This window comes from Perognathus longimembris, chromosome 11 (genome assembly GCF_023159225.1).
Source record: "Perognathus longimembris pacificus isolate PPM17 chromosome 11, ASM2315922v1, whole genome shotgun sequence".
NCBI lineage: Eukaryota > Metazoa > Chordata > Mammalia > Rodentia > Heteromyidae > Perognathus > Perognathus longimembris.
In genome coordinates this window covers 29,319,389-29,391,477 of record NC_063171.1, presented here as the reverse complement: position 1 = coordinate 29,391,477, position 72,089 = coordinate 29,319,389, and the positions used below count along the sequence as shown (strand labels likewise).

At 37.5% G+C, this 72,089-nt stretch overlaps 1 protein-coding gene across 1 annotated transcript; it reads left to right on the top strand.

Moving 5' to 3' along the window:
• Nucleotides 1–27,224: 27,224 nt before the first annotated feature.
• Ntmt2 (N-terminal Xaa-Pro-Lys N-methyltransferase 2) lies at nt 27,225–47,753 on the top strand. The gene is made up of 4 exons (XM_048357318.1): nt 27,225–27,552; nt 40,530–40,705; nt 46,232–46,481; nt 47,252–47,753. The coding sequence occupies exons 1-4, from the start codon at nt 27,399–27,401 to the stop codon at nt 47,521–47,523; spliced, it is 852 nt and encodes a 283-aa protein (XP_048213275.1). The 5' UTR covers nt 27,225–27,398; the 3' UTR covers nt 47,524–47,753.
• The last annotated feature ends 24,336 nt before the right edge of the window (nt 47,754–72,089 follow it).

Here is a 72,089-nt window from a genome sequence, read left to right as displayed (position 1 = left end):
TGTCAAAATGAAAGTAGGAAATTTGAGGAAATGAGTGGGGTTGGGAGGGATGTGAGTGTATTATGAAAGATCAAGATGCACTGTATTCATAAACAGACATGAAATGAAATTCTTCTGTATAACTATTTACAGAGAATGAACTAAAAATATGCCAATCCTTATACACTACAACTATCTATAGAAAATTCTTTCTTACCTTGCCACTGCCTTTGGGACACTATCAAATAGCCATTGTGGTCCAAAGAAACCACATCCACTGGATATTAATGCAGTCATCTTCTCACTTTTCAAATAAACTTGAACTTACATTGACCATCTTAATGCAATGGAGATTTTGGCCAAAAAGAGCCTTTACAATACATTTCTCCTTGATAGTGGTAGCCTCTGTTGACAACCAGTATGACATAAGAAAACAACTATGACATCATTGGGCTGCTCTAAGGGTTAGAAGAGAGAGGAAATGGCTTATAGAACAATACGTAATGAATTCTTATGCTTTTAGCCTTCCTCAGATACTTCTATAAGTGTGATATGCCAAACTGATTATCCTTCAGGACATACAGTGAAATGAAAGTATTATCTAATGTAGGAAGCAGATGTGTATTTAGCCACATATATCTGTTTGTGCATTTGTAGATGTGAATTTAAAAACATGTGTTCAAGAAGTTCCTTATGAGAAAACTCTGTATCTACTGTTACGCCTTCCTGTGTGTTCTTTTGGGAAAATGTATCCCAGTACTGCTAAATCAAAGCAGTTTGTATCACATGCATGTTTGTGATATACCTTTTAATTCCTAAGAACAGATGAGATCCTAACACCTGCCAATTGGCAATAATAAATTTGGAGTTGGGTAAAAAGTGAACTCATGCTTCTGGTATGAGTTTTTATTTTTCACTAGGTGACCTAATCCCAGATTAAATATGGAAACATTTATGTTTTATAATTTTTAATTGCACTTCAAAACATTTAACTTTTACTTTCCTCCATTTCCTCGCTTGTGTACTCATTTCTACTCCTTACCCCTCTTCTTCCCTCCCTCCCTCTCCCTCTCCTCGCTCCCTCCCTCCCTCACTTCCTTCTTTGTATAGGCAGCACTTGTGATATAGAAATGACTACATTCCAGAAATGAAATCTAATCTTTGGGGTTTTCCCCCCCTGTCATTGTGGCTTAAATTCTTTATTTACCTCTTTGTTTTTTTCATTAACTTAAATTTTCTTCTTTGTCTTTCTATTTTTAAAACATTGCTTTCACATTTTTTTCACTCATGGTATTATGGTTTTTTTTAATTGGCATATATATACACACAATTATTTATGGAGTATACTATCATAATTCAATAAATATGTACAATGTATAGCAATCAAATCATAATAATTAACATTTCCATCTCCTAAAATTTTATCATGTATGTATGCTAAAAACTTTAAAACATTTCCCTTTAGTTACTTATTTTATTAATAAGCACTCCTTTGTACAAAGCAGTTGCCATTCACCAAAGCAGTTTATGAATGCAATGCATCTTTATCACTGTCACCCCTTTCGACATTCTTACCCACCCCTTCCAACCCAATTCTTCCCTTACTTAATTTTAGGTTATATATTGAATTTTTCTGCCATTTAACAAAGCAAGATATGTGTCCAATGAATCTTGATCTGTGCCACCGCACGAGGTAAACAAGAAGTTACAAATTAACTGAAGTATAATTATCTATGGATAGCACAAATAGTATAATTCTCGAAAAAGACTAAGTCAAAGTCAAACAAAATAAATACCAGGAAGTGAATACTTGCAAGAGGGGGGAGTGGACCGAAGAGGAGATGGGTAGAAGAATGAGGGGAGAGGGAGAGAATGCACACAAGACTTCATTGTATATACCACAGAATTGAGGATCATTATTTTATTTTATTTCATTTTGGGGGACAGTACTGTGGCTTCAACTTATGGTCTTGAGCTCACTCAGCTTGCTGACTTGGCTGGTGCTCTACCACTTGAGCTACATCTCCAGACCTGCGTTTTTGTTTTTTTGCTGGTTATTTTGGAAATGGAATCTTGAGACCTTTTTTAGCTGGGGCTTTTCTCAAACTTTACTCTTTAAGGGTAATCCAGTGGATATTTTTGGTTCTCAGGAATTACAAAGGCTTGTCATTTCTCCTTTTTCCTCACATAAATGTCAACAATATACCAGTCTTGTGGTTGTTAACAGTGTGTCTATCCGTGTTTTAATTTTAAGGTTTGCACTGTACTTTGTTAATTCACTTTTGTTGTTTAGTGTCTTTTTCCTATGTAGTGATTTGGGAAGAAACAAACATCTTTGCCACCACTTATAGAATCTCACAAGGTAGGGTAATCTTTATATAGTCAATGAATTCAAGATCTATGGAGCTAACATTCTTTTGTTGTTGGTGGTGGTATTGGTGGTCATGTGACTTGAACTCAGGGCCTGGGTGCTGTCCCTGAGCTCTTTTGCTCAAGGCTAGCACTCTATCACTTTGAGCTACAGTTCCACTTCTGGCTTTCTGGTTTCTGACTGGAGATAAGAATCTCACAGGCATTCCTGCTTGGGCTGGCTTTGAATTGCAATCCTCAGATCTTAGCTTCCTGAGTAAGGATTACAGGCATGAGCTAACACTGCCAGGCTGAGTTAACATTCTTTTTCTAATATTTTGCAGCTAGCACAGAAGGTAAATGTGTATGAAGGTATGTGATTCATGCCTATACAGAAAGCCACTCGTACATGCTATTTCCTTCCTCCTCTTTCTCTTTTCTCCTCATTGCTTTTTCCTTTCTGGCTTGCTTTCAATTCTTCCTTTCTCCAGAGCCTGTATTTAACCAATCATTTCTGCCTTCAAAACCTCTTCAAATTCATTAGTGCTATACATCTGCCATATAATGTGAAATCACTGAAGCTTTTAATTAAAAATCTACTTAAATTTTTTTCAGCAAAACTTAAACTCAAAAGAACATTTTCTTATGTTTTAAACAAATGCATTTCCAATGAGAGCTACAAATGTCAGATTCTTTACACCTGTTTCATCAAGATATAGGTATCTAGAAGTAAACTGGTGTTTTTAGCTTAATGAATCTATTTATAGGCATTTTATAGAATCCCTGAAGAACCCAGACACCTACAATCACTACTCAGGAAAACACATTCGATTAAAAAAATGTAAATGAAACCTGGAAATCTTTGCATTCACTCCTAAATTTTGAATACACCAAATTTAAAGGTATTTTAAACCTAGATAAAATCAAAATGCTCTTGTTTTGAGAAAAATCTTTTAAACTGTGAGTTGTCTAGTAAGCGCTGAAGCTTAAGTTCATGAAACCCCACACTCCATTATTTAGGGTGCTTGGTTCCTGATACTACTTCACTGAAAGGAATCCATTCAAAAGCAGTTACATAGTTAAAGCTCCCAAGGAATTCATACTGCTTGATCTGTAATATTAAATCTATAATTTACATTTCCATAATCTTCTACAGAGGACCAATTAGTAATTAGATCTTGGAAAGAAGAGTTTTGCTTAAGGTATGAAGTCACCACACAAGACCAATGGTATTCAAGCCAAGTCCCTTTATAAAATTCTGTTCCAGGATTTGGCTCTATAATAGATTTCCCAGGTTGGTGATACACCACATAGAAAATGCCATTTCCTTATTTCCCCCCCCCCTCTTGAACTTCCTGTTCTTACTGTGAAGGCTTAATTCATACTGTTTGAGTTTACATACTGTGGTTTGCATAAAACTATCCTTCACTCATCTAAGCATAGTAGATAATGGTTATTTGCCTATAAATCTAACAGGTACTGAGTTTTATTTACCCTCCTGCTCTTTGGGTGCTTTCTGAACAAACAGGCAGTTGTTCTTGAAACAGTTTTCATTTTTATGACATTTGGAACTGGTTCATCTTGTTGCTTTTGTGTGCTTTTTAGCAGCTTGAGGCTCCTTCTTTCATGATGTTGACTCTGGAGCTGGTGTGAACAGAGGCTCTTGGAAATGCTGAAGTGTTAATATCCTGGGGTGTGTCTTGCTACATATAAAAGAGTTCTTCTCTGGGTTGTTGGGAGCTAAAGTAGACATATGCTTTTCACAACATACACAGACAAACACACGTAGTAATGGAAATACACCTACATTCACCCTCTCAGGCTCTCTGATTTCACATGTGCACAACCAGGCCAAGAAACCTGATCCTACCTTGATTGCAATGTTGCTTTGCATTCATTTCTAGAATGTAAGAGGCTTACATATGTTTCTCGTTAATGCTTACATTTGATTACTTGAAGTAATTTCTAAAAATTAAATAAACCTGTATCAAAAATTGTCACTTTGTGCTAAGAAGCACAATTAGGTCCCTTGTGGGGGGAATAAAGAAAAAAAGAATGAGTTGAAATGTTTCTACCTCTTTACATGTATTACCATAAAGAAGAGTGGCATTAAGACATATTCATTTAGGGTTCAAGGGATTTTAAAATTGCTTTTGAACAAATCAAACACAAAGTAAGCCTTATATAAAGGAACTCAGTTAAAACAGAGCCCATTAATGAAATGTGATTTAAAACCATGTCTGTTTTAAATATATGTTCAGAATTAAGTTATTGGCCAGGAACTGAAAGTTAAGTAAGCTGATACCTGAATATAGTAACTATAGTTTTGGAAATGCATTTATTGTTTAAATCTATAGTGTGATGTGATTGGTAAATTATCATACCCAGTATAATCTAATTAGGTCTAAAGTTCATAAATTTCCAAAAGTTAAGTTGTTTGAACTTGCCTCCTCTAATTCAGCCTGGTAATGTCATGACTCCTTTAAAATAAAAGGGAGAGAAATTAAGTGCTCTCTCTCTCTCTCTCTCTCATATCAGATATATATATATATATATATATATATATATATATATATATATATATCTGATTCTAGCCAGTTAAAATAAATGTTTCAAGACCCAGATACCAAACTGAATTTGTCTCCAAACTCTAATTCTTTCAATTGATCCTATATGGTTTAGATTGTACTTTGTGGACTAATTATGTCCTTTATTTTCTGTGTTTTATGATACTTTGATCTGTAGGTGGAGTGGTTAGGACCAGAAAGGAACTACTCTTCCCAAGCTTAGGGAGTTGGTAGACACAGTAAACAACTTGTCTAGGATTATGCCATTGATATAAAAGCCAACCAATTAGAGGCCATATCCCCATCAATTTCTTTATCAAATTCTCATTCATTTGCTAATATTCATTCTTACTCTCTTAAAATAATTCCAGAGCTGGGTACCAGATAATTAGGAGCCACAAATATAGCCACAACCCTGTTGCAGTTGTTGATACTATCAAAATCAACAGCTAAATCAACATACCTTGCCTCACCAATTTTTTCCCATGAAAATATCAGTACGGGCTCTGGCTCATATTTTTCTCTACATTCTTCTGTTTCTTGACTTGCCTGAGCACTTCTCCACATGACCTTCCACATATTGCATGGCACAACCCATTCCCTTAGGGAACTATAAGTACTAAGTTAGATTTTCATTGGAATTGTTTCTTGATCTGCTAATGTCATTATGCCTGATTAAATTGAATCATTTTTAGTACATTTTGGTATTGTTCCCTATCATTTGCTCTGTGACTCTTTTTTGCTTCCATATTTTCAAACATTTATCAGGCCTATGGTTATTGTTATTAGATACCACGAGACACTCTCTTTTGCTTGAGGTAATCTACTTCAAAACTCCAAGTCCAGAGGAGATTTTTGAATTAGGGGTAATGAGGAATCCTCCCAGCTCCTGGGCTTTCATAGTGAAGCATCGCTCTCCTACCAAGCTGAATCTTCACTGCTACCTCAGGGATGGAGATGAGTTCAACCATAGAGATGAGTTCCCAGCTACTGTGTAAAGCCCACTAACAGCCTCACTGCCAAAATTGTACCTTAGATGCTAAATTTTCTATGAAATAGAACAATTTGTCCAATTTTTCAAGTTCATTTCCATTCTTTCTTGCACGATATTTCCTTATACATGTCTTTACACCACCTCTACTCAATCATCTACTTACCCCCCATCCAAAGCCAGCAAGATTTAGACAGATGCTTGCATCCTCTATGAAGACTTCTCTCGTTGTACCCCTTCCTGAATTTGAACGTATTTTAATGGAACCCTTAATTCAACATGCAATTGAACATTTTCTCATTTGTTGTATTTCCTCTGTTTTTCATTTACATCTTTATCAGGCCAAATTACTAGATTTTAGCATAAACATAAAGTTACATATCTAGGATAAATACTATTCTGAGCTATAGGTATCACATTAGTCTTAATGTTTCACTTAGGTTAATGACATAGCCATGGGCATTGCACATATTACTGCAATCAGAAAGAAGATCAGACAAGCTAGACCCTAGTTGACAGTAGGGTAAGTGACAATATTAAATGGATGTTGGATTGGTTGACCTCAGGACTCTTTGACTTCTGAATGATTGGCTAGCCTAAAGATTCTTTGACCTCTGAAAATCAAAGACTTTTTTTTATGTTCATAATTAGCACTTGCAGAAACATAGAGGAATAGATGCTGACCGTGGTGCTGAAGGTTTAATTGGCTCTTTAGGCATATATCATACACAATATAAAAATCTATCAGTCCTGGTCTAGTATAACTATCATTTCTTTCATAGATTATATTTTGATATGTGGCCCTACATAGTACTATTAAACCCAGAGCTCTGTGGTCAGTTCTAACTATTATTTCTCCATACAGAATAAAGTAAAACATAATAATATCTACAGGAATTTATGAAAGTCAGACCTCTTCACTGGGGAAAACAAGATTTACTTTATAGAAATGTATGCTCAAGTTTGCTTATGGGATAAGTTTTCACTTCTAGACATAGTTTTAATGCTTATAGTAAGAAATAAATTTTTGTAATATGAAGTTCTGAATTAAGTAGGCATGATGTTATTCATGTGGAGACATTGAAAATGTATATAATTTTCTATTATATTACCTTAAAATTTTTGTTGGTTGTGGGGCTTGAGCGCAGGGCCTGGGCACTACTGTTCCTGAGCCTGTTTGTGCTCAAGCCTAGTGCTCTGCCAGTTGAGCCACAGCACTGCTTCTAGTTTTTCAGTGGTTAATTGGCAATAGGATCTCAGGGGGACTTTTCTGCCCAGGCTGGCTTTGAACCACAATACTCAGATCTCAACTTCCTGAGTAGCTTGGATTACAAGTGTAAGCCATCAGAGCCTAGCTACCTTAAGTTTCAAAAACAATTGCATATAGCTTAGTTCACAACATTGAAGTATTGAAATATTATTGTATTGAATCCTTCTAAAGTGATTTTTGGTGAAGATCATTGGCTAATAAAATCTGCATATAAAAGAGAAAAAAATAAACAAAATTTCAAACACTATTTTTAATACATTACCTTTTCACATCTTAAGACGAATATAAACCATTATAAGAATGAATCTAAACCATTCTCCAACCTTTCAGTCATATGCAAGATTTTGTTACTATTGTTTTAAATTGGGTCTTATTTCTAAGCATTCCCAACTTGTTTTCAAACTGTTTTACATAGTACCCTTGCATATGAAAACTTTCTCAGGCTTAAAATAGATTAAAGAAACAGATTTCCAGATATTTTCATTTGAAACATTCTTGTTGGGGAAACTGGTCATCTTGACAAACTTGCTTGGAGTGACAGGGGGAAATTTCCCTTATTTACATAGCTATTTTAACTTTACTTGCCAAAAGGAAGACATACTGCCCACTCATTTTAAATATCACTACAATGTATTATGGAGGAAGAAAAATCTCTACAGCTGTAAGTCATGGAATTATTTAAATTGTTAATGTTCTATTGAAATAGTTTCTGAATAATAAATATGTTTGCTGTGTGTGTGTGTGTGTGTGTGTGTGTGTGTGTGTGTGTGTGCGGCGAGCATACTTGCCTGCTTGCCTGCTTGCATGCAGCCTTGAACTGGGGCTTCACTGGCATTACTCAGGGCTTTGAAAGCTTTCTGTGTCTTTTTGCTTGTGGGTGGCGCTCTACCACTTGAGTCAATTTGAACTTTTTGTCAGTTAATTGGAGATGACTGTCTCTGATTTGTCTTCCCATGCTGGCTTTGAACCATGATCCTCAGATCTCAGCCTCCTGAGTAGTTAGGATTGTGCCTGAGCCACTGCCACCCAGCTCCTTGTATTATTTATTTAAATTTGATTATATTTACTTCTATTTTTATTTTTACATTTTTGTTTATTATATGTGAAATATCTGTCTCATTATTTTATCTTTCTTTCCCCATTAGCTCATTCAATAAAAGTAATTTATCATATGATCCCACAACCTGTCATCTAAAACTTTTGTTGTCAAATGGGTTTCAGAATTTAGTATTTGGGGATTTTAGGGTGGAAATACGATATATATGTGCATGTGCATGCACTATATGGTAATAATCTCCAGTGCAGTTGGGACTAATACTCCATGTTCACATATAGTAAGGCAACAAAGAAAAAATCCCTGTCTAATTATTTTAACATCTAATCATCTCTGAGATTTCTACAATTTATCATTTAATTATATATGTAGATATACGTATATATGTATATATGTATATACGTATATCTACATATATATGTATACGTATATCTACATACATATACAAATATATATACAATATATATACAAAATGTATATACAAAATATATACAAATATATATGTATATATATTTGATTGGCTGCATGATATTCTGAGTAAAAGTGTAATAGAAAATGACGCAAGTGGTAATTATTCTCTTTAAAAAGTAGTTTCTCTTCTGTAAAGTCAGTAGCTTACAAACTGAGCTGGATCTCAGTTTTGTGATTGCTTAAATTATGTTCAGGGCATCACAGAGAGCCTGCCTCCCTCCCTCCCTTCCTCCCTTCCTTCCTTCCTTTCTTATTTATTTATTTGCTTACTTACTTACTTATTACTTTATTTATTTATTTTTGGTATGGTCAGCAGCTGCTGTATTGTATATAATGGAGGTTCTGGAAATGCCAGACAGATACCTGAGTTCTGCTTTGACCTCAGAACTGAGTAAGTTCTCTCTGTACTGTTTCAGGTCCCTCAGGAGCAAATTACTATTGCTTAGGGCTTGGTACAAGCTTTATATATGTTGGAAGAGGGAAAGGGCAGGAGATTCTACTTGGTTTTACATTGTTGCCCTCAGATTTAAGCAGGCCCTACTTGCATAAGCCTTGGATTCACTCTTACCTCTTCTCTTCCATCCAATAGGTTGACAATCACTGTCTTACCCCATACAGGGTCTGGAGCACAGAAGGCTTTTTTTTTTTTCAGTTCTCTTGCCTTGTCCATAGACTTATGTATATGCTGTATATCTGTTAATAGTTCACTTTTACTTTTTCTACCCTCTCCTCAATCTTTGAGCTTCCTTTCCCTTTCCTTTCCATTCTTTTCCTTTCCTTTCTCTCTTACCTTTGCTTTTTCTTCTTTCTTTCTCTTTCCTCAATTAAGTAGGATAAATGAAGGTCCACCTCAGGTGACCATGCTGGCCTGAGAAATAGATTAACATCAGGGAAGTAACAGATGTAGCAAAGAGGAAGGAAGTCAAGAATGACAAAAATCAGATCAAGTTTCTAGACCTAAGTTAGAAACATTAAAGATAAGAGTCAGGTTTCTAAGGCAAAAAGAAGACCCCAGAACATCAGAACATAGGACAACTGAAGTCTGGAACTCTTCAGGTCAATAACATAATGAAGGATAAACCTGTCCTTTGGTCTAGCTTTCTAGCCAACCACTGCATAGTATCAAAGAGGTAGATAAAGAATAAGAACATAAGAACAGAATTACTTCAGAATCTTAAATAAGAAGAAAAAGCACCTCTGCTTCGTTTTCTGCTTTCCTACTTGAAAAAGGAATAGAAGTAAGGCCATCAAGTATTTGCCCAACTATTACTAATTTTCTTCCCAGTCCTAAGTATCTTTGTGACTTTGGTACCTTGTTTATTTGCCCCTGAAAGGTCACCCTCTACCATACTATGCCTGAGAGCAGCTGTATTCCAATGGTAGAGAAAATAGTGTTAAAAACCCACAGATGCCCTGCCTAGCTCACTTAATTTCTGATTCCTGCTGTATATAGGCACACAATGTGATGTTTTTCATTGGTACTGTGTTTACCAGCTTATTTCTAACAACAGACTTCTGTCACTGAATTATTTTCAGTTTGAGGGTCTACCAACCTCCTTGTAAGTAGATGCCAAGAAGAAATTGTTTCAGGTTTTCTTGTCCTTATATTGACAACTGAAGACAGGATATTTTTCATTTTTACCACCTATCCCTACTTATTATTTTTTCCCTAGATACTATATCACAATTCTTAGTTAAATTTGTATTAAGAATCTTTAACATTATGATTACATAAAATATCCATAAATATATTATGCAATCACAGAGTTCTTTTTGAACTTAAAAATTTCTTTGGGGGGCTAGGGATATGGCCTAATGGTGAAAGAGCTTGCCTCCTATACATGAGGCCCTGGGTTTGATTCCCCAGCACCACATATACAGAAAACGGCCAGAAGTGGCGCTGTGGCTCAAGTGGCAGAGTGCTAGCCTTGAGCAAAAAGGAAGCCAGGGACAGTGCTCAGGCCCTGAGTCCAAGGCCCAGGACTGGCCAAAAAAAAAAAAAAAAATTCTTTGGAATTAATATATATCTCCTTTTATTTCCTTAATTATCCATGCACCTATCACAGTGGCACTGTTATTTTCTTCTACTGCATTTATTGTAAATAGTCTTAATTTTTTTGTTCTGGAAACATTTGTTCTTTTGTATCAAACTGGACTGGCAGATTTGGGGAAAATTCTGCATGCCTCTTATTATGAAGTTTCTTTTTACTGGTACCAGGAATTCTTTTATTTCTAATTCTAATCTCTTTGATCCTGCAGATTCAAAATCTGATATGCCTACAGTCCAAACTGACATGCCTACAAGTCCATTGCAGTGCAATCATGTCTTGCCCTTTCATTTTCATAACATGAGCTTTGAGTTTCAGTGGTCTGATATTTTTTCCTCAGTGCTTACTGATGGATTTCCAATTCTTAACTTTAACTGTTTTGAGCTTTCTAATTACTGATGAAAGAAGCCTGAAGAAAGATAAAAAGGAGAAATGTTCTCTCTTATTCCTAACAGTTCTCTAAAATAGGTATTTTTCCAAATTATAAACGTTACCCTAGTAAAATGGTAATTGAAAAAGGTTTCAACAGTACTCATCTTAATTCCTTCTCCAGGTGTTAAATAAAACCGTAAAAATATAACCACTTATTAACTGATTTGTTTAAAATAATTATTGGCATTATTATTTGTTTAAGTAAATTAAAATTTTTTATCATTAGAGTTTGTTGGTATGCCCTCTGAGACACAACAGAGTATCTCTAAAATCTATGAGTATAATTTATTATCTTACTAATTTATGTTAAAATGAGCATATATATTTATGAACAACTATAAATATGTATGAGATTTATTTTTGAGCTAAGAAATGATTAAGAATTTTGTCTCTTGAGAATTTGCATGCTCTTCTTCCTCTTAGTTTATACTTTCCTTTGGATTAGCACATTCTTCAAAATCTCTGAATTGGTTCTGGAAGGTTATTTTGGTATCTTCTTCACATCAAAAATGCCATTATTCTCCTCATGCTCCATAATTGATAGTTTTGCTGAATATTGAAAGAATTGATATTGAAATAATTTTTATCTTGAATTTTGTAATTCTTTCACTAGCCTTTGCCAGCCACCACTGCTACCACTCAGAAACCCAATGCTGATAATCTGTTTTTCTTTCTTAAACTGCATTTCCTGACAGGTCACTTTTCTTCTCTTCTACTCTTCCATCATCTGTTCTCAACCCAATAACAGAAGAATACTTTTAAATAATCAGGTCATGTCATTACTCACAACCTTACAGTGACTGCTCACCTCAACTATAGGAGCCCTCATGTCCACACAATGGCCTTCAAGGCCTATGTGCTGTGGGTGCTGTAAGTTCTCTAGCTGCACCTCTGCTGTCCTCTGTGTTTGCTCTGTTCCAGCCCATTCATTTCCCTACTGTCCCTCAAACACATGAGATATGCTGTCATCTTAGACTTTGCACTAGCTGCTTCTCCACCAGAAGCCTCTTCAGCAGATGTGGGCAAGGCAGCTTTTTCTCAGAAAGGACTGCTCTGATTACTTTTTAAAATCTCCATACCATTGTCTTCTTTTGCTAGGGTTTTTTTTTTGGTATTTATCTTTCAACAAGTTTTTCCACTTACATTCATGTGTTATATATTATGTCTCTTTAGGAGACAGGAATATTTGCATGTAATATAGAATTGGTACCTATAGCAGTACAGAGTAGGTGTATAATAAAGGTGTGGATTAATTGATATATGGTTATATATCCTTCCTCCGTATAATGTGACCAAGAGCCTTTATTTTAGTAACATTTCTAATAGAAGGGTCACTTACATAATAAAAAATTTCAGCATCTCACTAACTTCATGTGTTTTCCACATTGTAGACAGATAATATTTCCAAATATGAACCTGCGGATGTTAGACACATCTCCACCCCGTCTTTTCTCCACTTAAGGCACACCAAATGATTCTCTATATTTTTAGAATTAAGAATTTATTTTTCAGAATTCATTGGCATGGTCTATAATAATGCCTGGATTGCTTCTTATTTAAGTCAAAGGATCTTTGCATAGCTGTTTTCTCTGTTTTGGAATACTCTTCTCTACTTTTCTTTTTCTTTAAAAAAAATTGATTTATGTATTGTCAAAGTGATGTGCAGAACAGTTATAGTTTCATATGCAAGACAGTGATTGCATTTCTTATCAATCTTGTTACCTCTTCCCTCATTTTTCTCCCACCTTCCCCTGCTGCTAAGTTCCCTCCGCCGCACCCCCCCCACAAGTTGTACAGTTAGTTTACAGCATATGGTTTTGTAAGTATTACTGTTGCATTGGTTTGCCTTTTACCCTTGGTATACTTCCGATAAATGTATATACAATACCCAGGGCACCAAAATGAGTTACAGTGACATCAGAGGTAAAATCATGGGGAAGAAAGACAAAAGAAAATGGCATAATTTCACATGGTATGTTGAACATAGCAACAACAATGATAAACCACTTATTTCCAAAACTTGGAATTCATTTTGCTTAGCCTCATCTTATGTGTTCATATGCACATAGCTATTGAGCTACTGTGATCTTCTGCTAGGACTATCCTAGACATGTACTAATTATTACCAATGAGGGAAACCATAGAGCCTACGTTCCTTTGGGTTTGGCTCACTTCACTTAGTATGATTTCTTCCAAATCTTTCCATTTCCTTACAAATAGGGCAATGTCACTTTCTGACAGAGGCATAGAATTCCATTTCTTAACTAACTATAGGACCAAAGCAATGTTCTAAAAGGAGCAGATGAAGGGAAAAGAGCCCAGAAATAGAGTGAGTGGGGAGCTTGCACAAGGTTCTGGGAAGGACAAGCACTTAAAGAAAGGCACTTCCCCTTCACACCATTTCCTCTGATACATTTTCATCCTGATTTTAACATCCAGTAAGTCAAATCTTTTCAGAAACAGCTGCAACACTGTCAAACTTACTTTGACAGGAATAGCCTTTCTTCATTACAGTTATACTTCTAGCTCTGCTTATTCCTCATATCTGGCCTCAGGGCATCATTTCCTAGTAGAGCTTACCCTCTCTTGATACATTCTTCCTCTTCACATTCACTGAAGAGACACAGCCTTATACATGTAGAATTAGCTTTCTGGTTAATTCTATTGTCCTTACTGGACTGCAAGAGAATAGGGTTTGAAACTAGGTTTGATCCTTGCTGTCCATCAATTTTTGAATCATGATGGATAACCAAAATCATTTTAAAATAATTGAATCTAGGGGCTGGGGATATGGCCTAGTGGCAAGAGAGCTTGCCTTGTATACATGAGGCCCTGGGTTCAATTCCCCAACACCACATATACAGAAAACGGCCAGAAGTGGCGCTGTGGCTCAAGTGGCAGAGTGCTATGAGCAAAAGGAAGCCAGGGACAGTGCTCAGGCCCTGAGTCCAAGGCCCAGGATTGGCCAAAACAAAACAAAACAAAACAAAATAATTGAATCTATGTCATCTATTTAGGCATCAACTTTAGTTATATATTAGTTCTAATCTAAGCACCAAGCATCACTGGGTCCCTGAATTCTAAGCCTTAGGGTTTCTTCTTTCTCTAGGCACTAAGTTTTATAAAGTCTTAGCTGAGCTGTGTACCTACCTCATTGCTGTACTCTTTCTATTGTTTTTCCTCTTAGGAGGATCTTCAAATCTGACATTTTTATTTCAGTCATCATCATATTATTATTTTTCTTTTTGCCTGTCCTGGGGTTTGAACTCAAAGTCTGGGCGCTGTCTCTGTGTGTGTTTTTGCTCAAGACTAGTGCTCTTCCACTTGAGCCATGGTTCCTTCCACCTTGGCCCTTTGGTGATTTATTGGAAATAAGAATCTCACAGAATTTCCGCTTTGAACGGCGATCCTCTGATCTCAGCCTCCTGAGTACTTTATTATAGACTTGAGTCGCCATATTAAATCTTAATTATAAAATGTTCTAGTATCAACTGCATGAATACTGATTTTGAATATGGTTTTACAGTTCCTGATTTAAGAACCAGAAACCCTCACTATTTTCTAAAAATTTATATACCAAACTTTCATAACCATTAGTAAAATTGCTCTGAATAAATGCAGAATTTTCATATACTCAATAACAGCAAATGCTTTCAGGATCCATCTTAAAGAAGTGTAGGAGGTAAGGATGGGAGCAAAGGAGTGATGCCAAAAAATGAACAGCAAGGTAAGAACAGTGCAAGCATAAGCAAACAACAAAATGAAGCCAGCATTTAAAATTTTAATTTAATGTATTTTAATTTTTATGGCAGGTTCCTAATCTATTCTACAGAATTTCAGATACAGCCAGTGACTTCTAGCATCTAGTTTCAGAATTCACTTTATCTCTCAGAGGGATGCTTTTACATCATACTGATCTCATGAGTAAACCTTGGAGTTATTTTTTCCAGCAGAGATTATGGATTTGCTTCCATTCAGCCTCAGTGTTATTCAGCTACTGTCAAGTTTTGCAGATTTGTAAAAGATATGAATTAATTAAGAATCCAGTCCACAGTTAAGATCTAGAAAACAGTTACCAGGCTTCATTTGGCTTGAGATACAAACCGGTTGTGCTTATTCTCCAGCTACCCTAGATATGTGCATACAAACACAAATACAGACATGCACTACTTTAAATTATGTTTTCCAAACCAACCAATGTTCGTAAGTACACAGACCATACACGCTGGCCAACATATTATTAAAATCAGCCTGAAAAGTGACTCTAGGGACTCAAGTAGTTTATGACTTTGGCTGTCACTAGATATTTAATTCATCTGAAGTACACATTACAACTAGAATGATAGGAGATTTCACAGTAATCCCAGGGACAGCTTTTCAAGCCTCACTTCATTACTGTCTGGCTTTTGTCAGAGAACTAGAGCTTGAGAATGGTCCATGGAGTATGCAGAGGAGGACTGAGCAGTGAAGTTTCCAAGGTTACCCTGACCAGAGACTGATATTTCCTAGTGAAGTTTCTGTGTGTTATGTGTACACTTTAATTACTGATATCACCCATTACCAGGATCCATATAATCAGTCATTTGGACATAGTAGAACTGGAAAAGTCAAAATACACCAGAACAATATGCTCTACCCTTCATAGCAATTGAAAAGTAACTATGGTTGAAAACAAAAAGGAAGCGGAAAGCATACTTGATCTGCTAAGTTATGCTTTGTGAAAAAGGAAGATCATCCAAAACAAATAAATCATAGCAAATTCCCTCTACAGTAAGCACATTTCCCTCCTCAGAATGATCATTTTATAATCAGAAAAGCCCTAGAGTTAACGTAGGCCTTGTACAAATGTCACTTCCAAGCTTCAGTGCTAATCCAGAGGAAATATTATCCTAGTGGTCTCTAAGGCCCAATGTCTAGGTGTTGGCTACATGATAAACTTATGTGGAGCTTTCTTAGTGAGATATAGTCCTCTAGAGAATTGGATTTTTCAAGGCTTAGTACAACCCAACTCTTTAAAATAAGATTTAAGCTTCCCTTGTCAGGTTCTTTTAAGAGCTTTTTAAATTTCTTTTATTTGCTGCTTTGACTAGGTTTTAATCCCTATTCCCCAGTGACAATTTTTGACCATCTCAAGCATTCCATGTCTGGTTTCCCAGGGTTTGCAGCAGTCTACACAATTAAAGGTAGTTTTTCTTCTTTCACAGACCTCCTTAGGGAAGTAATTTGAGACATGAAATGCAAAGTTTTGTTGTTGCTCTTGTCAACAAAAATAAGATTCTCTTTCTGTTATGATGGTAATATTACATTTAAAACAGTTTTCCTTCCAATAGGCAGTTCTCTGGAATAGAATAAATAATGACAGACTAAATAGATAGTAGAAATAAGGAGTGGTCTACCTTTTGAATAATCAGAAGCATGGCTAAAATATACTTATACTGAGCTGAAACAACATTCAAAGGTTGTTAAAGAAGGTTAGCAAGGAGTTATAAACAAGTGATCATGTATTCAAATGAACCAAGATTGTGTGTCCTATACATGAGCACCATCATATTTTGACTCTATAAGTGATATGGCATTAATATGGAACTGCCCTTACCTTGATTTTAATTGGGAAAATAGTAAGACAAAGTGGCTCTTTCTTTAGCCAGTATAAGTTCCTTCCTGCTTACGTAGAATGCCTACCTAGTCATTAGGGGTAGCAAGCTCAGGAACTGCACTTTCTTAATACTTCAGGTGTACATATTTCTGTAAGTCTGGTGTTGCTCCTCAAAGATTGGTTCAGGAGGCAGACCCCTAGATCACTGCTGCCCAATGGAACTTTAAACCTGTTCTGTATCTATACTGGCCTATATGAAAACCACTATCAGAATGAGGATATAAAGTAAGTGCTTGATATATATGTGGCTAATGTGACTATAGAAATGAATTTTAAATTTGATTTAGGTGTAACTAATTCAAATTACTCAGATAAAATGAAGAAAATAAGACCACTGTCTATACCTTCTAAAAGTTTTCCTGAAAGCTCTCTGTTCTTTATGGAAGACACAAATACAACTCTGTACCTTCACAGATCACTCTAACATTGTTGTCTGGTATAATTCATGATCCAAGATTTGGATGGTTACTCATGTCCAGGACAACCTCTTTCCTATCCATTCATCCTCATTTCCTGTAGAACACTCTTGGATGGGTGTAGAGTGCCATCTCTCTTTCTCCAGCTATTGGAGCCAACGATATGTCATTATTATAGCTACACAGGGTCTTACATTTACAAGAAAATAAAGGTTGAGATAAACAGGAAGGACTAAACTTTAAGTGTGAGTCTCTTCTTCCTTCAGAATTGTTAACTATATGGAGCCAGGAGTTACTTAGACCTCACTTTGTAACCAGTTATGTTAAAAACTGACCTGTTGGTTAAACAACAATAATAAATGTAAATACATTCTTTCAAAAATATTTTTGTTGATACTGGGGTTTGAACTTAGGGTTTCACACTTGCTAGGCATGCATCCTACCATTTCAGCCACATCCTGAACTCCTTTTGTGTTGGTTGCTTTTGAGAGAACATCTTGCTCTATGCCTGGGCTGTCCTGGACTGTAGCTCTATTTGTGCTCCCCCACAGAGCTGGGACAATGGGTGCTCATCACTGTACCCAGCCATTGGTTGAGAATCTTATTGCCCAAGCTAGCAAAAAGATCCTCGTGATCCCAAGCTGCTAGGATTGCATGCTTGAACCACTGTACCTGACTTAAATCCATTCCTTTGCTTAAAAAGTAGGACCAAGTTTTAGGCATCAAAATTTTTTTAAAGGAAATTCAAAACCATGAACTGGTGGATCTGAAAATGTGCATTTGAGTAATAGTAAATGAATGTATAGAGCCTAGAAAGTGAAGGATGGGTCTTTAATGCCCTGATAAATATTTGATATGGAGCACTGGCTAAGAAAACAGACTCTAGAGTTGTGTGGCCTGGGTTCAAACACTTAGAATATCAACTAATTGGCTGTGTGCCTTTGGAGACGACACTATATAAAACCTCTTTATGACTCATTTTTTTCCCCCTTGATTCAGAGGCTTGAACTCAGAGTCTTGGACTTGCTAGACTTGTTAGCTCAGCTGGCTTTGAAGCACAGTCCTCTGGTTCTCAGTCTCCTGAGTGGTTAGGATTATAAGTGTGGGATATCTATGTATAGCTTAACTCAGATTTCTTATTCAGTTAAATGGAGTTTAAAAACAAAGCAAAAAACTTTCCAAGGAGGAGGGAATTGGTCTAAAAAGTACATGTAAAGTGCTCATAAAATAGATTAGCAAAAACTAAAAAGGATCACAAATTCTAGCAAGAGTACCAGGGAACTGAAGTACCCACACTACTAGTAGATAAAGTTGTAGTGTTGGTCAAGTTAAAGAAGTACATTGTCTACAATTGTTCCCTTCACGATATATAGAGCAACTCTTACTGTTGTGCATTGAAAGGGTTCAGAAGCTTGTTTGTAATGGCAAAAGATGGTAAACAACCTGAAGTATCTATCCATAGGGAAAGATAAATGGTGGTAGGTTTAACTGGTTCATTCATCAAAGGATGGTCTTGTGCTAGTCCATGATGCACTAATGGTAATGGCTGAAAATAAACTTCCTCTTTTTCATGCACTCCAAACACATGCAAGCTAATGAGCTTTGTAAATGAGTTACCGGTTACAACCAGGGATAGTTTTGATTGGGTGCTTGCTTCTTTTTTATCCTAAGACACTGGCAAACACTCCACATCTGATTGGACTCGCACAGGGTGATATGAGTCTGTCAGTGAAGCCTGTTTACACTTTTTATACCATCCTTTCACTCAAAGTTTGAATTAGACTTAAAAGTCCATTTTAGTACCAACGCATATCTAGTTCATAAGGCAAGAATTACTCATTCTGTTCTCATTGATAATTTTTAGCAAAACCTTAATGATTTTATTTCCAATTTAATTTTGTTATTGTGACCTATTTTGTGCCTTCTGACTCTAACTTTCTGAGTAAGGAAGTAGGCAATCCTGACTTGGCTGTCAAAATAATGCTTTTATTTTCATCTCATTGAGTCACAAATTCAAGAAGTATTGGGTTACACCTTCCTAACGTCATTAATAAAAATGTACAGCAGATTTTTGCCAAGGCAGAAGTACCCCTGAAGATACTGAGGTAGATATTGTTAAAAAAAATAGTAAGGAGGTGGAATGAGATGTTGGCTGAGTGAGACCTGCCCATGATAGCCTCTCCATACCAATTTAAACAGATGCTCATACACCAACCTATATTCCTAAGTGCTAAGGAAAATGGGTAAGAAAACAAAGTCTAATAAAAATGAGAGAAGCAATGAAGACAGAGTTGCCAAGTCCCCTTCCCCAAATGTAGCATATGGGTAGACTGAAAACACTTATGAGAGGAGGAAGGAATTCACTCCAACCCTGTAGTTGAAACCTAGTACCACACCTGGCTCAATGAATTCTCCATAGCCCAGCAGTGGTGGAGCCTGTAATCCTAGCTATTCAAGAGGTTGAGAACTGAGGCTCACAGTTCAAAGTCAGCCTAGAAAGGAAAGACCATGAGACTCTTATCTCCAATTAACCACCAGAAAACCAGAAGTGGCGCTGTGGCTCTAAGTGGTAGAGCACTAGCCTTGAGTGCAAAATGCTCAGGGACAGTGCCCAGGCCCACTGACAAAAATGATCCTTGCCCTTAGGGCAGTACCTGCAGACTGAGCTGCTTTAACTGCATTAGCCAGGTAGCCAATACATTGCTTCTAACACCACATCCAAACCTTGTTTACAACAATATTGGGAGCAGGGGCAGGAGTGCCATGCTTTGCCTGGTAACTCAGTGCTGGGCCCACAATAATAACACCCAGCACCAGGTACAAATCAAAGGCCATACTACTAGCCCAGGGCTGGGAGACACAGCCCTGAGTCGGGTGCCAGCACCAGGCAGAGATTTGTATGTACACTGGTGGCCAGAACCACATTTTGGCCTCTGTCATTGTTAGCCTTGGAGCAGGGTTGAACAACTTCTCTTTATCTCCAGTACCATGACTATTGTTGCCACAATCAAGTCTAACTCAGGTTAGCATCAGGCTTGGTGGCTAAGGCGCTGTCTGTTACCACTTTCCCAACCATGAGTAACACAACTATCTGTAAGCCAGCACTAGTAGATGGAGCCTCTAGATCTGTCTTTGCTCCCAGTGGAGCCTTGTGCCCTGATGGAACAAACTAGTGTTTGAGTGTGTATTACCATTAGGTACAGCTGGACACGGGTAAATCCCTAAGACTGTGCAGGCCCTTGTGGATGTAACAATTTGTTGCAACCAGATTAGCATTACCCTTGGTATCCAAGGGGCCTTGGGTAAGCATAGCATGGTGCAAAGCCTTATTCATTAAGAGTAGCATAAGGAAGGTAGCATTGCCCTTTGCCCTGGAATTCAATGCCTAGTTTGTAAAACTTAACATTGGGCAAATTCTAATGACCCTAATTCCCAGGCCAGTACCTACAGATGGAGGATCTGGAACAGCTCCAGAATTAGACAGAAACACATATCCTGGCCAGCATCACCATTTGACAAGTTAGAGCAGTCTTGGACCATGAATCCATCTATGTATGCTCAGCAATGTGGGGCTTGGTCCTACCCCATCTCTGGTGCTATGTTGGATTCAGAGGGCTTGGAGATTGGAGTGTGACATAGTACTAGTGCCTACAGGCACACACAGGGTTGATTTCTCCACAAGAGCCAGTGTCTTGATGAATAATCTGGGCCTACCCCAGCAAGAGTGGGTTAGAGGTAGAACTCCCCTTTTCAAGTATTTTCCTGAATGACAGACATGACATGTCAAAACTTGGCTTAGATAAGCCTCTAGTGCTGAAACAGTGATAATACACCAACAGGGAACTTGTGGCCAACTTGGACTTTGGGTGCCATCTAGTGCCAAAGTAGTAGAAGTGACTATAGACTCAGATATAAACAGACTATTTAGGATTTCTGGAGAGGCCTAAACAAGCCAGATTACAAGGCTAGAATAAATATCTCATCTATGCCTAGATTGTACCACGGAATTGTACTAAAACGAACCCATAGCCCATTCAGACCTGTACAATGCAGAGGTAGTGCTAAAGTTCCTCAGTGTTATGGAACGCTTATTTCTGAAGTGGACTTGTAGCCCAAGACCACTGCAACCAGCCATGGTAATGCCAGATAGAACATAAATTTTGATAGACTGAAGGTGCATGTCTTCTTCTGGTACGGAAACTATTTAGAAATTCCATCTGCCTGAGTATCATAGCCATTAGGATCTGCCCTGTCTTGCGCTTACTACCCTGTCCTATCCTCAATGAATGAGGTCTTCCACAAATTATGCTGTATGAAGTTTCAATAGTGTTGGTGAAGGCAATTTCTTGGCTACCTAAGCTAATCATAAGTTGGGTCATTCATGTCTGAATCTCACAGCCACAAGAACCTAGAGCTTCAGGGGTGCATTGAGACCCATATTGCCTAGTGATGTAGGCTAATTAAAATCAGTTTATACCAAATATTTAATTGACATTTGCATTTACTTTTCTATGAAATAGCTATAAACACCTGCAACAGCAATATTGACAAGACAATATGTAGTAAACCAGCTGTACAACTTGGGGTGGGGGGTTGGGGCAGAGGGAAAGTTGGGGAAAAATGAGGGAGGAGGTGACGAGTTTGACAAGAAATACACTCACTACTGTAACTGTAACCACTCTGTATATCACATTGACAATAAAAATACTTTTAAAAAACTTATCATTTTGTAGAATTGTTCATATTATCTTTATTTGTAGGAATTAGTAATATATTTAAGTTATTAATTTTTTATTGATTATTGGGACTAAAATATTTCTTATGAATTGGTTGATTGGCTATTTACTTCATGATCTCGTCTCATGAACTGAGCTTTGTATTTTCATTTTAATGTAGTCATATTAGTTACTGTTTTTTTTTAAGATGATTTTACATCTTAAGAAGCATACCTTTTCTGTGATACTGGGGTTTGAACTTAGGGCTTCGTGCTTCTTAGGCAGGTGCTGTAACTGCAGTTGTGCTTCCATCCCATCTTTGTGCTTGTTGCTTTATAGACAGGGTTTCAATTCTGGCTCAGGGGTAAAACTGAGCTTTAATTTACCTATCCAGACTCGAATTGTGTAACTAGTTCTTCACTGAGAAGTGTTCTTACTAACATTTCTGTCCTGGCTGGCCTCAGTTTATGATCCTCTTAATCCTGGCCATTCAAGCAGCTAGGAATACAGGCTTGATGCACTGGTGCAGTTTTTTGCTTTAAAAAATATAAAACTATTTGCCTACAACATACTCCAAGAATATGTAGATTTTATTTTTCACACTTAAGTCTTTAATCTCTCAGAGATAGGTTTATGTATGGGGTGAGGAAGAAATCCAATTATGCTAACATCAGAATCATTATTGAAACACAATTTCTGTCTTTTATCAACTTACTATGTGTGAATAGACTGGGCTGAGTGCTCTGTCTTCTGTTTTACTAACCTAATCTGTTCCTCTGTTAATAATACAGTGTCTTAATTTCATTTTTCCTGAAGTAAGTTTTTAAATTTTTTTTGTCATTCTTCCAAAGGAGCATGTGTAAGTGATAGCTTTTCTCTTAGTCTGAAGTATCTCTAGTTCAGCCTTTCATCTGAATTGCAGTTTAAAGCATACAGACTTTTAATTTGGTGAGTATTTTATGTTGCCTGGATTTCCTCAAATATTTATATTATTGCCAAACAAACATAATTTCATGTGACCTTTCTTCTTTAATTTCTTTCCTTCGGAGTCCTCATGATAATTTATTTTATTTTTATTTACTTGGTTTTTTGCTGATCCTGAGCACAGGGCCTGGGTGCTATCCCTGAGACTCTGTGCTCAAGGCTGTACCACTTGAGCCACAGTGCCACTCCAGCTTTTTCTGAGTAGTTTTATTGGAGATAAGAGTCTCACGGAATTTTTCTGCCCAGGCTGGCTTTGAACTGCCATTCTTAGATCTCAGCCTCCTAAGCAGCTAGGATTATAGGTGTGAGCCCTGGCACCGGTGATTATTTATTTATTTTTTAACAGTACTTACTGCTCACCAAGGGATCCCCTGTGAGAGGACAAAGGGAAAAATTCAGTGTCTATGTTCTCTTGCTGTAGTCACATTTCTTTCTTCTACGTTCATTGTTTTCCATTCCTGTCTGGAAATTAGATGTCTATGGTACACTTGAGATCTGTCATAACCAAGAATGGTATGAGGTGGCAACAAATAGAGCATTTCAGCCATGAGAGAAAATTTTTTGGCATAAGGAAACAAACGTAATGAGCCAGAAACTGGCTCAAGCTATACTTGTATGAGAAATAGTCACAAAATGTAATGTGACTCACAGAGATAAACAAAAATTTGACAGGGGCATTTTGTACAAACCAATCAGTCTTTTACCCCGCTCAGGAATTATAAGTCTGAAATACAGATATCTTAGAGCACTTAATAATTCTTGTCCAAATATAAATAATTAATGTCCAATTTATAGTGGAAAAAAATTAGTTCTTCAAAACACTGAGACACTTGCTAATACCAGTTGCCAAATAGGCAATCCTGAGTAGTTGGAGCCAGTCACTTCTTTCCTAGGACCAAACATCCTGGCCTTTCAGCATATGAACATTTATCAAAACATTCCCAAAATGTTGGAGATCCATTAATACAAGTTGCAAAGAATACTTTAGACTTCTGTTAGCTTTCCAGCAACAGAAAGTTCCAAAGGACAGATGAAGGAACTCTAATAGTTATGTCAGATGAATATTTTTCTTTACCAATTATCAAAAGCATGGAATTCAAACAATCTTCCTGACTGCTTGGAAATAACCCAAGAAGAAGTAGATAGACAAAGGGGCTTTATCATGGTAATTTGTATACATATTTGTATACATGTAATTTAGTGAAATAACCTTATAATTGCTTTCTCTTTCTTCATCTATTGCTTTCTGTCTCTTATTTTTCAATAGCTTGTGATGACTTATGTTATCTTTTAGTTAAAAGCCTTTTTGCTTACAAATAAGAAGTTAAACTTTAAAAAGCTTGAAGATTTTTAGTCCTATTTGATAAGTCTACTCTAACACAGAATTTACTGAGTAAAAATGATGTAGCATCGTATTTGTTTTGGAAAAGACTACACTGGTATCACAGAAAACATAGGCTGGAATTAAAAATAAAAATTTAGGTAATGTACTCACTCCTGAATGAAAAATAGAACCAGAGAAATACTATCTATTAATTGGCTCAGGATGAGGTAACATACCTATCCATGACAGCAAACTTTGGCAGGAGGAATATTGATCATTCGTTACAATCTGGGCAATTCACAAGGCCAGGAATGGGGACAGTATCATCATAATTAAATAATCGTCCCTTCGATTGGTATCAATGGAAAAAAGAAATGCAGAAGATAAAGGAAAAAAAGCCAAAGTCAAACAAAGAGAATTCTTTCTTTTCCAACAAAAGATTAACACACATATCAAATTTTAGCTAAGATTATGATGAGATTTCATAACTTTAAAAAATCATGCACTGGCCAGGCACCAGTGGCTCATGCTTATAATCCTACCTACTCAGGAAGCTGAGATCTGAGGATCAAGATTTGAAGCCAGTCCAGGCAGAAGAGTCCCCATGAGATTCTTATCTCCAAATAACCACTGAAAAAATGGAAGTGGCACTGTGGCTCAAGTGGTAGAGCCTTAGCCTTGAGCACGAAGAGGCTCAGGGACAGCACACAGGCCCTGAGCTCAAGCCACACAACAGAAAAAAATCATTCACAATGGATAAAGAATTTATCCGTTGCTTCACGGTGGCAAATTATTTCAAAAGTCATTTGCTTTAATGAATAAATACGTTTTCTGTAGGTTAGTAAACTGAGTATGGCTTATCTAGCTTAGGGTCTCTCTGTTAGGTTACAGCTGAATTGTTTATTGGGGAAGGATTTGTTTCTTACCTCAAACACATTGTTGGTATAATTCATTTCTTCCTGGGTTGTTTGACTAAAGACTTTAACATATGGACTTTTTTTTTTTTTTTTGGCCAGTCCTGGGCCTTGGACTCAGGGCCTGAGCACTGTCCCTGGCTTCTTCCCGCTCAAGGCTAGCACTCTGCCACTTGAGCCATAGCGCCGCTTCTGGCCGTTTTCTATATATGTGGTGCTGGGGAATCGAACCTAGGGCCTCGTGTATCCGAGGCAGGCACTCTTGCCACTAGGCTATATCCCCAGCCCAACATATGGACTTCTTGATAGGGCACTTGCAATGAGCAGATGACTTCCCTCAGAGCAAATAAGCTAGAGAGAGAAATGAGATGACCAGGATAGACTTTTAGACCAAGATAGACCCAGATAGGTGTGACAACCCATCACCTCTACTGCATGTTATTCTTCAGAGTTGTGTCAGTAAGTCCAGGTTACTCTTGAGGAAAGGGGATGATAGAAAGGCATGAGCAATAAGTAGGGTGGAAGTGAGTATTTATAGAGGCTGCTATGGACTGGATGTTTGCATTTCCTCAAAACTCTAATGCTAAGATTCTAACCTCAAAGTGGTGGAGTTTGGAGCTGATGCCTTGGGAGGTAATCAAGAAACAAGTTATAAATGGGGTACTTGGTGACTTTATAAGAAAAGACAGAAAAGTTCTATCTCACTATTTGCTCTCTATCTCATGAATATACAATGAGAATAGTTCCAGCTGGGAACCAAGAAGAAAGTTCTCACTTGCATATATGATCTTGAATTCCCCAGCCTCCAGTGAGAGATAAATGTTTACCATTTAAGCCACTCACTGTGCTGTGTAATATGTTATGCAGCCTGGACTTACTGGGACCATTTTAGAAACTGCCTACCATCATGAGTGCATTAGTAAATATGGACATATATATAGCTACATACACACACATTCACACACATGTGCACTCATGGGGTGATTGGGTATGCATAGTATGGGGCAAGTAGTACACTGAGTTCATGCTTATTTCCCTGTTAGGAATGTTAGAGAGGCAGAACAGTATTCATTTCTGCAAGGAATAGATGGCATTCACAAGTCTGAGCTGATTTAACAAGGAACTATTTATAAAAATATGTGCCAGTGAAGGGAAATATAAGAACTCTGGCTTATATCAGCCTAGCACATCACTACCCCTAGGCTTCAAGCAGTGAAGTGAAAGAGAAACAGAACTATGAGAAGACGTCCAATAGGTGCTACCACTTTTGGCTAAATGGAATCTGGATAAAAAAAGGTGCCAGCAGAATGAATGCGTTGACTTCACTTGTGCACCCTATCCATTGGCTGAATGCAACTAAAAGCCAGAAGTAATGGGGTGCACTGATGTCATCAGTATGGGTCAGCCTCTCAGGGCACATAGTAACATGGAAACAGTCAAGAGTAGATCAGGAAAGAGAATCTGAAGATACAAAGTGTGGAACATGAATGTACATAGGATGAATATGATATCTACAATAGTCAGAAAGGAAGAAACAGGCTTGCATAAACAGGCGTTCTAAATGGAAGCATTTGCTGATAGAGAAGGGTATTAAACATCAAAATGGGCTTTCAAATAATTGCATCTCTTGAAGATCCTTAAAAATAGGAAACACATACCATCTCTATAAAATGATTTGGGGAAAATTGTACTGATGAAAGGAATGTGAGTGGCTAAGATGTCTTTGAAGGGTCCTTGTAACTTGAAGACTCAGCATACCATGAACAGAGATGGAAATCAGGGAACAAGATCTCCTGCAAAATATTCACCACTCTTTGAAATGTAAATTAGGCTATTCCAATTTAGGAATCAAATTAGAGCAAGTATTCAGGGTGTTAGCAGGCTGTGCTGGAGCCAGTTTGAAGCAGCAGCTAAAGGAGGGAAGCGTGCTTTTTCTCCTGGATGAAGCAGGATCTCTCACAGGGCCTGGTTTCATCTTTACTTAGCACCTGCTGGCTTGGAGTGGTGTCGCACAAGCAATCAGACAGTGCATGTGTGCCAAGAGCCTGACCTCTCCCTGTCTGTTGCCCCTCCCTCTATGCCCCATGACGGCTTGTCCTGATATAGATGGACAGGGGACTGGTTTAAAATGTCAGTCTCAAGTTCTTTTAGGAAGAGAAAGCTAATTCAAAGAAACAGCCAGACAAGTGGTCCTTTCTCCACAAGAATAATTATTATTCTCCTTCGCCATGGCCCACCTGGGAGCCCATTTTGCCTTTAGATCCCGCTGGCAGAAGACGGATGATGAACTCTGTCGACATAGCATGTCCTTTATCCTTCACAAAGCCATTCGTAATGACTTCTTTCAGAGCTATCTCTACCTGCTGGAGAAAATTCCCCTGGGTAAGTGAGTCACAACTATTAGTTAAGGGACAAGGAATGACTGAAGGGATTGTGTGAGGTTGAGAGATATTTGGAAGAGAAGTTAGAACAAGGATACTTTTCAGATACACACACATACACAGTCAATGTCAGTGTGCTGAAATCTTTCAATGGCATTCTTTAATGGAGAGTCTAAGTTCAAGTGCTGCCTGGCCAGGCCAGCCTCTATTTTGGGATGACTTTGCTTCTCTGGGTGTCAGTTGCCTGGGTATTAGGCCTAGACAAACTTACTTCTTGAGTTTTGGACAATATATTTAATATTTGCAAAAGCTAGAGTTGAACAAATTAGGCAATTCAGAGATGAGAGGATTTCTTCAATATTACAACAAGCAAGAGTTGAAAAGACAAACAGGATCTGATGTGCTTAGTGTGTGTGCTTACTGTGTGTGTGTGTGTGTGTGTGTGTGTGTGTGTGTGTGTGTGTGTGTAACCTTCTCTAGGTTTCCTGAGTCACAAATTCAACCAGGGAACCTGAAAGGAGGCTACTTTAGTTTAGTCTTTGAATAAGAAGGACAAAACCTGAGGTAGTAATGTGTCTCCATTTTCATTATTTCCTCTAATTTTCAAAGAATAAGACAACAGAAAAACAAAAGGTTTATCTGGTTTGTATATACTACTTTTTCTCATCCTCTGTGAAAGTAGTTACTTCAGTACACTAAACACCACTGAAGAGGAAACAACTTATGATTAAAGACTGATGTAGCACCCCTCCTTTTTGATTTATATTTTCTCCCAATGAAAGCAGGAATGCTGTGTCTCAGTCCTGGTCTGTTTTCTTAGGGCTGTCTGAAAGCCCCATTGTATAATTGCTGTGGCCAGTTTCCAGCTGTGGAAAGGGCTATATAGTTCTTTGTATTGAATTCAAGAAATTCGATGTTAGAAGCCCAACAAAGTCTCATTTTATAAACCCATTTCTAAGGCATTTTTAATTCTATGCATTCAAATACCCACATCTCATATTTATACAGCTTTCTTATAAAAACCATTCTCCCATCTATGACTTTATTTGATTCTCACAGCTATCTATAGGATAAAATAAATATCAACTCTTTTCTACTTCTGTTTTCCTACCATCTCATTTCAACTTCATATTTTTTTTCAAATTAGAAAAAGCAGAGGTAATGCTATCTAATCTAGAAAGATTATTACTAAGGAAGAACTAAACTCCAGCACTCTCTGTCCGATGTATTATACTGCCCAAGAGTAATTATTTTAGGGTATATAATATGTCTCATGTATATCCAAATGGAAAAATTAGAGTAATTCATTTGGAAGTGGTGGTGTCATGTACATTGACAAAGCATTGCTTTTCTAGAAATACCTTTCAGGACATGATTCTATAACAGCCATTTAGTAGTAGCTTCAGTTATACTAGACAAGAGAAAGCTATCAATTACAATACCTGAGAAGAGACTCACTAAAGGGTAGACGACTGCCAGAATTCAAAATGATTACTAGAGAGAAAAAAGATTCAACTTTGAAAGTAGCTGGAGGTGAGTTCTAAACATGACAAATTACAAGAAAACCAGTTTGCAAGGAAGAGACTGAAAGTTAGCCTTGCCTTTAATCTCCACCCTTCTTTTTCCCCCCACTAAAATCATTTTTTCCTTTATGATTAAATTTTTTCCTTTATGATTACAATGATGGTTCTTTAAAAAAAACACTATTTTATTGGTAAAATATTGCATGGAAGCCCAAAGGAGAAAGTGTAACTTCTTGGCTTATGACTGGGGATATAGTCTTTTCTTTATATATGTCCTAAAGCTCACCAAGGGATCCATAGACTTGTATAGCATGCATAGGTGGGTCCATAAACACAGCTTGAATACCATTAGCCTGCTCCAAGAAAAAGTTGATTTTATTTTACTTAGTTTCAGTTTTCCATAAAGGAGCATTGCTTATATTTTTTATTCTGATGATGTAGCCTGGGCATAGTTTTCCCAGAGAATCACAGAGTTAGTCCCATATACAATGTCTCTTTGATGATAGAACTTGAAGATTACATTAGTTGGACCAGGCTATGCTGCAATAACAATGAATTCTTGAAATTTGATTGGCTGAACACCTACATCTACTCTGCTACATAATTGTTTCCATGCTTTGTTGAAGCAGAGGAGCAGGCTATATTTTGCACAGGCATTCAGGGATCTAGGATGACTTTGTTTCCATCAGCTAGAACATCACTGGTCCCCCAAGTAACAGAAAATTGTGGCTAAAGGCTTGTCTATTAGCTTTGAATACTTTGGCCCAAAAGGATAGATATTATATCCATTTAGAATCCATTGCCCAGAAATAATATAATTCTGGAAAATGAGAAGGGAGCATATGCATATTTGATCATTAAATGTTGTAAGGGGGGGAAAACCCATACTTTTAGAGAAAGCTATATCAGATGCTACTTTCTGGTCTCTTTAGTTGTTTTCAACGCAAGAGAAATTTGTGGAATTCTCATTGTTGTACAAAATACTGTACATTGGAGAAGATTCAATACTAACATGATACCCTCTATTATTATTCAAGATTTAAAAATCTGGTAGTGGAAAAGAATCTATGAATAACTTTCTACTTCTCCTTAAAAGCTTTAAATTAAGGGAGAAGGGAAGGCAATCTGCCAGCTCTCTAAGCAGATTATTTAGTATATGTCATTTCTGTCCCATGGCAGAAACGGACTGTTCAGGAGAAAGTAAACACTTAAATTCCATGCCAGTATGGCTTTTATTCAATAAAAGGCTTTGCCAATCTGATCAATTCATTTAAATTTTGTTGTTTTTGACTCAGAAGTTCATACCATGCTCACAGATTACATTTGCACGCATCAGTTCCTCTTCTAGATTCCAGTGTTAATGAGAATAGAGCCTTATCTAATTTTCCCTCTTCTAGATCTACATATTTAGCATTTACTATGGTTCCTGGCACACAGAAAGGATTCATTAAATATCTGTTAAATGAATGAAATGTTCTCCTACTAAGAACAAATTGCATTGCATTGCACTAATAGGGAATTGACCTCTGTAAGTGACTAAAGTCTATGAGCATCATTTTCTTCAAAACTGTAGCAGGGATATTTGAAGGATTAAATGCAGTATAAACGTAAAACATCTCCAATAAGCACTAATGTTTTTCTTTCCTTCCTCAGAATCAGAGCTTTTCTGAAATCATCATGTAGCATTTTCTAGAACAGGCATTATTGAAGACAATAAACTTAATTCGTTTTGCATGAGTTTTCGGGCTGCAGCAGATAGTGGGCTCTTTAAGGTTGGAAATAAAACTCAGCCAACAGAGATGTTCCCTTCTCAGCTTTGCAGAGGTGTTTTAGAGCTGGCTTCCCCTACTCTTGATGATTTCAAGACTTCATAAAAATGAAAATAAAGCCCTTCTTTCAAAGAAAAAGTTGGGGACCCCCTCCCAGAGAGTCTGCACAGAGAGTTAGTTGTTTGAGGGCAATTATGGAAAGAGCTGTGGTTAACCAGACTCTTTGATTCTGTCTTTCCTTCCTCTTTCTCTCTAGCTGCCTGTGGCAGGCAGGCAGTCTCACTCTAGCACACTCTGTGGTGACAATCAGTCATGGAGAAATTTGCTAAACCATCCTTGAGCAGCCTCAGAGATTTATGGAATACCAACCCAGGATTATACATAGCTAAAAGTCTCCAATGAAAGATTTAGAGATATTGTGAAACATAACAGATTTTCGGGGGGGGGGGGGAATGGAAACAAGCTGATCAGTGTTCTCAGTGTTTCACATTGATTATCTCAATTCATCTATATAACCTCTCTATCAGGTGTATTGTTATTTTGATCATCTTATTATTTGAGGAAATGCTACACAGGAGTTAAATGACTTGTTAAAGATTTTGTGGTGGCACAGGGAGGGGCAGGCTTAGTACCCAGGCAATCTTTTTAACCAATATATCATACCTATATAACCACTATATCATACTATATCATGCCTCCCATATGAGCAGGAGTTAGATTCATGTGTGTAGCAATGGTATTGTTAGTGTGTATATGTGCATATATGCACATATGCATATGTCATCTATATATTTTATATATTTATGATATACATGTGATATATATACTACATTTTACATATATAATATGTATTATATTTTACTAGAATGAAAAGATAGTCTATGCAAAGTATTAGCCTTCTATTGTGAGTAAGATAGGTAATCCCGTGAATAAAATAGACAGTTGGAAGCATGGAGTGAAAAGAATTTCCAGACATGGCTATTTGTGAACAAATAAGAAGTAGAACAGGAAAACAAGTCAATATGAATCTTTAGTTTATCTGCCAGTACTTAATGGTACTTTTCTATGGCCAGATTAGTGATGCTTATATAAACTAACCAGTAATTCTTTTAGCAGCAGTCACATTTCTGAATACATAGACTGCAGTAAATACCCATTAGTTGTTTGATTGAATAAGAATCAAGGACATTATTACTTAGGATTCTATGTGGTTTAGCAGGAAGACCAAATGTTTGCTATAACTCTTCTTAGTCTTTCTCAGCCTCTTTTTATCCATTTGTAAAATGATAACTATAACTCCAGTCTCATAGGGTTACAAGAATAAACCCTGTAGGACTAAATGTCAGTAGTTCTCTCTTCCTGGTCTCTTTTCAGAAGACCTCTCAGAAGAAGAAATTAAGAACAATAGTTACACCTTTTCTATTACAATTAAGCAACAGAGTTAACAAAAATATTTTCTATAGAACAGTTCAAAATTCTACAGTGTAATTCACCATAGAGCTATTAGCATTTTCAAATTGATTTCATCCCTGTGGTCAGCACTGCTACATAACTCATTGCCCAGTTTTAAATTTCTCAGATGTTATTGTTGCCTTTGCAGTGTAAATACTTCAAGATCACTTCTCTCTTTAGAAAAATGAAGAAAAGAGAATTTTCCTTTTTATTTAGCAGACATACTTTCAGGTGAGAATGTGAGATGGATAAAGCCTGGGGTTTGGATTCAAATAGGCCAGTTGTGTCACTTCCTAGCTGCCTGACCTTGGAAAATTTAGTTTACCTCTAACCTCCTTGATTTCTTTTTAGAACGTGTAAATAACATTTATTTAAAATACTCAGTTACATGTAAATACTTTGCATGACCATTGAATACATGCATGCTTAATCACTGATAGTTGCTACTTTTAAAATTATTTCAGTATGCCTAATTAGGAGGGAAGATTTCATAAACCAAAGCTGTGACTTGTGTGAGCTTCTGCCAACTTTTCCCCCAAGCCACTCACCACTTTGTTGAACCTATATACTGTTCAAAGAACAAATGTTATCATTTATTGAATCATCATTCAAAGAAGTCCTACTTCAATTTGAGTATAATGGGAAGTGCTGAGATTACAAAGAAAATAAGATATAGCATAGACTGCTAATTCATCTTCAGATCCTGAGATGGAAAAATTTTCCCATAAAAAATGGGTCTCCATATCTCTACTTGACTTCTGTTCTTGTCAAATTTGATCGTAGGTCAGGCAGGGTGTTCAACAAGGACCAGAGAGGTAGGAAGAGACTCAGCAAGTAGGTAGGAGGCAAGATATATGGTGGGAGCATGAAGGGGTCCCTTGCTCTACTGGAGAAAATGTATTATTCTTCTTCACTTTTGGCTATCTCACTTACATTGTAGCCTGAAGAAAAACAGTTGACTTGAAAAGGAAAAAGTCTCTTCAAGCCTTTCATTATTTTAGGGATAAGGAAAACCAGACACAGCTCACATCAAATGGAAATTTAGAAGGACTTTGAGAAATTTAATACTTGATCATGATAACTTTCTAATATCTTGGGACATCCATATCTTTGGATTTCACAAGAAATACTGGTACAATCCCACCTCTCCTCTTCCTCCTGTGGGTAAACAAAACATAGTGAAGGAGAGGGTGGTATTTATTGAAGTTCTATTCTTTTTTTTTTCTTTTTTGGCACTACTAGCATTTGAACTCAGGGACTTACATCTGCTTGGCTTGCTTGGATGATGCTCTACAAGTTGACCCACCCCTCCACTCAAGTATTTTTGCTGGTTATTTTGGAGGTAGATTCTAGTGAACTTTTCTACCAAGGCTGGCATCAAACTAATATCTTCTGAATCCCAACCTCCTGAGTAGCTACGAATACAGACATGAGTCATGAATGCCTTGCTTTGATTCTAAGCTAAGAACTCTACTAGGTCCTTTCAATGACACTACCTTACTAATCTCAACATGTGCTATACATATTATTGCCTCATTTTAGAAGAAGAAACTGATTATGTGAGTTGTGTAACCTACTTAATACCACAGAACTAAGTAGTGTTATGTGGCAAGCAAACCCATGGTTGTCTTACTCTAGAACTTATTTCTTTTATTCCTTCCTCCTTCCTTCTTTCTGCCTTCTCTTTATCTCCCTCTTTACTTCTCTGCCTCCTTTCCTTATGCCTATTCCTTCTTTCCTTCCTTTCTCTCCTCTCCTCTGCTCTCCTCTCCTCTCCTCTCCTTTCCTTTCCCCATTATCATCTTAATAGCCAAACTGGGAAGTACTCATCTGTACACACAGAAAGTCTTTCCCTTCGGAAGAGCATCTCCTAATTGAGCTAAGTTGGTTAAATGTTCTTTGCCTGAAGTCATTTCAAAATGACTGCTTAAATCTGGGCCATAGTCTCTGGAGGAGATTTAGGTTAATATTCAGTTGACATACCAGTCCAATTCTTAGAATACGTCTCCAAAATAACAAGTAAAAAGCTGGGCTGGAGGTATGGCTCAATAGATTGATATAAAATTTGATATCCATCTATATAGAAGATATCATAAACTCAGAAAATACTGTCTGAAAAAGGGACGAGGAAGAGAATAATAAGATTGTTATGAAGGGGGTGAATGTGTTCAAAGTACACTGTGTACATGAATGGATATACAATGGAACCTCCTCATATTATAAATATTGTTAACTTGAAAAATAAAAATAAAAGATTCCTAGTTTTATTAATTTCCTTTCTCTATTGAAAACTTAATTAATATTGCCTTGAGTATTTGAAGCTATCTCTCATATTGGGTCAATATCTTCTTTCAGATTTATAATAAGATTTTGAGTTATGACTTTCTCAAAATTTTTATATCAAAAGACAGTAAAGGTCATCATGCAGCATGTCACCTCAAGGTACACCCCATTTGTTTGTACCTGAGAGACAGAAGCTGAGAGGTAGAGCAAGACAATTTTTTAGCTACCTGCAAAACACTTCTTCAATTGAAATATTGGGAAAGTTGGTATTTTATCTGGATGGTCCATACCATGAGAAATTCTTTTCCTTTGAACATTTCACTAACCCAAACCAAAAACATTCTTCATGGCTGAGATCTTTTTGGAATCTTTCTCTAATTGCTTCTACTTACAGGCATCTACTGAGCTCCCAGGACAACTGTGGTAACATTCATTGGACATGCAGCAATATATGACTTCATTTTTCCTTTCTAGGTTGTAATCTTCATAAGTGAGAGATTTGGCCTTATGTATCTTGTTTCCTGGGGGTTGTGTTTGTACTTGATGATGAAATAATACTGAATTGACTCTTGATGTACACACTTAGATAGTCATCTGTCTTAGCAAGTTTATATAATCTTTTTTATCTCTTTCAGGGAAAATGAACATGTACTTTCGTTTTCTTTATGTATCAAGGAAACAAAATACTCAGAAGGTCTTCAGGAGTTTAGCTCATAAAGAAATACCATATTATACCAAGAACTACCAGAATGCCTATTTTCTGTCTTAGTTGGCCCCCAAGTCTCACTGTGGCATTGCAATTTCATAAGAACAAGACATTACATGTATTTCTATAGCCAAAAAGACATGAGCTGATCATGGATTGTTCTATCTAAGTCAACATTCACCAGTACAGGATCTCTCAGGAAGGGACACCTTGGGTTTGGCTATGACACCTCATATATCTTTTTTAATGAAATGCATCTGTCAGGTGAAAATGAGAACTCAAGCCTATTACGGTAAAAGCCCACCTATTGAGGCAGACACCTGCTGAGCTGAGCATTCACGTGGGGTCTAAATGTTTCTGGCATACTGGACCATTACCATGTCCAGATTTAGGGTTTTAATACACTTTACCAACTAGTTGACTTAAGCAGGTGATGATGACTGTGGCTGCTTTGCTCCTTGAGAAAAGCATTGAGCTGTGTCTGGCCAGTTATCCCTGAGCATCATTCAATCCTGGGATGATTCTGGGATAATTCTGAGTTCCTGGGATGAGTGTGACTTAATGTGAGGAACTCAGAATTTAGGACAGTCATATTATTGATATGGTGAGAACCAAGATGATCATTTCTAAGCATTTATCAAGCCACAAATTTATTTCTTATACAATACTAAGTGCTAAGGAAGGAGAACTGTTGTGGGTCTGTGCTTCCTACTTTCCTTCCTTCCTTCCTTCCTTCCTTCCTTCCTTCCTTCCTTCCTTCCTTCCTTCCTTCCTTCCTTCCTTCCTTCCTTCCTTCCTTCCTCCCTCCCTCCCTCCCTCCCTCCCTCCCTCCCTCCCTCCCTCCCTCCCTCCCTCCCTCCCTCCCTCCCTCCCTCCCTTCCTCCCTTCCTTCCTTCCTTCCTTCCTTCCTTCCTTCCTTCCTTCTTCCTTCCTTCCTTCCTTTCGTTATTTTTTGTGCCAGTCTCTGGGCTTGGACTCAGGGCCTGAGCACTGTCCCTGGCTTCTTTTTGCTCAAGGCTAGCACTCTACCACTTGAGCCACAGCGCCACTTCTGGCCATTTTCTATATACGTGGTGCTGGGGAATCGACCTACTTTTCTTTAAAAGGAGAGTCCTACTTTTAATTTTGTATTTTCTTTTTAAATAGCTAATTTGCGTGTTAAATGACAAGAAGCTTCTATGCATTTATTGGCACACTTTTAAAGGATTCATATTTTAATAATAAAATTCACTATATAATTGTACATATGGGGACAATACTATATGATATTGTTGGTCTCCAGAAAATGATTTATATGGAAACTGATTCTTTTTTTTTTTTTTTTTTTTTTTTGCCAGTCCTGGGGCTTGGACTCAGGGCCTGAGCACTGTCCCTGGCTTCTTTTTGCTCAAGGCTAGCACTCTACCACTTGAGTCACAGCGCCACTTCTGGCCATTTTCTGTATATGTGGTGCTGGGGAATCGAACCCAGGGCCTCATGTATATGAGGCAGGCACTCTTGCCACTAGGCCATATCCCCAGCCCTGGAAACTGATTCTTGCAACCCTTTCAGAATCTTCATTATTATTCAGGGTCCAAACATTCATTCTAGTGTCTTCCAGTTGGAAAATGCTATGTACTTCCCTAGAGGGAATGTAGTCATAGCGAAGGTCAAACAAGTGCTATTTACTAGACTTCTAATTTTAGAGTAAAAATTTGAGACTATGTAGTTTTTCAGTTTAGGGGTAAGCAGTACCCTAAGTACTAAGCAGTCTAACATCACAATTTTGAGGTAATCTACAGAAAATTTTCTTAGTTAAGGCTAAATTTTTTCTTTAGATTCCTTCTACTCAGAACTATGCCATATGTTGGTTTGCTTAATATCATCATCAATACTTTTGAAGCAAATAAGTTTGCCTAGAGCTTCCAACTTTCTTTTATTTTGGCAATGCTGATTAAAGAGATGTCTTCTTTAGAATATTACTAATGTCTCCCTGCTTATTGGCTACTTTGTCTATTACTTGGAATCAGCTATGTTTCCTCTTATAATGAACAAATGTCTTCCCAGATCTGATGAATAACTGTCATTTTGGGATTTATTTTCAATGAATTCCCAAGTTAACTATAGCATTTTTCACCAAGCACCCTCTCTTGGTTTTAGCCCTCATTTTCCTGGAATATAGCTTCAAGAAATTTCTGAAGAATGAATCTATAGAAGTAAATACCATTTAACAGCTTAAATGGGTATTAAACTTAGGACCAAAACTTATTTTTTCTTCATCATTGCTTCTCAGTGTTTCTGACGAGATTTGTAATAGGAAACCTATTTTAGCCCATTAGCACAGAATTGTTGAGTACTATGCAGCATGCCATTTAAATTTGAATTTAATATAATCAACAGTATATGTCATATGCATTGCATAATATTTTGTAAGTTATACTGATAAATTATTCACTATTAACCTAAATTGCAATTCTAACTTTGAACCTTTTTATTTTCAAATCTGGCAATCCACATGAAGGCCAAACACTTTTTCCCCTTTAAATGGCTTTATAATCTTCTTATAACCTTTTTTGTTTTGAAAGTCTAAAGAATAAAAATAAAATTGTCTTTAAAATTGATGCTCATCATCACTTCTCGTATTTAACAATCTTTTCCAGCTCTGAAAATTTCCTTCTAATATTTCTGTAATAATTTGCTTTCTGCCTTTTTTATTAGTTGTCTAACTGGCTTGATGGTAGACCTCATAGATTAAATCTACGAGGGTCTCATCTTTATACTTCTGTCTTTAATAACTGCCTTTTTAGTTTTATATTCTGGAAATGTATTCAGTGTTATATTCCAAGGATTTGGGTAAGGAGAACATTAATGTCTAAGATCTTTGTTAGATTTTTGAATTGTTATTTTCTTGGTTTGTTATCTTGGATTGATGGATGTTTTCATTCATTTATTTCTTCAAGGATATGAGTCCCCCTTCCGCCTTTGGTTTAAACTCTCGTCTACCTTTTTTTTCTTTTTAATTAATTTACTTATTTATATTTACTCTTTTTATTGTAAAGGTGATGTATAGAGGGATTATAGTTATATAAGTCAGGCAATGAGTACATTTACTTTTTAAAAAATAGTAATTACTTATTTATTGTCAAAGTGATGTACAGAGGGGTTACAGTTTCATATGTAAGGCCATGGGTACATTTCTTGTACTATTTGTTACCTCCTCCCTCACTTCCCCCTCCCCCTCCCGTTTCCTCCCCTCCCATGAATTGTTCAGTTGGTTTACACCAAATTGTTTAGCAAGTACTGCTTTTGGAGTCATTTGTCTTTTTATCTTTTGTCTCTCAATTTTGATACTCTCGTTTTCTCTACTACTTCTATTTCCTTTGGGATTAGTTCTGTTTATTTATCTTAATCTTTTTCTTTCAGGGTGGTATTTTACTCTCATGAGTTTGGAGATCATTTTCATCTCCATGTAGGAATAAAGTACAACGTAAATTATTATAGGCAATGGATAACTGTTCCTTTGTTTCTCTAAATAGAAAGAACAAGAAGTACATGTGTAGTAAACCTGCTTGGACTCTAATGAATGTGATCATGTGAGTGTATGAAATTTTCTTAAGTATGTAGAGTTTAGGATCCAGTACCAGAGGATAATTCTCCTTTGGCTATGCATTTATTTTCCTACAAGAAACATATTTCTCCTCTACTTTGATTACAGCTGTGTTGCCTTTGCTGCCAGAAGGGTGCACTTGTCCCTTCACCTTTGTGTTCTATAGACTAACTTTTGATGAACTACTTTATTACTATTATTATTGTTGTTATTGTTATTATGCTTCTAGTTTCCTTCTGCTTTCATTCCATTTGCTCTAAATCTGGAATGTAATTTTCTCTTGTAAACATTTTGGTCTGCATTTTTTTACTTTGTTTTATTTGCTTTTTCACTATTAGGGATCTTTTGAAATCATGAAGCCATCAGCAATCTCTTCTCATTTTCTTTAGTATTATGAGTTTCCTCTACTACAGACATTGTCAGAAAGCCCTAGAGAGAGGGAAGACAAGGGCATGAACACAGCCTACAAGGCTGAAACAGAAAGACCTGCCATTTCCATTTCCTTTTTAATGTCATCTAAGGAAATTATATTGTATTATAAGTGAATTCTGCTTTACAAAACATACTTAAATGTACTTTCATTCACCATTCAGAAGAACATGTGTTTTCCTAAAAAGGAGTATCTTGAAAGCAATACCTCCTATGTGCTTTTTTTTTTTTGGCCAGTCCTGGGGCTTGTACTCAGGGCCTGGGCACTGTTCCTGGCTTCTTTTTGCTCAAGGCTAGCACTCTATGACTTGAGCCATAGCGCCACTTCTGGCCTTTTCTGTTTTATGTAGTGCTGAGGAATGGAACCCAGGGCTTCATGTATATGAGGCAAGTACTCTGCCACTAGGCCATATTCCCAGCCCTCTATGTGCTTTTAAATTACAAAATGACACAGAAATATGTGAATGTGTGTAGTAAACTACCTGCTACAAACTAACCCATTCCCTTCAATAAATATAATTTATCTTTTTATTCTTTTATTTTTAGAAGATAGAGTGCAAGTGCATTAGTGTTATATTATATGGCTGTACAGATATATGGGGATTAGTCTTGCTTTAGAAAGAAATGACAGGGCTGGGGATATGGCCTAGTGGCAAGAGAGCTTGCCTCGTATACATGAGGCCCTGGGTTCGATTCCCCAGTACCACATATACAGAAAACGGCCAGAAGTGGCGCTGTGGCTCAAGTGGCAGAGTGCTAGCCTTGAGCAAAAAGAAGCCAGGGACAGTGCTCAGGCCCCGAGTCCAAGGACCAGGACTGGCCAAAAAAAAAATGACAACATAAGTATACCAGCTTTGTGATTTGAAGTCAACATTAGTGAGACCATTACTGTAGAGTACTTGTTGTTTGGAGAAAAAAATTCAATATCAAACTGGTGAGATTCTTCTTTCTATAGTTAGACTTGAGAAATACAGTGGTAAGTCATGTCTATTAAACTATGCGACTTATAGATGAAATTTCTGACAAAATGTGGTTTAAGACGTTTTCTTGGTGTCACACAGCATACAAATCCCTGAGTTAGAACTTAAACACAGGCCTACTAATTCCAAACTAATGTTTTTCCTCCACAGCTCAATTTCATGGGCTTATAAGAAGAAATTTAACACATGATAAAATTGAGCTTGTTCTATGTATGAATATTAATAACTATTAAACATGTTCTATTTGCAGTAAAATTGTATGCTTTAACAAGCCAAGTCATTGATGGTGAGATGCAGTTCTATGCAAGAGCTAAACTTTTCTATCAAGAAGTACCAGCCACGGAAGAAGGCATGATGGGAAATTTCATTGAACTATCCAACCCAGATATCCAGGCCTCTCGTGAATTTCTTAGGAAATTTGTTGGGGTGAGTTATTTTATTGAAGCTTGAGAAGAGGGTAAAATCCTTGCAAATATTGAACTTATAATGTTTCTTGGTCGTCACTTAAGTCAATTTAAATTTCTTTTGTTCAGGAAACTGTTTAGCCTGGAAGCCTGTTTTAAGATGCTCAGAAAGGAAGGAACTTATCAGATCTCAGGTTTATCTCATTTGGCTTCTCAGGCTCCTAACACCGGCCAGTCTTGCATGCTTCAGGGGAAGGTATACTAGCAGCGAGACTATTACTATCTGAAGATTAGGAAAACATGTCTTTTATAGTTTCAGAGATAGTTAACACCAGATGGTTAGTGAGAAATCATGATTTTTTTGTTGTTGTTGTTTGTTTTTTAGGATCTTGAGTTGATTTATTGCTTTTCCCACAGTAAAATCTTATGTAGTAGGAAATTGCGTGCTTATGTGGAATTTAAAAATAAAGGATGATATAATACCTTAGCACCATTATTTTATACATAATTCAGGTTTCTCTTGAAGGTATATGATCCATTTGTAGTCCTGATTTATAAGGAGCCTTTACTTTCTTTTGTTTGGGTCATAAATAAATAGTCAAGTGGAGGGGCCAAAGCCTTGGACTCTAAAATCATCATGATTCTTTTATCTAATGTATAAACAAGCCTGGGCTTGTTACATACATGCATTAGGCTGCAGTTTTCTTATCTGTGCCTATGGCATGACAGAGCCTGACACAAAGAACAATGAAAAGATAAAATGCGACAACACATTAGATATCTGCTTTAGTACAGGTAATGAACATGTAATAAATCTAATTTATAGCTACTATTACTAAAAATAAGAGGTCATATATAGCATTCATTATATTTTAAGACACTTTGTTTAGTTGTTAGAACAGACTAAACCCCCACAATAAAGATACTATTGGTCCCACTAAAGATAAACCTTATTTTATAAACAACGTTGTTTTAATTTTGTTACAAACCAAATTGCTTCATATTCCAGCTTTTCTTCATATTGTATAAACCTTTTGCCTTTCACAAAGTCTTTTGTTGAAGATTAGGAGTTCATCTTATGCTGACAAAAGAAAACCATAAATATTTGGTTTTGGAGTTAGACTATGAACCTCCTCAGAAGCATAGCAGGAACACAATCCTTAGTGTTGAGGTGACCCCGACTTCCTGGAGTACCTAGTGCCTGAAAATCAAGCCTGGCAGGAGAGAAAACACAACCAGGATAAGATTCCTGAGGCCAAAGTATTTGTCAGATAGAAGTTACCTTCATAAAGCCTGGGAAGCCTAGGGATGTGACTATGACTGTCTACAGTCAGATGACCTAAGGTATTTCTAAATCAGTGCTGCTGACTGATTTTATGAGATGCTAGTTCTAAGATGGGCCATCACACTACTAAACACTTGAGTGCTAAGTCTCACTTATTCTTCAAAATTCTTCAAGGTATTATTGTTAGCTTCCTTCATATAGGTGTAGCAACAGGGGTTTAGAAAAGTTCAGGAAGGTGTCATTGTTGCAGTTCCATAAGAGACAGAACTGAAACTTACTCCCAGCCCCCAAACTCCCTGCCCCCCACCCCCCCAATCCTGCCTTTCTTTCTTTTCCCTCCCTCCCTCCCTCCCTCCCTCCCTCCCTCCCTCCCTCCCTCCCTCCCCCCCCCCCCCCCCCTCTCTCTCTCTCTCCACCATGGACCTTAACTTTCCTTTATTCTGATTCAAGCACTCCCTCCTGCTTGCCTTGTGGTCAGGCTGACTTTGATCCTGAGCATTTCAGAAGCTTAGTTAGTAATCCAGCTGTCTTGTCACTTGCTGTGGAATGCCAAACTGACCACAGGGAGGCTGATCAGACTGAGCCCAGCAGCAAGCCCACAGACCTGGGAAAGGAAATAGTCTTATGCTTGCATGTTTATATTGGAAAAGAAGCAGCCTGCTCCTTTCAAATAAATAGGAGTTCTTAGTAGACAAGGCTCATTGTAAAGCTGTGACCTCTGACAAAGTACAAACATGGTCTTTTTAAAGGAATGATATTTTAGTACTTTGACCTTAATAATCTGCTAAATTAGTATCTAGGTCATGAAACAAGGAGTTAGGGAATATGAATATCTGACATGATTTATTGTGTCAACTGGGAAAAGGCAGATTGTTTCATTTAAAGTTTTGCTTTCCTTTCAACACTTAGCGACATGGGATAGTGAGGAAAGCTGTTTAATAGAGTTGTAAATGCATTTACTTTAGCAAATATACAAATGGTACCACCAGCATATCTATACCTCCCATCAGTTTTAGATTTCTAGTGGGGGAAAGTAGCAATTCATAAAAAGTAATGAGTATTTGATGTTATTTATGTTTGATATTTCAAATCTTTTGTTATTTCAAAACATCATATATGAGACTGCTGACTAAACAATGTAACTCTAACTTACTATGTTCCTAAGGTTTTACACAGTGGCACAGAGCCCTTTCATTTAAGCTTTCAACTCTCCTGAATAAGCTAAAAATAATATTCTCTAAAATAAAAGATATAGGCTGGGTGCTAGTGACTTATGCCTTAGCTACTTAGAGGCTGAGATCTGAGGATCACTATTCAAAGCCAGCCAGTGCAGGTAAGTTGGTGAGATTCTTATCTCCAATTAACCACCCAAAAGATGGAAGTGGAGTTGTGGCTCAAGTGATAGAGCACCAGCCTTGAGTGAATAAGCTAAGGATCAGTGCCTAGACCCTGAGTTCAAGCCACAGTACCTGTGGGCACACACACGCCCGCGTGTGCACGCGCATGCACGCGCGCGCGTGCACACACACACACACAAAGCCATACAAACAGAATTGAAATTAAAATGATGAAGTGGTTAAATAATATGTTACTCTTTTATATGAATTCATAAATTTAAGATAGTACAATAAATAAAACTCCTTGTCTTAAAATGGTACATCATATGTAGTTCTAATCTTGTATGTGCAAGGGGCATCCGATTTCAACATAATTACAGCTTGTATAACCAAAGGTCCAAAGTGTGAGAGGTCAGTCTTTAAATACCCCCCCTGACAGGATCTGCATGTGAATGAGAGATTAATAAAGGAACAAAGGGGCCAATACCAGCATATAGGCACCAGTGCTAACCACATAGAATGAAATAGATTGTAGAGTTCTAGGCAATAGATGGGGAAAGGCGGTGGGGGGGGGGGGGGCTCACATTTGAAAGAAAGATATTTTCTTTCTGATTTTAAATAGCAATATTTTCAAAGAATAACTATAATCAAACTCACACATCTAGCTTGGCAGTATGTACTATTTAGAGCATGAGGAATTTCAAGGAAGTTTTATTTCAAAACGTTTATCTCCTCACGAACTCCTTTTCTTAGTATGAAAAAGTAGGAGCTTCCTTGCGAATGATGGGGTGTGAGAGGGGGCTGTCCAGGCCAGATCTTGTCTCACTTCAAACAGAGAAGCTAGTGTTTATGTACTCATTGATTAAGAAAACTAAAAAGTTCAGTTGTTACCATCTTCTTAAAATCCCAAGGCATAGATCTCTATGGTGTCTACCTTATGATCAACTGAGATTTTCATGGCCATGCAAGTATTAAAAATTATAATGAGCATCTCTCATTGAACATATAAATAGTAAAGTCATCTCTAATAGCTTAAAATTAATTTCCTTATGTTTTCTCCCATCTTACATTATAAATTGACTTGGAAATTTTGGGTCTTGCAGTATTTACAATATAAATCTTTAGCCTATAACTTGTTCTGAATTAGTGCAGTTTAAATTACAATATTGAGGGGCTGGGGATATGGCCTAGTGGCGAGAGAGCTTGCCTCGTATACATGAGGCCCTGGGTTCGATTCCCCAGCATCACATATACAGAAAACGGCCAGAAGGGGTGCTGTGGCTCAAGTGGCAGAGTGCTAGCCTTGAGCAAAAAGAAGCCAGGGACAGTGCTCAGGCCCTGAGTCCGAGGCCCAGGACTGGCCAAAAATAACAACAACAACAACAATTTAAATTACAATATTGGGATGAGGAGGCCATCATACTGTAAGCAGACCTAGGAGCATATGGCGATGTGCTTCTCTTTTCTATACTCAATCATAGATCCTTTTCCTGCTGGGTCTGAATAAAACCTTAGACTTTTTAAAGTATAGCAGTAGCTAGATACTACCGAGGTAATCAGAGTTGTAACTTGAGTTGACATTCCTAACATAAAACTGGCTTCAGATTCATACAGTTCCTGTTCAAATTCTACTACTGGCATTAGCTACGTAATATAGAACAGCAGCATTTACTCATCTCCAAAGCAGAAATAATAGCCATCATCTTGTTGAATTTTTCAATTATTGTAATTATTATAGACATAAAGATCTTGCTACATAGAAATATTTGCTTATCGTTCTCTTAAAGAAGCTGTCATTACTGCACTTATTGTTCTTCATTGTACCTTTCTACTATAAGGAAAACCTTTGAATTGAATAGAAGGCAGATTTTTTTTGCTGATATGTCTTTTTCACATGTTTATCTTTGACCCTTAGACATTTTTTTTTGTCCTAGATCCTGAGAAATCAAGAGTAGGCTTTTCCCCTTAAGATCTTAATTGGTAACTTTGAAGATCTTGTTATTTCAATTTCTAGCATAAAACCTATTCAGTAGCTATCCCTGTTTATGAGCAAATAATTTAGACTACCTGAGTCTTACCAATCAGAAGAGATTTTTTTTCAAACAGTGTAGAATCAACTTTGAGAAAGTTTGCATTGACTGAGTCCTCCCTTCCCTCACTACCTTCCTACCTCTAGCTAATGTAACACACTCTCTTTAAAAAAAGAGAAAAATATTTTCAGCAAATATGTAGTTTTGGGTACAAAGAGCAAAAGACATGTTTTGGCATCAAAAATAATGAGAATAATGGTTGAAACTACCCTTTACACCTATGAACATGCTGAGCACCATCAGGACCTGACTGGAGGTACAATTCTACTCAGAAAATGGAACAAAGGGCATTTCTCAGCTCACAGCCTCCCTAGATCCAGTTTAGAAAGACAATAATGAAAGTACAATCATCCCAATATAAAATGCAATGTTTCCACAAGTTTTTAAAGTAACTTTAAAACTTAGACTCTCAGTTCTTGGATCCCATCCTCTCACCTCTCCCCATTTTTAATGTAATTACTGACAGTGCCAGTCCATTTAGCTCTGGACATAATCCAAATTGCACTCACTAAAGTTTTGCTTTCATAGGTATCAATCACTCATTTCTTGAAGAGAACTACCAAGTATTTAAAACTAACACTATTTGAAAAGTTAGTTTGCATTTTTTAAAAGATATACATTTGGGAAAAATTAAAAATAGCACAAGAAATATTTGTATCTTTTTGTTCCATATCTAGATTGTTACAGCAGATATTGACTCTATATTATAGGAACTTAAAGCATGCACTTATGGCATAAAATTGATGCAAGTAAAGTTGACTTAAAGGACGCAATTGTGGTGTCCAAGACTCAGGTGAGTCTCTACTTGAAGTAGCCCACAAGCTATCTTTCTACAGGGGCCAGGGAGAGCTGGAACAGACTGCGCCTTGGACTGTGGCTCTGGGATAGGAAGGGTCAGCAAACATGTCTTGTTGCCGGTTTTCAACAGTGTGGAACTGGTGGACATGATGGAATCATTCCTCCTGGAAGCTCAGAACTACCTGCAGATTGAAGGGGACAAGGTAGAAAGCTACCACTGCTACAGCCTGCAGGAATTTACACCTTCCTTTGGGAGATATGATGTCATCTGGATTCAGTGGGTCTCTGGTTAGTCCTGCATGATATTGCCTCTACTCTTCCTTGCTTTTGTGCTAGAAGAAGTGGATTGTCTGGGCTAACAAGAATATAAGGGGGAGATTTAGCTGTAGTTGTGCTTAGGGTAGATGTGAGCCTTAGGTTTTAGGAAAATTTCTAACAATTCTGGTCTTCCAGATTTCACCCCTGACATAAACTTCTGAATTTTGACAATTCCCACACATAGGGAATGGATCAAATTTTGAGCATAAATTATGAGTAATTATTAAGAACTAATGAATAATTGATTTGGGGGCTAGCATATAATTATTAACATTATTAATATTTAAAGTGGTGCATCCACATATATAGGTGGAATGAGACATGCTTAGATTTAAATGGCAAGGATTGGAACACAAGTGAATTCGATTTTGGTGTTTTGGGAGTTCTCTGTGTGTGTGTGTGTGTGTGTGTGTGTGTGATGTGTGAGAGATAATAGAAATATATGGTTAAAGGACATGGAGGAACAATTTAGATGGATATTATGGCTATGAGGTAGACAAGCCATGCAGTATGATATCTTTCTTAAAGTCAGAGAACAGATCCTTTGAGAAAGGTCTTGCATTCTTTTATCTAAACTTCATATTCTGCAGCTAAGATAGTTCAGGTCTTTAAGTACTTTGTGAACAAGTACTAAGTGAACAAATGGCTGTCCTCCTGATTTTTAGCCTTGTGTTCTTTCCTACTCACCTCCCTCTTTCCTGTTTCATGCTTTCTCCTTATCAACTTGGCCCCACATGTAGGGTACCTGACCGATAAGGACCTTCTTGCATTTCTTTCCCGGTGCTGTGATGGCCTGAAGGAAAATGGCATCATCATACTGAAGGACAATGTGGCTCGGGAGGGCTGTATCTTCGATCTCTCTGACAGCAGTGTGACTCGGGATATGGACATCCTTCAAAGCCTCATAAGGAAGAGTGGGCTGCTAGTGCTGGGCCAGCAGAAGCAAGAAGGCTTTCCAGAGCAGTGCATTCCAGTGTGGATGTTTGCACTGCACAGTGCCAGACATTCCTGATCAGCAGGGGCTTGATGATTAGAGTGGGAAGTGGTGCTTTGGGACTGAGGTGCCTCTCCAAGATGCCTCTTGTAATACTGACAGAAGTAAGGAGAAGGGAGCAGAACGGGTGACTGAAATGGTAGGACACCAGCTGTGAACAAGAAAGCAAAGTGGTAGAACACCATCTGTGAAGAAGAAAGCCAAAGGAGTTCTGGAGTTCAGCCCAGCTACTGGCAGAAGAAGGAAAGAAAGAAAGAAAGAAAGAAAGAAAGAAAGAAAGAAAGAAGAAAGAAAGAAAGAAAGAAAGAAAGAAAGAAAGAAAGAAAGAAAGAAAGAAAGAAAGAAAGAAAGAAAGAAAGAAAGAAAGAAAGAAAGAAAGGAGGGAAGGAAGGAAGGAAGGAAGGAAGGGAAAGAGAGAGGAGAAGGGGAGAGGAGGGAGGAGGAAGGGAAGAAAGAAGGAGGGAGGAAGGAAAGAAAGGAAGGAAGGTGGAAGGAAGGAAAGGAGGAAAGAAGGAGGAGAGAAGGAAAAAAGAAAGAAAGAAACAAAGAAAGAAAGAAAAGAAGGAAGGAGGGAGGAAAGGAAAGGAGAAAGGGAGAAGGAAAGAAGGAATGAAGAAAAGAAGGAAGGAAGAAAGAAAGGATACAATGTGTGCCTAGAAATGATTGATCATAAAGTATGTCCAAGTTTATACTGATGATATAATTCATGTACTTTAATATGCACACATTCAGAAAGGCACAGACAAATGAGATATGCTGTAATGAGACATGGGTTTTCCAAAAGATGGAGTAGAACACCAGGAAAAGTGCTTAAAGAAGTTGCTTGTGAACACCTAAACTGTACAAGTATATATGAAGACAGGAAAAAGAAGCAAAATAAAGGAAAACCTCTGGAAAGTATTTTCTGAATAGGACTTCAGGAGTCCAGAAAACTAGGAAAAGAATGGGTGAAATCAAATTCAAATTTGAAACTTTCTGTACAGAAGAAGCAATTGGCAGAAACAGGAGACAGCCCACAGGATGAGAGAAAATAGCAAAAGTACAAAGAATTCAATTAAAAGTTAACAAAGGGCTAATAGATATGCAAAGAAATATTCAACATTACACATAAAATGAGAATCAAAACAATACTAAGATTTCATCTCACTCTAGTCAGAATGGCCATCATCAAGAAAACAACAATACCGGTGAGGCTACAGGAACAAGTACCTTCATACACACACTGTGGAACAACTATAAAACCACCATGGAAATGAATATGGAGGCTCCTCAGAAAACTACATTATGACCCCACATCATCACTATTGGGTATATGTCCAAACAAAAGTAAGTTAAATACAAGAAAGATATCTGCATGTCATGTGAGCAGTGCTCAGAATAGCCAAATATGTGGAATTAGCCAAAGTCCACAATTGATGAATGGATAAATAAAATATTTATCAATGGAATATTATCAGCCACAAATAGAAAAGAAGTTACGTCATTTGCAGAAATATATATCCAGAGATCATCATGTTGAATGAGATAAACCAAACTCACAAAGTCAAACATTGCATGTTCTCACTCATTTGTGGGCTATGGACCTAGGATGATGACAATGATGATGATATTGCTGGTAATGGTAGTGGAATTTGAATATAAAAGAGTGACTACATAGGACAGGATCAGCGGAGAGGTGGGTAAGGAGGGAATACTAAGGAGTGGTGAAGATCAAAGGGCATTATATGTATGTGTGTTTGTATATATATGTATGTATACCTCATGATAAACACACACATACACATATAAAATAAACCCATCAAATACTGCAAGAGGGGAAGGAGGGAAGAGACAAATGGGAATATGGTGGAGGGGAGTGAACTGGTTCAAATTATACTGTGTGCATGTATGGAGATATCACAATGAAACCCCTCATATTGCAAATATGTTTAACGGAAAAATTAAAAACACTGTTCAAGAAACAGACAAAGAGAAACTATACTCAAATTCTATACTGTCTTGTCACTGATAATTTATGTGATAGAGTAGTCTAGATAAATGGAAGAAAACCTAAATGGGCCCATTTCCTGATGCCAGGCTACCGTATACTTCCTGTCTCTTCCATACTACGAACATCTTCTCTTCATTAAGAAGGCCTAGTGAAACAACCTTAGGAAAACAAGTCTGCCAATTTTGCCTTTAGCCTTTCTCTTGGCAGGAAAAGTACATGGTTTCACTTACTATTTCAGGCCAGGGTTACTACCCTATGATGTCATATGTATCAGATGTGATTTGATAACAGAAGCCAGCATTATGGTGATAGGTGATGGGGAAGTGTCACCTTTCAGGAGAAAATGCTGTACCCTGAGTTTCAGCCTGGGACATGAAAGTAAATGCAACTGATAAATTTAATTTTAGGCACTGCTTCATGGTAGCTGCACCTGAGCTGACTTGATTAAAATAAATATACACTGGAAGGAAAGAACAACAAAGGAAGTGGCAAGGAAATGATCAGACTGCAAATTGAACTAGCTGGGTCTATGTAACGCGTGAAAGGTGTGATGAAAAATAACCTAAAATCAAAATGACAAATTTAATAATTGAATTTTGATCAGCAGAATATGTAAATGTAATTGCTATTTTCTTTAAAACACTCTGATGTCTTCACATTGAAGCACATATATGTGTTTGCTACATCTTGAATCTTCCTTGAAATCCAGAGAACCACTGTAAGTAAAGACTGCCTATGGAATGGATATGAGATCACCATAATTCCAACCTATACCTCTAACATGATTAAAATGATTCTTATAAAACATTTTCTGATGTGTAGAGTTGTCTTGGTAGTATCTATTGTCATTGAGATTATAGAGGCATTTAATTGTCCTATGGATACAAATATATAATCTTCAACTCAGCAAGAAGGGTTGGGAGCATAGCTAAAATGGAAGAAAGACTGTAGCAAATGGCATTACCTTGAGAACAAACATCAGTATTGCCACTCCATCAAGAGAAATTGGAGGGTTATTTGTTCAACAATAGTCCTCTGTAGTGTTAACAATAAGTATAAAGACCAATAGGATGAAAGGTTTTGGAGCCAGATCATGCAGCTTAGTAGGTTAAGTCTGGAGATGTTACTCAAAGAACAAGCAAAAACTCTTCAAGGGTACAAGTCAAAGGACTAAATTTTCTGGTCCTGAGAGTAGAATAAAAAAATGCTGTGTAAGAAAGACAAGTGGGGGGGCTGGGGATATGGCCTAGTGGCAAGAGTGCCTGCCTCATATACATGAGGCCCTGGGTTCGATTCCCCAGCACCACATATACAGAAAATGGCCAGAAGTGGCGCTGTGGCTCAAGTGGCAGAGTGCTAGCCTTGAGCAAAAAGAAGCCAGGGACAGTACTCAGGCCCTGAGTCCAAGCCCCAGGACTGGCCAAAAAAAAAAAAAAAAAAAAAAAAAAAAAGAAAGAAAGACAAGTGGGGGCTGGGATGTAGCTCAGTGGCAAAGCCCTTGCCTAGCAAGTGCAATGTCCTGGGTTCGATTCCCAGTACCCAAAAAAAAAAAAAAAAAAGACAAGTGGGCTGAGACATGCAGCAAGCCAAACATATGGCTCCCCTTTATCAGCACACCTGGAAGCTACTGGTGTAGTCTACATTAGTTACCCAATGCTGGTCCATACTCCAGCTGTCTCACCATCACTTGGGTAAGTTTGTAAGCATGGATTCCAGGCTTCATAACCTTGAGAGCTTGGTTCTATAAAATGGTATATCAGAGAAATTCCATTTGCTTCATAAGTTATCAAATTGGTTTTGGGAACCAGTTTTATTTGACAACTGGTGGAGAAAGGGCTTGTGAAGATGGAACCTTTGCCAAATGAATGCCAATCATTTTAAAATCTTAATTTAATCATATCATATACGACCATTCAGTGATTCCTCATCATCTTTAGCATGGATTCCCATCTCTTCAGAATGTCACATAGAGCCTTCATGTCTAGCCCTGCACCTGCAGCCATATATGATTACAACTTATGACTCAGGCCATTTATAGAGGCTCTTCTTTAGCACAGAAAACTGTTAATATCTTTAATTATTTTTTTTTGTTTTGCTCACAGTACTTAAGTGTGGCTGAATCTTGGAAACTTCGCTCACCTTTCCCATTTCAGCTGCTGAGATAAGTGCCTTCAATTTCTGCTACCACCTGCTTCCTATATTCCCCCATTTATTATGTGGTGTCATGGTTATCTACTGACTTCCCATTTCATCTATTACATCTTCAGTTTATTGAGGGAGTCTCATGGTTAGTGTCTTAAACTGTTATACATCTTAGTGTACTGCAGGAACCCAAAAATTTGGTTGAACATATGCAAGATGATGTTAAAAGTGGAAAGAGTGAGGGTAGCCTTGATTTATGGAATTGTTGAGAAGGAATGAAAGTAAAGCTGAAAACAAGGGCTACTGAGGATCTGTGAGCACCAAGATGTAAAAGATTACTCAGAATATTGATTGAGCCCTGCATATGAGTGGCAAGATACAGGAAATGCTCAGAAATATGAAGACAATGAGCTCAGAAATCAGGTGATCTCAAGAGGAGATTTTAGTAAGATTAGGGTCCTCAGGAAAAATTCTGCCTCATTAGGGATCTTGTTTCTCTCTCTCTCTCTCTCTTTCTCTCTCTCTCTCCCTCTTTCTCTCTCCCTCCCTCACTCTCCCTCTCCCTCCCCCCCCCACACACGCACTTTAACCCAAGGGTATTGTAGCCCATGGTGTCATTGAGTACTTGTACTTGGTAAGACAGATGTGTTAATTGTGTAGGTTACAAATAAAGCAACTCTTAATCCTCATTGGTTTCCCACTCAGCAACAGATCCAACAAAAACTAGTTAGGTTCTAGGTGAAGTTAATCCTTCTGTAGATGCTGAATAGAAGTTGAAGGGATTCACCTGCATTTCACAGATGAATTAATTGCAAACATGCCTGTAATTCAGAATGAACTTTGGAGGACCCTATGGTTCATACAATGATTCATGAATGGGTGTAACCTTTACCTACCTCCTCTTCAAAGATCCTGTACTCTGAGGTATCAGCATAGAAGCATGCAAAATCCTGTGGGTTAAAAGTTTTATAGATTTGATGCCATTATTTTAAAAAGTCTAAAATGAATAAGGTCATCCATGTGAAAGATGATCTGCTTTGTATTATGGACACATTCTGCTCTCACTTCTTCCCCCCCCCCTTCTATTTCCTGTAACTGGCCTTTTTGTGAGTAATGTATTGGGGAGAAACCTATGTCTGATATATTCAGCTGCCTGTCATGAGTAATTAAAACCAGTTGTGTTATTGCTTTCTTTAGTTCCAGCTGACTCTTTGATGCTTTGGTGTCCATGCCAAAAAAAACTACCTTGTATAATCATCAGAGGCCAGTGTTTTCGTAGAGGTCACTGAAACTAATTAAGCAAAAATGTGAAAAATAGGTTTAAAAATTATCTCAATTAGTAGAGTGTATATACATGCATTTAGAGTGGGAGTGGGAATATTTGAAACAGTAACTGACTTGCAAAGTTACTGATTTGGTGTCAAGGAGCTGTGCATCCAGATTTTTACAACAGAACAGATCCTTATTTCTGCAAATGAATATACAGAAAATGTCCAAGGACCTCATGGCTCAGCAATGAGAAAGACAGATACAGAAATAATAATTTAGGCTTATAAAAAGATTAAAATATTGGTGTGTACAGAGTTAATCTATAGAAAAGATTAACCCTCACTATCTCTGGGATTGAAGGAGGCGACAGAATTATTTAATGTACATATTTTAAATTTGACTATGTGCTATGCACTACTATAGGACTGTAGGCTACAGCAAGGAATAAAATGCATAGTTTCTGTCCTTATGAATCTTGCAAGAGAGACTGAGATGGAAAAATATAAATAAGCACATTGTTTTCATATGAGCACATAGTAAATTTTTTGAAAAAACCAAAATAGAGTAAAGGAGTCTATGATTTTCAGTCTATGAAAGACTGAAATTTCAATGAATGGTAAGTACTGTTTCCATTGAAGAAGTAACATTTGACCCAAGAAGTGGAGAAGGTGATGGCATAAGCCATGTGGACATCTGGGGGAGCAGTAGGGGCTAGTACAGGGGTCAGTACCTTGAGTTTACCTGCCTATGCTATGTGGGAAACAGTAAAGATGCCGTAACTTCTGTAGTAGTGTATGTATGTGAAGGAAAGAGTGTGGTAAGATCTAACATTCAAGGATGTGGCTGAGGCCTGATGATTTAAGCTTTCATAATGCCATTGAAAGAACTTTGATTTTTATTCTGAGAAGAGGCAGCAATGCAGAGTTTTAAAGTAGAGAATTCACATGAGTAGATTTGGTGTTTATAAAAAGAGTTATTCAGCTAGTGTGCTAAGAAAAGCTAAGTAGGAGAAGGATGAAAACAAAGAGAGCAATTGGAGTCAGGATTGGGAAAGTAGAGCTTCTGGTCCAAATTGGGTTTGTTGCTCTTTGTAAATAAGCTTCTATTAGATCACAGGTATGGTTCATGTAACAATAAAAGAAGTGCTACAATGATTGTAAGTAAGGCCTGGAAAGTAGAAAAAACTCTCTGAAAAAAATTTTATTGACATCTAGAATTCTGAAAAACAGGTGACGGTGGCTCAGACTTCACTGGTAACAATGGGAGTGACATGTGTTTGCATTCTGAACACACTAGAAATTAAAGCCAATTGACTCCATTGATTGGGTATGAAGAGTAAAGAGAAGCCAATGAAGTCAAAATATGTGGCTAAATCACCAAAAATGCAGTTTCTATTCTTGGACAATGAAGAATTAGAACATCTTAAACTCGACATTTGCAAGTTTGGGGATGCTACCAGATGAAATTGATGAAGATCTGATTAAATAAACAAGTCTGAGCAAGGGATTCATATAAAAAACATACTCAGAGTTCAAAAAAATTAAAAGAAATCAAATCCTCAAAGAAACATACCTCATTATTAAGTGGGCTTGAGACTTAAAGAGAGACTTCTCCAAAGAAGAAATAAGAATGGGCAATAGACACATGAAGAAATGTTCAATATCTCTGGCCATAAAATACATGTAAATCAAAACAATATTGAGAGTCCACCTCACCTCAGCTAGAATGGCCATTATCAAGAAAACTAATAACAGATAATAGTGGGGATGTGGCCAAAAGGGAATGCTACTATACTGTTGGTGGGAATGTAAGCTTGTCCAACCACTCTGGAAAGCTGTATGGAGGTTCCTCAAAATACTAAACATAGACCTTCCCTATGACACAACAATCTCACTTCTGGACATTTACCCAAATGACCATAAACCAGCTTGCACTAAAGCCACCAGCATAACCATGTTCATTGCAGCATTGTTTACCATAGTTAAAGTAAGGAATCATCCCAGATACCTCTCAGTGGACAAATTGATGAAGAAAATGTGGTATATACACACAGTGGCATTCTATGCTTCCATCAGAAAGAATGACATTGTCCCATTTGTAAGGAAATGGAAAGAATTAGAAAAAATACACTAAATGAAGTAAGCCAGAACCAAAGAATTACAAGCTGTATGTTTTCTCTCATTTGTAATCACTAGAATGTGTCTATAAATTTACAAGTAAATGCAATGGAAGGAAAAGACCAATAATTACACTTGGGCATGATTAAACAGCACTCTAAACAGTCACACAGAAGATAGGAGTATATTCTTAGGAGAGGCTCACAAGGGCTCAATAGCTGTGGGCATATGATCATATAAAATGATGCCTATCAAAATGAACTCCAAGAAATGGAAACTGGAGTTTTTTATTGTACTGTTTGCAGTTATTATATTTTTTCCTTCAGTTTATTCTCCCAACTATTTTTTGATTTTTTGCATTCTTTGTCTTATATATAAGTTTTATTGATTTGGGGAGGGGAAAGGAAAGCACAACAAAGATGGGACAAAGAGTGAATCAATTCAGCAGTGATACTCACTAGACACTATGTTGGAAAGGAGCTATACAACTTGGAGGGGAGGAAGTCAGTATCGGAGAAACTGGGAGAAGATGAGGTAGGAGGTGACACTGTTCAAAAAGAAATGTATTCATTACCTGGCTTATGTAACTATAACCCCTATTTATATCACCTTTACAATAAAATTTAGATAAAAAACATACAGGTCTGAGGTTTAAGAAGCATGGGCTAGAGATGGAAATTATGAGCCACCAGCACAGATATAATGCTAACAATTGTAGTTCTTGGTAAGATTACCAAAGTAATGAGTACATACAGAGGAAAGGACAAAGATGAGACCTAGGACACTTCAACACTGAAAGTTAGAAAGAAGAGAAAAACAAGAACAAAATAAACAAGTTAAAAAAAAACCAAAACAGCCCAAGCTGGGTGCCCTTGGCTTATGCCTATAATCCTAGGAGGCTGAGGAGGCTGAGATCTGAGGATCACGGTTCAAAGTCAACCCTGGCAGGAAAGTCCTTGAGACTCTTATGTCCAGTTACCCCCAGAAAACAGGAAGTGGCACTGTGGCTCAATGTGGTAGAACACTACCCTTGAGAAAAAGAGCTCATGGACCGTACCCAGGCCCTGAGTTCAAGACCCACAACTGATGAAAATAAGGGCATTGGCTATAGAAAAAATGTCTAAAAATTGAGAATTAAGACTTGACCTGTGCAACTTAGTTGCATATGTAGGAACAAAAGTAGCTTGGACTGCATGTATTCAATTATGAGATAAAAGAAATTACAGACTAAAGATAACCCAAGAAATTTGCAATCAGGAGTTTCAGGAAAGGGAAGTAGGGTAAAAAGAATTTTTTTTTTATTTGAGGTGAGAGAAATAGTGTGTGTATATATGTATATTTGTGGGAAATATTGGACAGAGAATGAGAAAGACATGATTACGGGAATGAAATAAAAGAATTGCAATAATAATAATGCTAATAATAAAAGAATTGCAAGATGGGACCCAGTTTGTGAGAGAGAATTGATTTTAGGAATAAAGATAAATCCTGTCTCAAAACAGGTAGAAAGTCTGGGATTGTGTGTGCAGATTCTAGAAGGAAGATGATGATAGTGGTGGAAATCAAACCTATTTCCTTTAAAAACTTTTCTCAGTGAATTAAAAAAAAAAGGTCACTGCTTGAGAGTGAAAAACGAGGTGGTGTCTTGTAAATGTGAGAAGAGAGGAGAATGATTAAGTCATTCTTAAGTCATTCATCAAGTATGAGGTGGAGTGAATGGACTGGACAAGTATAGAATGACCACCAAGCAGCACATGGGTTCACTAACAGTTGTAATCCTGGGTGTTGTCTTCAGCATATTCTGATTTATGGTTGCAGCACAAAGAAAAGTATAACAAGGGAGGGGTTTTCCAAGTATAATAAGGACAAGGAGTGTATAAAATAAATGAGTGTGCTGATGGGACTTGAAGATGAGTAGAAAGGATACAGGGGATATTAAAAGGTTAGAGGCACTAAAAGGTAGGAAGATGGATGGTCTAGAGATTCTTGTGATGCTGATACAGCGGTACTAGAGGGAACAAAGAGTTAGATGGAGTTATGGCTAGAGATAGAATGACAATGGAGGAATTATTGGTGATGAGAAAGTCCAGGGTCATGAACATATAAATGACTGACTGATGTATGGGAAGGGTCAGAACCCTAGAAGAGGGCAGTTTAAGAAACTAAGAGGTTAAGGTATTTGATTGGGTCATCTAATGAGATTGTTATCTTCCAAAAAAAGGAAAACAACACAATGTTAGGTTGAATAAAATTGTATCAGGAAATCAAATAACGTGATAAATAGAAGGGTTTTTATCTGGGGTTGATTGGTGATATCAATAATAAAAAATACTGCCTAATATGGTTTAATTATGAGAATGAATCTGAGAGTCTTTAAAGATAAGGAAAGAGAGAATGATTTGGAAATGATAATGAGGAACAAATATAAACTTATTACACATAGGGCTTAAATCTTTCCTTGAGAATCCAATGCTAAGTAGTTGTTTTGAGTTAGAGAGTTGGGGCAATGAATAATTAAAGGGAAAGTTTCAATGCAAAAGCAGGGAATTTAAGAAATAGTGACCCTCTCAGTGTGATTCAGATATGAGCTTGGAGACTGAATATAGAGTACTGCACCACAGTACAGCATAATGAAAATAAGTGAAATTGCTAAAACTTATAGGTTGGGGCAGATTCACATTCTCCTGTGATAACAGAGACAAACTAAAGGTACAAATCTAACATTTATTTCACCAAGATAAATCTTACTATAAGACAGAAAGAAGACAACGCAAAAGCTATAGCAGTAATTAAAACTGCAGATGAAATGGCTTGAATCTATGCAGGGTCCACAGGAGTAAAGGAAACACTTGAAGCAAAATTATCTTGAAGTGATTAATGAGAGAAAGGAGGCATCAAGGAATACTTGAAGACTTTGGACACTAGCCAATGGATAGAAAGCATTTCCTTCTGCCAGTTTGGGGAATTAAGAACAACTAAGATCGATGGATTGAGTGTCTCTTATGAGGCAAAATACATCAGTCTTAAATACACTCCATAGTGTGGTTATATCTTTATTAATTTCATAAAACAATATTCCTCACCTTTAAAAGGGGTGAAGACACCAACGTACTAATTATATTCTTTCGTCTAATTAGTTTAGCCAATTTAAACATAAAGTATTAAGGATCAAACATTAGATTATTATGCATGTGTATAAAGCAAGGTTGGAGAGTATATCTCAAATACGTAGCCTAAATAAGCCTAAATAAGGCTTTCTCTTATATTCTGTCTCCTCCTGCCTCACAAGTCCAACTTTGCCACTGCACTCCAATCCTCCCTCCTCTCTGCTCCCCCCTCCCATCATCCCAACTAAAACTGAAAGGTTAACAATTGCCAACATAGATAGGAGGAGATTTGCAGCCTCCATTGAATTAGGGAGATGGCCAGTTCTGACAGGAAGAATAGACAGGCCTCTATGCTCCTTCTGCAGTTCAACAAGAACAGGAAGGCAGATGGCAGCTTACGTGAGTGCAATTACTTTTTCTAATCTTAGCATGGGAAAATGCTGCTCTATCTGAGGGACAGAGAGAAAGGTGCAGAAATCCTTCCTCCTTCCTCTATGTATCTCTCTTGAATGTAGAATAAAAATTCTGGCCTTTCTATAGAAATTGAGGCATGGGATAATAAGCATTCCCCTAGTGAGAATTCTGTGTTACATGTATGTGGCTGGAAATATGAATGCTTATGAAGGTAGTCTAGTTTTATATGGGCCCTAAATAGAGACGATACTACCCTGTGTATAAAATGTAGGGCCAGGCCACAAAGGGAAATAGAAAGTAGAGAACTCAGGATAAAAATCTATAAGACACTGGGAAAAGATGCCTGAAAAACAGTGTGTCATTTACATCAGTGACTGGATATCTGCAGTAGCTGGTATATGAAGGATGAGAGTGACATAACAATCAAGGGGAAGGATGCAGCCAGACCTCAGGATGGAAAGACAATCAAGAAAGCGGCAGGAACTCAAGAAACAGATCATTCTACCCCCTCACCTTTTCTTCTCTTTGAACTTCATTTTTCTTTCTTCACGAATGTTAGCCTCTGTTCCCTAGTCCATAGAATTATAACATATGCAAACTCAGCTTCCAGTTAGTATATCTGGATTCAGCCACAGGGAATGACTAGTGGAGTGACTGATCTTTGCAAGCCCTCTTGTTCGCTCCATTCTCACTTCACAGGGAATGGCACCAATTTCTGGCATAGGTCAGGGACTTGCTTCTTGTCCAATCAACTGTGGCAAGAATATAAGGTCACTTTGTGCAATGTGGCCACATTTCTCATCCTTTCCCCTTCCGATCATGTGCTAAAGAAGGGGGAAATAGTTAAAAGAAAAGGAAAGCTGGAAGGATATTTCAAAAGCATCTTCAGTAACAGATCAGGAAATAACAAAATTCAAACTCCTGTAACACATTCACATTCTGCACTAGAGATTCAACTAAACAGTCTCTTAGAACGGATTGTGGGCCTCTGCTGACCACAGCAAAACTGGTCTCTGAGCGACAAGGTAGATGGACCTGGAAATATTCTTCCTTCAGCATCCCTGTGTATGCATAGTGCCCTGACATTCTCTTCTTAAAGCAACCTTCCAAATGAGTTAGAACATTGTATGCTCATGTTCTTGAGATGCATAGTGTCAGGCAAATCTCTTTCCTGAAATGCCTTCAAAACATTTTTACTTCAATCCTAGTGCAAAGTCCTTGATTTCTGTCTTTCCTTTCTTTTTGGAATAATTGGAGTTGGAACTCAGGGACTCATGTATGTCAGGCAGGCAGTCTTACCACTGAGCCATACTTCCAGCATGACTTTACTATTATTTATCGCTAACAACAATGCCCTCTTTATCCACAACTTTAATCATGTCTTGTTTTGTTTGGTTTTTCTGTTGGAGCCATGTTTTCCCAATCTTTCTGTTTTGTCACTGTAAATCTAGCTAAGGCTAGCAGAAACCATGTAACTGCCTGACTGCTATGCTGCCTTGAAATTTCTTCCACCAAATTAATTAATCTGCTGCTTTGGAATGCAGCCTTACTTATTCAAATTCTTAGAACATGGACAGAAGACCAAACTCTTTGTCAGAATGCAACACGAATTGGCCTCTAGTTCAATTCCCAAATGGAGTACTACTTATCTCCACCTGAAATACAATCTTTACTGGACCATTTCTACCACCATTCTGGTCTTGTGAGCTATTGGCAGAATCTCCTACTTCATCTAGTTTGACTTTCTATGTGTTTCTAAATTCCTCACTTCAGAACCATATTATCAGTTAGTCACACAAACAACCTAAGTTCTTTGGTACTAATTCTATGTTAGTTACTTTTTCATAGCTGTGCCTTAAAACCAGAGAACAAGTTAAGGGAGGAAAGGTTTATTTTGGCTCATAATTTTAGAGCCATTTCAGTCCATGATTGCTTGGCTCTAACTGCTTGGGTTGGGCATCATGTTGGTAGAAATATGTGATGGAAGAGCCTCTTCGCCTCATGGCAGACAGTAAGCAGAGAGATAGAAAGAGACTGCGAATCAGCTATAACCTTCCAGGTCATGTCCCCAGTGACCCACTTCTTCTAGAGGCCTTACCTTGTAATGTTTACAAGACCTTCCAACATAGCATCACCATTGCAGACCAAACACTCAACACAAGAGTCTGTTGGGAGCATTTCATACTGATACTATAGCATCTCTACCCCATCAAACTTCCTAAGCATGATGTATTCATGCCTTATATGATATTCTTGTACTTCAGTCAACTCTTCTTACCTCCATATGCAAACCTCACTGTATGAAGTTCTAAAAATAAGACAATAAACACAGTAGAGAAGGCCAGTCATATTGTGAAAGAATGGATCATTTCTCGATACAATTCTTTTATTCTCTTTTTTGACAAAAGAGTCTCAACTCTGCTATGCAGGAAACAAATATTCCTTTTGTTTCCTTTCTTCAGGAGAGTACTCGCAGTGTCAAATATGGGCAGAATGTCCAGTTGCCAATGTCCAGGAGTGATGGATGACTTCTTGGTGCTGAAAGTGTAGAAATGGCTTCCCTGACTCATCGCCTTGAGCCTTGGAGAGGCAAGAAGTCAGGAACAACTGGTCTCAGAGAAGCAACAGTTCTTTAGTCAACTTCATATGGGTCAGGACCTTCATTCCTCATGACAGGATTACATTTCAGTGGCTACTAATCCAAGCACAAGGTCCAGGGAGAGATTAATGAGAAACTCTAACCCTTTCTGGAATGTGAGCAAGGCCTGAGGCTTCATGAGTTGGCTCCAAAAGAAGTGGCTTAAGAAGCCAGGAGCCCAAATTGTCTAAAATGTAGTATTAGACCCTTGGCTAAAGGCAGGAGAACACTGTTAACAGATCATAGTACTCGTTCACCTTGTAAGTTCATCGTTTTAGTCAATAGCCAGAAGGGTAAGATCTAAGGACCTGGTATAAACATAGACATACTTAAAGTTTAACTTTCTCTGAAAAATTAAGATGGGATATTTTAATCTAAGATGTTAGATCACATTCCATCTACCAGAAACATATATAAGAAAATAACTCTAAGTTTTGGTGTCCTTAAAGCTAATTATGAGTAGGACTTGATTCATTGGTTTTATTGTGAACTCATTCACTAAACTGGCAAGGTATATTTGTATTACAGGCACTGTGTTGGCACAGGGAACGTAGAAGCAAAACAGTTTTAAGTACTTTTCAAATTTGGTGAAAGATAGCCATGAAATGAAGATACATTAATTGTTGTAAATGCTATGAGTCAAACATACAAATAAGATAATAATGGGATCTGGGCTTCCTAGTTTGTATTTAATGATTTAGATCTTAGCTAGTTTAGGGAGTCTAATGTGAAATGGATTATGATATGATTGCAATGAAGTTCTTTGCAAGGGATCTCCAGTGAAAATATGGCTATCAAGGAGAATTTGAAAGGGATAGAAATTTCCTTTCTGTTTATATATTTTCCTTCATAATATATAAGCCAGATATGTATCATCGTATTTTGATTTCAAGTATATAGTTTCCAATTGCTAATGTGAGTACGTTTAATAAATATTGGCTGAATAAATAAATAGTTTAAAGCCTTTGTTTCTTTTTTTCCACTGAAGATGTTCAGGGAAAAATGGAAGTAATGGAAGTAAAGAGGCAGATTTAGCATCAAAAATGGATTAAATTCATAAATAATAAACTGGGAGATAATGTACAAAATACGTGAATAGCTGTGGACTGGACCACACCAAGAAAAGATCTCAAAGTATAAAACAAGTTGAAAGAAAAAAGAAAATGGCATAATTTCACATGGTACATTGAAAACAACAATGATAAACCACTTATTTCCATAATTTGGAGTTCATTTTGTTTAGCATTGTCTTATGTGTCATATGTACATAACTATTGAGCTATTGTGATCTTCTGCTGAAACTATCCAAGATGTGTGTACTAATTATTACTGGTAAGAGAAACATGAGGGTCTAGCTCACTTCACTTAGTATGATTTTTTTTCCCCAAGTCTTTCCATTTCCTTGCGAATGGAGCAATGCCATTCTTTCTGATAGTGGCATAATGAAATTATGCCATTTTCTTTTGTCTTTCTTCCCTATGATTTTACCCCTTATGTCACTGTAACTGATTTTGGTACCCTGGGTATTGTATATAAGTTTATTGGGATTGGGGAAGGGAAGGAGAACTTCAAAATGGAGAGACAAAGGATAAGAGGTGAACCAACGCAACAGCAATACTTACAAAATTATATACTGTATGCCCACTATACAACTCAGGCGGGGGGGAGAGAAGGAATTGGGGCAGGTGGGAGAAAAATGAGAGAGGAGGTAACAAATTTGATAAAAAAATATACTCACTGCCTTACATATGAAACTGTAACCTCTCTGTATACCACTTTGACAATAAATAAATAAAACAATACTAATAAAACAAGTTGTAAGAGAAAAAGCCATCCAATTATTGAGAATTTCAGGTCAGGATGAGGCAATAGGACCCTGATTTTCGTTCTGCCTTCATAATGTCCATCTAGGCCTTCATAGGTGGGTGGTTGAAATGTCTTCTCTCTCCTCTATATTGTTCTTCCAAAAATTATCAATCATAAGGTAAACTAGTCTTGGGGCTCTGAGGTACCTATTAATTTGGTTGTATTAATCATTATGCAGTATAGCTATATATCAAATCATGTTATGCATCTTGAATATACATATGTACATACACACACATAAATCTTTATTTTTCAATTAAATATTTAAGAGAAGGGCAAGATACAAAATGGAAGAAAATCTCTGAAATTGCAGAGTTCAATGGTCAGGTAATAACAGGCTAAGAAGAGAAAGTACCAGGAGTCAAATGAATAATGTTGAATAAAATACCTTTCCCTTTTCTGTCCTTGATAACTAATTTTCTGGGAAATAGAAAGTTTATTTCAATATAATTTTAGATAACAACAATGTATGGCCATCTTCCCATATAGAAGGCAACAGAACTGTTTTGCAGGTTCTGACACAAGGGCTGGTATAGAAATGGTCATTGCCTGAAAATATTGCAGCATGGGCCCTGTGGATTTAAGAGTGATTCAGTTAACTTTAGTAACGTTCCTTTCCTTCTCCTTCTCCTTCTTCTTTTGCCAGTCCTGGGGCTTGGGACTCAGGGCCTGAGCACTGTCCCTGGCTTCTTTTTGCTCAAGGCTAGCACTCTACCACTGAGTCACAGTGCCACTTCTGGCCTTTTCTATATATGTGCTGCTGAGGAATCAAACCTAGGGCTTCATGTATACAAGGCGAGCACTCTTGCCACTAGGCCATATTCCCAGCCCCAGTAGAGTTATTTTTTCCCTCAATTTCTCCCCTAACCATTCAATACTCTCTCCAAACACTTGCTTGGGAACTCTAGAAAGTTCTTTATTTCTTTACATCAATTTGTGCTTCTTTACTTCAATTTCAACTTCCTCTGGAATATAGTAATTCCAGGAAGTAGCATTGTGGCTCAAGGGATACAGTGCTAGCCTTGAGCTGAAGAGCTCAGGGGCAGTGCCCAGGCCCAGAGTTCAAGCCCCATGACTGACAAAAACAAAAGCAAAAACAAAAGAAAAAAAAACCCAAAATAGTAACTCCAGTTCCTCATTCCACTAGTATCTCTTGTCTTTGTTGTTATTGTTGTTGTTAGTTGTGTAGTTTGAACTCATGGCCTGGGCACTGTCCCTGAGCTCTTTTGCTCAAGGATAGTACTCTACCACTTGAGCCACAGCGCCACTACTGGTTCTGTGGTAGTTAATTGGGGACAAGAGACTCACAGACTTTCCTGCCCAAGCTGGCTTTGAATCGTGATCCTTAGATCTCAGCTTCCTGAGTACCTAGGATTACCAGCGTGAGCCACCGATCCCAGCATCTTATGATTTTTATTGACATATTTCTTATACATATTTATAGGATACAGTATCATAAATAAATATACATGCAACCTATAATGATTTTTTTGAACTTCAGGAAGTCTTTAATAAAGCAGCTCCCATGTGTTCCCTGGGGTGTTCCTGGAATGACCAAGCATATTCTGGTTTCTAGGCTTTGTATTTGTTCTTCACTTCCTTGATATTTCTGCTATAAAGATGTCTTCCCTGGTTCTCTCTTTCCCTTCTCCCTTGTGTCTATTTATTTCCAAAGCCTTATAGTATCTGCTACTATATTTGTGAGACTTATCATGGATCTATCTGATTATCTTTCTGCTCTATGTTGCTGAATGTGGACAGCATTGCCTTTGCTCTTTAATTGTCATCTCCCCACAATTCAACAGTGTTGTCACACAGTTGATGCTCAATAAATATTTGTTGAATGGGGAAATGAAATGCAGCTATCTTAGTGCTCAGAAACCAACCAAAACCAAACCAAACAACACCTGTGATAATAAAGATAGTACTTAGACTGTATATATTTCCTACTCATTTACTTGTATTCATTTTCTGTTTATCAGTTATTCGTGTATTTCTTCATTCTCACCGTTCTGTTCAATCAGCCTTCCTGCATCTCCATATGTACTTCTCACTTAAAATCCCTCCATTTTTTTTTGCAATTCTAGAAGGACTCACATAATAATACATCTAATGACCCATTTAAAATTGGTCTTACTTAAAACTATTGTGTTAAAACTGTTTCACATGGACCATTTTATATGCTACATATACCAGTAAGCTCACAAGCTTTTTTATATAAAGAGATGACATTAGAGGGAAGAGTTTACTTTGTCTTTTTTTCTTTCTCTAGTTCAATTCACACAGAGAATTTTATTGTACAAATCTATTCATCTGTTTAATGGCCCAGCAATTTCTGTCAGGAACTTGATTATTTAGGTTCTGAATTTGCCTGTTGTGATTTGTCCATGCTAAAGTACAGGCTCCAGTTTGGGAAAGTAGGGCAGAAACAATCCTTTTAAGTAGGAGAACAGAGTCTCGTTTCCTATTCCTAACGGGTTTCAGCTGGCTCCCTAAAAAGAACTTCAATTTCACATACACACACACACACACACACACACACACACACACACACACACACACACACAGAGAGAGAGAGAGAGAGGAGAGAGAGAACAGACTAATTTACAGCTGTTCTAAGAATGTCATTATTGGATCTCTCTTGAGAAGGGGTTCTTTTGTGCTTTGAAGAATAATAAAAAAAAATTCAAGAATGAGCTTCTGTTCCTCCACCCTGAACTTTCATCCACAACTGAGGTCAAGTCTTTTTAGATGTGTAAGAGGGATCTGTTTATTTTGTATGGAAAATCATTTTCTTTTTATTAGCAAGCTCCAGGGTTTCCTTATAACTTGAGGGCTGCTGCCTCTCTAGAGGCAGTCCTGGGGTAATATTGGCAAGAATAGAGGACAAAAAGGCTGGAAATTTTATTTTGCAACACATTCTGCCTATTGTTTTTAGAGGTAAGTAAGACAAATGGTTCTGATAAGTTCAGCAATACCTTCATATTTGCATTGCCTCCTTGTCCTGAACTGACCTGGAGAGATTTAAATGAAACCAACCAAAGCAAACAAACACAATAACCACGGAAACCGTTTACCATGAACAACTGTCCCAGCTTCTCAGAAAGCATGTTTGACTCAGGCAAAGGTAATTGTCCTAACCCTACCATCATCAAAAAGGCAACACAAGAATTCCCTCATTGGTTCCTTACTGGATTCCTCATTGGAACAGGGTGTTGATAGGTAGGTGGGTTGCAGGAAGTTTGGTAGTCATGAAATATATTTCCAGTTCACTAGGCTCACTTTTACCTCCTTAGTTTTCAATTGTTTACCTCTAACCAGTAAGCTATCCTGATGTCTTCTCTTCTCAGCATGTGTTGTTCTTGTTTTATCAAGATCTACTTCAGCAAATATGTTTATATGTTATAGCCTTTAACCATCTCACCATGTCTCAACAATTCAGGAAGGTATTCTAAGTCCCCAAGTATCCTGCTGCTGAAATCGAGGTAATTTTCTTAATGCTTCTACTTCTCCAATTAAGTCCAATGAACTCTCCCAGAAATCCCCTGAGTTTACTATAAACTCCAAGACTATCTCTCTGATTACCTACTCAGTAGCCTCAATCCTGAATTTAGTAGTCTGAAACTTTCTCAGTCCAATCACAGCTCCAGCAGTGGCTGCTCTGCCAGTTCCCTCTGCCTGTCAAATCCTCTCTAATCCCCATGTCTCTTTTCTCCTTACCATTATTTCTTAGCATCAAATCCATTCTTTGTTCTTGCTTCATGGCCTCCAGCTCTCCTAGTGCCAATGTGGTCCACTTGTTGAGTGATCCTGTCAGTCAACACTGGCTCATTACAAAATAAGTGTGCCCCAACACCACACTTCCATATGGCCTCATGATATTATTATAATTGCATTCCTGGTCTACAGTAGGCAAAATGAAACACATGCTGTGAAAGTGAGTATGTTTTTTGTTGGTTCCTGAGGCAGACTTGAAAAGAAAAAGAAGGAAGAACTTTTCTACCAAATTGGCTCCTTCCTTAACTAGGGCTTCAATTAGAAAAAATAGGTCTTTAGGCTGCATGGGTGATTTTCATTGAGGACTGTAATGATGTGTGAACATGACATTTGATAATTTGTGTGTAATATGAAATTTGAGGGGTACTGAGGACAAAAGTAGGGGAATGGATAAACATTTTTAATGGGTCAGCACTAATTATTTTTATATGTTCTCTTACTTAAATGAAATGAGAGACTTTCAGGCTCAAAAGTTACTGCTGGATTAAGTCTTCCAGAGTTTATTTCCTTGGTTGCTTTATTCTGCATTCTTTTCTTCTCTATTTGATATTTACAGTAAGCATTTAAGAAAAGAAGGGTAAGCATTTTTTGTTTTGTTTTGTTTTTTGGCCAGTCCTAGGCTGTGAACTCAGGGCCTGAGCACTGTCCCTGGCTTCTTTTTTGCTCAAGGCTAGCATTCTGCCACTTGAGCCACAGCGCCACTTCTGGCCATTTTTTGTATATGTGGTGCTGAGGAATCGAACCCAGGGCCTCATGTATACGAGGCAAGCACTCTTACCACTAGGCCATATCCCCAGCCCAAGGGTAAGCATTTTAATGTCTTAAAACATAAACATCAAAATTTCATCTTAAACAACATGGAAAAGATGCCTGCTTAATGAGACTGACATGGCAAGTGAATGAGGTATATAGTCAAGGTATAAATTAGGAGTGCTGACGGTTCAGTATTAGGCACTAGGCAAGTGATGCCTGTGGTTGTAACTTTTATCTATCATGTGTTTCTGGCACATCAAATGGACATTCCTGGTGTTAAAATTTTTAAGGTTTTGAGAATAAAAAATTAGGGGCTGGGGATATGGCCTAGTGGAAAGAGTGCTTGCCTCACATACATGAAACCCTGGGTTCGATTCCCCAGCACCACATATATAGAAAATGGCCAGAAGTGGCTCTGTGGCTCAAGTGGCAGAGTGCTAGCCTTGAGCAAAAAAGAAGCCAGGGACAGTGCTCAGGTCCTGAGTCCAAGGCCCAGGACTGGCCAAAAAAAAAGAGAGAGAGAATAAAAAATTGGGCCATGATTCCTGACGTTTCTGAGCACCTCAGAATAATGGACCCATTGGTATCCACAGAGCTAGTGAAGAAAAGTGGAAGGGAAGGCCAGCTCATACTCCCTGCCCCCCCCCCTCTCTCTCTCTCTCTCTCACACACACACACACACACACACACACACACACACACACACCTCAGTTCTTCAGACAGGGCCTTCAACTGTAAACCAAGGTTCACATACAGAGCTCCCACAACAAAGAGCATCTGGTGAGCATTTGACAGAGGGAAACACATCCTTCTAGGAAGCTCTTAGGGTCTTTGGAATTCAGGAAGAACAGAAGAAGAATGTCTTAAGCAGAAGAAATGAGAAAAGTAGAGGCATGCTCAGTGGTATAGTCTATGATACATCCTGTAATTTTGAGGATGATGTCTCCATTTGGATCTCTGAGCTAAGATATATTCCTCTACACTGTGACCTAGAGTAAACAGATCTGCATGCCCTTTAATCCAAGACCACTTCAGATCAAGTTACCTCTTTGAAACAACTCCCCCACCACTGGCCAACTAAATGAATTGAAATAGATGTACTTAATTGTTTTCTAAATTGCATTTTTTTTCTCACAGATGTTTTTTATCAGTCTTGAGCCCAACAGGCTCTGTCAGTCACAAGGGAGATGAAGTCATGTGGTAATAAAAGAGAAGGAGCTAAGGGAGGAGGGGAAATGCCATATAGTATATTGTCTAATTGAAAAATGTGCCACATAAATGCTGAGCTTGAAATCTGTCCCTCCCCAAGGGCTACTTACAACAAACAATGCAGACATCTTTTGCCCTGGAAAGATGAGACTTTTCTCTTTTCTACACAAGTAATTCAGGCCAGTATGAGAGTTTCTTTCCTTTGCCTTTCTTGGGTGAAGTCACTCTACTGGAATTGTGAGGCAAGGGGTTGATGCCTGAAATTTGGAAGGTAATGGCTTCAGGACTAGAGGGTGGGGGTTAAAGTGATGTGGTAAAGAATAGCATTAGGCTCACCTAGAAATTTGTAAAGGATGGAGAGCAACAAATGATAATACTGATATGATAATATATCCTGAAATGGAGGTTGGGAGGGGATGTCATGGGACTATAGCCACCAGGGAAGTAAAAAAGTCTCGGGCTAGAATGCATGCTAACAAACAGGATGGAAAGACGCAAGGGAAAGCTACACATGTTTTTCATAGCAAGAAGAGAATGCACAGATGCAGGACAGCATGCAAGAAAGACAGGAAGAACATAGGAAGATCTCACAACAAACCTAAAGAAGTGAAAGGAGTCACTCCCTCCTCAATCCTTGCCATATCCAACATACCAAACATGGAAAACAGTTAAGAACTGGTTGCAGTACACGAGTATTACCTTAGAAAGCCTTTGAAAGTTCTTTCTAGCTTTCTATCTGTCCACGTTTACACTGAACCTTACTCTCCTCTCTGTATAAAACCAGTGCAGTTTCTAGTCTCTTTGTGGAGTACCTAAGCAGTTAGTTGGATATAAGCAGAGGCTTCAATCACGTCTCACTGTCAAGACTTTTCTCCAATCACAACTTGAAAAGGCTCCATCCTTATTTCCTCTCATCACTGAAGAAAGAGGACACCTGGCCACTAGAGTAAAAACCCAATGAATCACTTATTTTACTTTTGCTCTCATTTGACTACACTCCCACTTGACTACACTCCAGGGACCTCCAAATTCTTTGATTGCACTGGAATCTTAATGGCTCAGTTCCTTCTTTGAAATATGAAGACTATTGCCCAAGGATTATATGCCTTTTACTAAATAATGATTTTTCTTATAGTGATATTTGTAACTAGATTCAAACTTTATAGGTGAGTGGAACCCATATAAAATACCAAAACTTCAAGGGTATTGCACTGAAGAATGGATGGTTCTCAGATACAAATTTCTGTTTCCCGGTGTCCTTCAATGGATTAAAATGATCAACTTTCCCTTCTTATGGTCATCACTGTCATTCCCCTTACCATGTTCTCTTCCTCCCCGTTTATTCCTCCTCCCTTTTTCTCACATGTTCCCTTTTCATTTCTTCTTGTTTTCTACTGCTTTCTCTTCCCCTTTTTCTTTTTCTTGTCTCTCCTTCTTCTTATTTCTTTCTTTGCCTAATGTCTTCCTCCTTCTCTTGATGCTTCCCCCCCACCCATTTTGTCCTTCTCTACTTCTAAAAAATTACCTTTTCCCTATTTCCCCCATTTCTTTATTCTCTACAATTTTTGAGATGTTATTCTGTTCCTAAGGTTAGCGAAGTATTTTCTCTATGTAACTCATCCCATCTTGGTAATAGATTTAGATAGTATTTTAGGTGAAGAATTGAAATATCAGAGAAAATAAAGTTTTTTTTTCATTCATATGGCTAGTGACTCTGGGTCTATCCAGTTCCAAATTCATGCTTTTGGCCAAAACCTCTTAGAAAAGGAGGATAGATTTTGGTGGAGGCTTCAAAAAATAATATAAAGTTATGATTAAATTTTAAACTGGTAATTTCAGGTAACAAAACAGAATTTTGTGCTATGGAAAATCTCGAGTTAATTGGGGTATAATTTTATATCCATTTGATAAGTAGCTTTTAACAGAAAAATTATGAAAATAATTTTTACTTGAGAGTTCTATGAAGAAGTAATATAGGAGTTTGATAATACTGTGAAGCAGAGAAAGGTCTTAATCACAATAAATTATTACTTATTAGCTCTCATAGGAGATACTTAGGGATGAATAAATGTGCATCTACAAATGATTATATATTCCTTGAAAATGTGCACTTATACTAGTTAGGATTAGCTATAAAACAACGTCATTAGCTTTATGCTTCACTAAGAGAAGTCTAAAGCTAGTCTGTTTCAGGGTAGTAAAAGCAACTCAATGCCGTCTTGCTTTTTACTCTACTATACATTGGCTTTTACTCTACTCATACATTGGCTTTTGTTCTTTACACACATATCTCCTCATACTAAGATGACCACAACAATGCCTAGTACCATACCCTCAGCTAATTACATTAGGAGACAAGGAATTCTTTTCCTTGTGAGATTGTGTGTGTGTGTGTGTGTGTGTGTGTGTGTGTGTGTGTATTTAAGGTAAGAAAATAGTTTCCAGAGGCTCTATTTACTCTATTCCTCAGCACTTTCTCTTATGCTTCCTTAGCCAGGTCTGATCAAATGCCTACCTCTGATCATTGACAAAAGGGACAGAAGGGCAAGCAGGATCAGAGAAGGGTAGGAGCTGAACACAGATATATGGATGAGAAGAAGAAATGAACTTTGGTAGGACATGCACAGTGTGCACTATACCACCTTCTTTATTTTATAAGGAAAATATCTTCCTCAATTTCCCTCAAATGTGAGTAACCTGAATGGAATAGTTTACCTCAAGGAAACAAAGATGGTTAGAAAGCCATTTGGAAAGATTTATAATTGGTTTGCCTTTTCCTTTCAAGCTTTTATGTTTTGAGAGAGAACAGGGACAATGAGGGATACATATACCAGTAAGTAACCATGAGACACTGAGGATGGATGAGGCTTTAAGTGTGGTATAAGACATTGAAAACAGATTCAACTACAGTCGTGACAAAGGTATAAAACAGAAACTCTATAAGACTCAGAAGTAGTATCTTTACATCTTTAATGTACTCAGTAATTCCCATTAAAGGCCTTAAGAGCAATCTAATATTCAGATTATTAATAATACTAGTAGTAATAATAATAATGGCAACGTCCATATTTTGTGCTTACTTGTATCAATCACTGTTCTTGGTAGTTTATCTTATATTTTTATCACTTAACCATTGTAACTGTCCAGTGAAATAGGAGCTATCAGCATATCATTTTTTAGATGAGAAAACTGGCAGAGACAGTTGAGAATTTTCCCAAGCTTACAAGATTAGCAAAAGACAAATCTGTGATTTTTTTTCTTCTGTTGATTTCTTATATTCTTCCAATATGTTATTTATGCAT

Excerpts from the sequence above, each read along its gene's own strand:
- Ntmt2 (XM_048357318.1), top strand. The coding sequence starts at position 27,399 with ATGGCCCACCTGGGAGCCCATTTTGCCTTTAGATCCCGCTGGCAGAAG. Across the intron at positions 27,553-40,529 it reads GCTGGAGAAAATTCCCCTGG|TAAAATTGTATGCTTTAACA; the intron begins GTAAGTGAGTCA and ends TTCTATTTGCAG. Across the intron at positions 46,482-47,251 it reads CTGGATTCAGTGGGTCTCTG|GGTACCTGACCGATAAGGAC; the intron begins GTTAGTCCTGCA and ends CCCCACATGTAG.